The 70,811-nt window shown below is 32.0% G+C and overlaps 4 protein-coding genes across 4 annotated transcripts; 2 read left to right on the top strand and 2 right to left on the bottom strand.

The window, feature by feature from the left end:
• Positions 1 to 596: 596 nt before the first annotated feature.
• LOC123699640 lies at positions 597 to 1,880 on the top strand. The gene is made up of 2 exons (XM_045646638.1): positions 597 to 1,632; positions 1,708 to 1,880. The coding sequence occupies exons 1-2, from the start codon at positions 1,047 to 1,049 to the stop codon at positions 1,812 to 1,814; spliced, it is 693 nt and encodes a 230-aa protein (XP_045502594.1). The 5' UTR covers positions 597 to 1,046; the 3' UTR covers positions 1,815 to 1,880.
• A 36,466-nt stretch (positions 1,881 to 38,346) lies between these two features.
• LOC123699902 lies at positions 38,347 to 40,993 on the bottom strand. The gene is made up of 4 exons (XM_045646952.1): positions 40,945 to 40,993; positions 40,704 to 40,865; positions 39,209 to 39,457; positions 38,347 to 38,573 (listed from the first exon to the last, which is right to left on the bottom strand). The coding sequence occupies exons 1-4, from the start codon at positions 40,991 to 40,993 to the stop codon at positions 38,347 to 38,349; spliced, it is 687 nt and encodes a 228-aa protein (XP_045502908.1).
• Positions 40,994 to 43,194: 2,201 nt separating this feature from the next.
• On the bottom strand, positions 43,195 to 49,984 carry LOC123699630 (odorant receptor 4-like). Its single transcript, XM_045646626.1, has 9 exons — positions 49,904 to 49,984; positions 49,360 to 49,542; positions 49,051 to 49,249; positions 47,549 to 47,646; positions 47,309 to 47,314; positions 47,083 to 47,177; positions 45,811 to 45,899; positions 44,884 to 44,950; positions 43,195 to 43,360 (listed from the first exon to the last, which is right to left on the bottom strand). The coding sequence occupies exons 1-9, from the start codon at positions 49,974 to 49,976 to the stop codon at positions 43,301 to 43,303; spliced, it is 870 nt and encodes a 289-aa protein (XP_045502582.1). The 5' UTR covers positions 49,977 to 49,984; the 3' UTR covers positions 43,195 to 43,300.
• Positions 49,985 to 65,334: 15,350 nt separating this feature from the next.
• On the top strand, positions 65,335 to 69,317 carry LOC123699564 (arginase, hepatic). The gene is made up of 6 exons (XM_045646546.1): positions 65,335 to 65,556; positions 65,953 to 66,141; positions 67,603 to 67,789; positions 68,351 to 68,461; positions 68,548 to 68,675; positions 68,926 to 69,317. The coding sequence occupies exons 1-6, from the start codon at positions 65,382 to 65,384 to the stop codon at positions 69,165 to 69,167; spliced, it is 1,032 nt and encodes a 343-aa protein (XP_045502502.1). The 5' UTR covers positions 65,335 to 65,381; the 3' UTR covers positions 69,168 to 69,317.
• Positions 69,318 to 70,811: the final 1,494 nt, after the last annotated feature.

Raw genomic sequence — 70,811 nt, 5'->3', positions numbered from 1 at the left:
GAAACATGTAATTAAAATTACTTTTTTATCAGTTTATATTACTTTTTTGTTATTATCATAAGTAATTTTTGCATTTATCTCAACAATAATAAGATATAATAGTATTTGAACATTTTTTGAAATCACAATTATTTATAAATAATAAAATTATATTGGGTACGCACTTGGATGTTTAGAAAAAACATTCAAATAAATTGAAAAAAAATAAAATAAAAACTAATTTTATAAATATATATCATGGTGTGTGTATGATTGTATGTTTTTGGCCGTTTACTTTATGCATCAGTAGAAAATAAAATTGATATAGAAAAAGCATTAAGTTATCCTCTAGCTCCTGTTCCTTTTTCACTCTGTCATACTAATGGATCGATATGCAAGACCCCTAAATCTGTGATTATTAAAGAATTACTAGAATATCAAACCGAAATTGAAAATCCTCCAGAAGCAGACATTCACTTAATTGATGGATTTTATTTATTACATACGCTGAAAAACGTTCCAAACAGATATGGTAAAATCTCGAAACATATATTACAAATACTTACATATAATAAAAAAGAAGTACATATTATATTTGACAAGTACAAAAAACCCAGTATCAAAGATTTTGAACATGATCTGAGAGGTGAAGAGGATACACAGTATGACGTCATACGTAGAGACAATAATCGTCCTGCGGATTTCTGCAAATTATTGAGGAGTAGCAACTTTAAAGAAAAATTTGTCGAATTTTTAATTGAAGATTGGACAAGAGATGAATTTTTTACCTTGATTGAAGGGAAGACTGTTAAACTTAATTATGATCAATGTTACACTTATGAGGTGTCTAGTGATAATAAAATAAAAAGAATTATTGATTATAATCTTTCTTGTTATCATGAAGAAGCTGACACCAAAATTGTGTACCATGTTTGTCAATTTAATCGTAACTATCGTGTGCAGATACATTGTACAGATTCTGATATACCAATAATAATGTTGGCTAATTTCAAGTATTTAAAAGATGAAATACAAGTAATAATTAATTTAAGCACAAATAAAAAAAAATGTACCTGAACATAAATGAAATTTATGCCAAGCTTGGAGATCAATTATCGTGTTCATTTGCTATATGCCATATTTTTACAGGAAATGATTACAATCCCGCTTTTTTCCGTAAAGGAAAAAAAAGACCTTTCAGTATTTTTAAGAAAAATAAAAATTTTCAAGAGGCTTTTATTCAACTCCTACGAAGTGATCATACAGTATTAACAACGTCAAATGAAATAGTTCGAATTATTGAAGAGTATGTATGTAGAGTGTACTCATTAAAAACCAAAAATGATATCAACAGAGGACGGTATGAACTATTTGAAAAAGGCTATAGATCAAAAGGTGGAAGTGAAAAAGTATTAAAAAAAAATATTATAGGATATGATCCTTCCAGTTTGCCACCAACAAAACAAGAATTGTTGCAACAAATTAAAAGAACGGTATTCATCAGCAATGTATGGTGTAATGCACACATGCGGTGCCCCACAGATAAAGTACCTGAAAATTATGGATGGACAATAATTGATGGTAAATACGAGTATTATTGGTTTGATGGTCCTCAAAGCCCATCCTTTGAAGAATTATCTTCTCAATTGCAAGGTACCCTATTAATATTATTGAAATTTGGTTTTTAATTTTTCGGCGACATTAATTAATTTTTTCATATTATTACAGATTTAGATACCACGGAAGATCAGAATGAAGAAGATACTGATGAAGATGAGGAGAGTGATGCCAGTAGTGAGGATGAATGTTTTTCTGATGAGTCAGATGAAAATTAATTACTTTTTTATATAAAAATATCTACTTTTTCATGTATGTTACATAATAAAGTTGATTTATTTCAATAAATATATTTTCACTTTACCTCATGTTGCACATAGGAAAAAGGAAAATTACGATTATTGTAGGACTACGGATGCATACCAGTTTTTTTGTAGGACATTGTTTTATTCGGATAAAAAACACACTAATGTATCACGTGATACTTTTGTCCTACAGTTACTAATAAAAAAAATGGTCCTGTGGTATGGACAACTTAGGAGTCTAGGACTAGAAAAACGTTCCACGTAATGTGTAGGACAATGTGGGCGTTAAATTATATAATTATTAACTAACCAACAAAAAAAAAATCAGCTGGTTAGTAATAATTTTTCATGACCTCGTAAATAGTACATGTTGCAAAAATGGGACCTCGTTGATCAAACCTAGCATTTTGTAGGACAAATATTTTTTCGGCTAATTTAGATTATTATTATAAGAATTATAAATAAAAAAACCAGTTAGTAATGAATTTTTGATAACCACTAAATCAACAAATTATGTTCTCATTACCCCTGTTAGCTACCACTTACGAAATTTTTGTACTAGCTAATGTTGGGCGTCTCGTCAAAATGAAGCTACTGACGAAAAATTAGCTTGTTAGTAATCACTTACGAAAAAGGGCGAGGGATCCCGGTCTAATTAGACAATCTTCGTTGATGGATTAATATTTATTCAAAAGTCATATATTTCGTTTGTTTGAATATTTTAAACAAATTTGAAATTACCCATTGAGGCTCTGGACTCTGACTTTTGTAAAGATGTTAATGTACCTAATCACGTATGAATAATATATACCTAATATATTAACTGCTCATATATTTTATGTGAAATACTACCAACTACTTGTAAATCATGAATTTTCCATTTTTAAAGTAACTACAATGGATGTTGAATATGACAATAGATTTTATCGAGTCCAATGAACGAAATATTTTCTTTCGATCAACTATCACAATGGAATGGGATGAACGAGATCGAATGAAAAATGAATATTCTGCTCAAATAAAAAAAAATATTACCATCCTATGATAATAATAAAGGCCAACAAAGCAATAAAACCGAAGATATTACATTCAATTCAAAATAAACACACTGAGGTTTGAATATTTCTAATAAAAGCTTTGTTAGCGGGTAACACTAGCGTTGCTACAATTGCCATCCCCTTTAAAATTTATTATGATTTGCGGAACCGAACTTAGGCCTATAATAGCTTTTTGAATATATAATTTCTTGGCTATCGAGTTGAAATTCATAACCATTTGCGAACTTGAACAAAACCTCAATTATTCAGAATTGGTTCAATTTCAGTATTTGAAAAGGATATTTTTGAGGTTCCGTACAAAGAAAAAACACAAATGTTTCATCTGAACAATATTGTACTGAAACACGTTATGAAGAATTTTATAAGTATTGGAAAGTTGGCAGATGGAGAAATAATTATATTAGGTATCTCAAGAATTACGCACGTGAAGTCAGATCACTTTTTTGAGCCTTTAATCTCTCTGGGCAAATCCCTGTCATTGAAACGATAATAAGTTTTATAAAGCAATTGACCTCTAAATCAACCAAAGTCCTGGCTATTTCGGCACGTCCAACCTCTGAGGATTTCGTGTCGGGCAACATTGACAAGCGACACAAATTACCATGACACACTACGGGTTCCCATGAGACATGAGAAACTTTATAATTATTCAAATTAAGTCCCAGTTAGCAGTCGACGTCACTTATTTAATAATTTGCGTGACCTATTTATTGTACACAAATATAACACCAGGCTTTTCAATATGAAGAGCCATTCAGTAATATAAATAAGAACTAAAAATACACGCTTATATATTTCTTCATTTATACAATATGGCGGATGAATATAATAAATTATATAAATATGTGCAATTAAATGTCGATCCTAAAATTTTAAAACAATATCCGTATAAATGAAGTCCAGTTTAAAAGCAGAAATGTCCTATATGGAAACGTTATTTTAATATAATTCGTAGTTATTTAATATCCTTTCCAGTGTCTCTATTTTTCATATCTTTACTTATTTACTCTTTTAAAAAAAGCTCCCTTCCAAAAAAGTGAAACTTGCTGAGTATACTTAAGTATAAATAATAATATGTTAGACTGCATAGATTAAAGAACCATTTATTAAAAAAAATTGTTTGAGAAAAATTCATTCCATTTTAGAGGTAAGTAGCAATCCACGTTTAATATCTATTTAAAAAACAATAATAAAAAAATGTAAAACTGATTCTTCTAATTATGTAACTGCTGAAAGAATCCGTCGATTCTTCTTATTGCATGCTTACAGAGTAGTTACAGTTGTGGTACAGTCTGTCTGCATGCTGTAGCGACTAGCGGAGAGCCCATATTCGATACTACGAAAAGTAACTACTTAATTATTATAAACAAAGGCTAAAAGTATGATATACAATACCTTGAAACTTAAACTATTGTGCTACACATTAAACCGGGCTATTTCGCACTGACATTGCTTTCAAGTAGGTAAGGCGTGTTGTTTTTACAAGCAAAGTTTCATCAAAAGCTATTAAAACTTTATGAAGTGCAGTAAAGAAGTCAAATTATTTAGTAAACTTTGTCTTTAGTTTAAAACTGAAATACTTAATACCTTTCTTTGTTGCGCATTATTAACGATTACACCCTGTATATACGTATATTGAAACGAAATGAAATCTCTTTATTTATAAAATATGTTTGTAGATAAAAAAACTTCTAGTATGTACATAAAAACAATGCTTTCGCTACGGTCCTACGGAGTTCAAAACTATAAGTAAAACATGTATCTTGGGACCCTGAGTTGGCTTTATACTTTTACTTTTGATTCTGTTATGTAGTCCATATAGACTGGACAATATTTCACCTTAGATTCACAACTCAAGGATATTAATGAAAATAAAACAATAGCAAGATCAAACTGTATTTGCTTTATTTTATTTGCCTTTTAGTGTTTGCCATAATCGCACACTTCGTTTCCAATTGTAAATACATATTAGAAACCTTTTTAGGAACTAGTATCTACATAGCATAAACTAAAATAAGAAGAAGTATATACAATCTGGAAGTATAGTGGGAAATAAAGTGATTAATGAAATTCGTGCAATTTATTATATGACACACATTTAATTGCTTTTATTGTAAGCTTCTCGAGGTCAGTATAAAGCGCGTCACACACGGTGAAGATACTATAATATTTTATGTTAAGATACTCTAATATAAAACGTTATAGATATAGTATCTTAAGGTATCCGGTATCAGCGTTCTGACCATCATTTTTCTTTTTGTCATTGCGTACTAAGACCCCTGTAGAACCGCCATCCTGTTACAAATGACCCACAAAATTTCGGGTAACAAAAGCTTATAAAAACTTATATATTACATTTATGTAGTTTAAAAAATTAAATGCAAAGTACATTATTTTGTAATCATAGATAGATTGGGATTACGAAATACCCACCCACCTGCCTTCATCAAAATAAAACTCTTTTACGAGTTACTTAAGGAAAATGAGATAGCAGCGATCCTCCAAACGAAGCATTCGGAATACATTGAACACGATCTCGTAAATTTTACTTAAAAATACGACCTGATTTGCATTATATATTACGCATGCGAAGGAATATCCTCAGAGATTATTAAATCCCTTTTATTTATGGCGAAACGTCCATTTAAATGGTTTGCACGTTGCTGCAATGGACGATTTGTCTTACACCCACCGGCCACCACTCGCTTCATCTTGTGGTATGTTTTATTATAGCGAGATATTATATAAAATACTATTTCGCAACATTTATATTAAAAATAAAAATGTTTGCAAAATTTTATAAAACTTTCACTTTATACAATTACATTCAAATCGCATAGATGTACTTTCGGGCATAGTACATACAATAATATAATATGTAAGTATATAATATTATTATGCTTATAGTTATTTTACAGAAAATATAATTGAATAGTCACTTTTGTCTCGTCTAGTCTTGTTCATTCCATTAAAAATAACTGAAGCAATTAATCAACTTTAGCTAGCTTACCAAAAGTTTTCACTAATCCTCTGGATGATCCCAATGAAAATTTCATTTATAAACTGTTTATTTCTAGCATGATATAAAGTCCATTTGATTATTTGATATTTAGTTTCTATGTAGTCAATGTCTAATAATAATTTAAAGACTACAACTATTTTCCGTGTTGAATTTTCTGGAATCTAAATGCAAATTATAAGTAGATACATATAAATAAAAATAGAGCTGAAAATATTCCCTGTTGGTAGTTTAAAGTTTATCCAATATTGTAGAAATAGATTATCTACCTGTCTGTAATCACGGCTGTTACTACTAATTTTAATCCTTTTACCTCTACATCTTCGTAGGTAATAATTTCCGGACGTTGTCTCACGAGTTCAAACAAAACCTTGCATTCTTCTCTTTTATACCGAACCTATCCAATTTTCCCTGAACTTTGTTATAAAAGGCTTTTTTAAAACGGCCTCTAATGTCAAAAATGATTATAATATAATAGGTTAAGCACGAACCCCGTTGTAATTACAAGTAAGCCGACCGCGCTGTCGCGAGCACTCATAATAGAATGATAATACTTGGCTGGAGCGTGATCAGGATTTCAACTCCCTTACGTTTACGTGAACATCAGTTTATTCAACTAATTTCACTTGAACCGTTTAATTTCATCGCTGCGCAATCATAAATGAGCCATTTCTAAACCGAGCCCCGTAAGAATAATTGGGTATAATTTTTTAAAAAGGCTATTAAAATGATTTTATAAAATACAGCTACAATATAAGTATTAAGTACCCTAATTCAAAAGTTCTTCTAGTGAATACTGTTTCAGGTTTTGTACTCTTTACCTTAAAAAGAATCAAAGCATTAGTTACCTATAACCACAGGCCACAGCCTATAACTTCACCAGACAACGTATATAGATCTATACTTCTAAGTATAATAATATTATAAAGAGGAAAGGTTTGTAATTAATAATTATGTATGTATATATGTATGGTTTTTAACCGACTTCAAAAAAAAGGAGGAGGTTATCAATTCGGCCGGTATATTTTTTTTTTTTTTATGTATGTACACCGATTACTCCGAGGTTTCTGAACCGATTTACGTGATTCTTTTTTTGTTCGATGCGGGATGGTGTCGAATTGGTCCCATAAAAATTTTATTCGGATAGGCCCAGTAGTTTTTATTTTATGAGCATTTTTGTCTGTAGGTATTTGTAAATTTTGCAAGTGCAAGTTTGAAGTCGGTTGTTTTTAACGCAGTTATCACTTGTCACGCATATACTACTGGGCCGATTTCAAAAATTCTTTCACCAATAGAAAGCTGCATCTCTGAGCAACATAGGCTAGGTTTTATCCCGGAAATCCCACGGGAACGGGAACTATGCGGGTTTTTCTTTTAAAACGCGGGCGAGGCCGCAGGCGGAACGCTAGTACATTTATTAATCTATTGCAATTATGAAACACATCTAATATGTATGGTAATCTTGCTATTTAAAAACATGTAACATATTAAAAATATAAACAAGAATTTTAACGAGGTCTACATTTGAATGTATATTCATATACCACTTAGAAGTAATCGAAATAATCGAACTTTCACGTTGCCAATCCACCGCACCCAAAGAGCATATCATAGCACTCTAAACAGAATCTGCACAAATTACAATAAGTTGTGCGAGATAATTCCAGATCTTGACATTATCGCGAGTAAACCTATTAGATTTCGGAAATGCCTATTTGATAACCTTACTATACTGTCGCAGGTCCTTCAATAGTTTAGAAATTTGTCTCTAGTAGTATTGTACCATTCCCCTTTTTAAATTACCTATTATCTGTTAATTAGTATATTGATTACTCTTTGTTTATGTGTAAGCGATTGTAATTTATAGTCTAGTAGTCAACACATGTTATTGCAATAACAATTAGTCATTAAGGTTTATGAAGTTAAATAAGTATTGTACCTATATTATTGTTATATGTGTTTGTGTTGCAAATAAAATAAAATAAAATAAAATAAATAGCTTCTGACCTTTTACACATTTTATTACTACAGCCGTATGTTATAAAGCTTTGTTTAAATTAACAATGTCGTGTTATTTTATGCACATATGGAATTTATTATAATCATTCCTGAATTAAATGATCGTTATAATTTGGAAATCAGTTGTACAATAGTACATAACCGCGTGATTATTTTAATTAATCCGATCAAGTTCAGTTTATTTTTAAAGGAAATAATGGGACAAAAGGAAATAAATACCTAGCCATTTTTATAATATCAGAATTTTTATTTATTGCATTCATTGAATTATAAATTGTTTATCCATATCTTTATTAATTTTATCAACTACCTACGAGCCAAATCCACAACCTCAGTAGTAATATATGTACTATCCTTATCCAGAAAAGCAAAAGGCCCCTAACGTTGCTTTAATTTATTGTATTCCGGGCAATTATTTCGACTAAAGAGGATTAATGCCACAATAACTAGAACAAAAGTCCGAACCCGCCACATGTGCTTAAAATGAATTACGTAGCAATTTGTGATATATTTTCACTAAAAACGCTTGTACGCTACAGTTAAAGCCCTCTTACTTAGAGAGTGTAAACAATGTATTTAATTTTACTGTTTATTTTTTAATATAGGTAAAATAATAATATTATTTATGCCTTCAATTACCTACTTATACGATAAAAGACTGATAGAGCCTTAACATAACGTGACTTTGGTATGTGAAAAATACTTCTACGACTTTTTTAACTGTTTTGATACAATACTAGAATAATATTAATATATATATAAATATGTAATGAGGAAGAATCTAAAACCTTTTACCCTTTTCTGCTCGTCCATCACAATCGAAAATAACTTTTGCATAGGTTTGACAATCAACTTATTTTATTTTTATTACGAAAAAAGAACGTTAAAATGTAAATAGTAGACCGCAACACGGATTACGAGTAGACGTGCAACCGCAGATTACACATTACACTTTTCGTATTGTACCATTATACACATAACGAAAAAAGTTGCTGTAATTTATCCCGTCCTTCCAAGTTTGACACAATATCATGCTAAAACTCTGAAAAGTTTTTCCGCCTCCGCATGAAGCCATTGTGGAGGGTCATGTAGACTATCATTAATCAGATATCTTCCTGTATTTTTTCTACCGAATGAGGCATTACGCGAACTACAAACCATCCGCAGAGATATCTTGAAAGAAATGTGTCACTTTGACCCGATAGCGAATCTTTCAATTGGACACTGGGGTTGCGTGCACTGAAACGTGAAAATGTTTTTCTGTCTCATAAAAACACCTCCGTCAAGCTTCTAACAAAGTTCCATTTAGATTCTGATTTCACGATGTGATATGTGCGATGATAAGGGTGCTCTACCTCGACTTTAAGGAAAAGGACCTCTTTGAAATTGGTATGCCTACCTGTAACCCAAATAAATCTTTGTCAAACCAGACTTACTTTTAATCACATTTGCATTTTTAAAATTCGACTGTACCATTTAATACCTTTTTTATTTTTGCGCTCACAGTCATAATTCCTACGTAGGTATTATTTCGAAAGGATCGTGACACCATATCATTCAGACACGGATTAAAACGTATAATATTTTCAATCTTATTTTGCTCATACATGCGTACGCTTGAATACTGCATTACAAGGAACAAATTAAATAAATAAGCAGGTTTTGCAGCACCTACTTGTCTAGCACTCTAGTCTTTTCGTTTATTGAAGGATCGAATAGACTTAAAACGCCATTTATCCTACTAATAAAACAAACGTGATAGTTTGTAAAAATAAAAACAATAAATGTAGGTATTGAGGTGATACTTGTGTACTAGAATAACGCACAGAACAGCGCGGCACATCTACTTGCTTATATTATTCGGTTAATCTTACACGAGAATGCAAAAATCAAAGCATAGTGACGCCGGGATATCTATAAAGCTGGTTCAAATTACAGTCGTAATACAAACAGGTACTTCAGTAGTCCTATAAATGGAGAATAAATCATGCTTTCAAAGCCTTCAGTAGTCTTTATCTAAACGTAAGTTTAATCAAACAAGTGTAAATAACTCGTCTTGTTTATTTATTCATCGTTCGTATATTTACGATACGAAGAATAACAATATTTATATTTATACTATAAGTATTTTAAAGAAACTCAAAAAAAAAACATTTTTTTATTAAAAATCTACAATGGCATGAACGTGATTAATACTGTTTGCAGTAACCCTTCAAAAAGCCGCCTATATTTAACCCGTCACAGTACACACTCCTCGTCAATTTGACCAAATCTCACAGTAAGTGAGCGTATGTTACAGCAACGAACGGGATTAGGCTAAGCTCTGCGAACTGTTTCCCGCTCCATGTTTCATTCTAGCTAAGTAAACCAATAAATAAGAAAAATTGAATTGTGGGTTACGAAAAAGGTTTCTCTTACAAAAATATAATTGCCAATTTACTGGGTATGATTATATTACATACGTTAAATGGAGCATATCTCGGATTCTTAGGAGTTATTATAGGAGAAACTTGGACTGTTTATGTTGTTACGTTGTGAAAAATAGAGCACAAGCTATGAACTGAATTTATTTAAACTTATAATGATAAACATTTTTTGTATAAAACAGTACTCTCGAGTATTACCTTCGAAAAGTTAAGGTAACTTTCCACGTCTTCTGTTGTCACGTTGCTCTGAAGTTGCGTTATGTAAGAAAAATGCGTCACTTTTTCTAAATTAGCTTCACCAAAACCCTCGCATTATCCACTAATTTCATTCATATTTTATTTGTATAAATTTGTTTCACTGTGAGAATAATAAATTGGCAGATCACGTAATTCAAAATACATGCCTTTATTCTCAAAACATTAAAGGCGAAAAAAGTCTCTGGAATTTGAGCAAGAAATTACTTTTAAAAAGGGAAAATATATTTTTGTTCTTTCATTCTTTGAGTACTTTCGCTCTTAAATCTAAGATAAGTCATCAAATTATACGGAGGCTATGTTGTTTACAAATTGTTACTGAAACGAGTCACGTTCCCCTCCAAAGGTAGGCGCAAAAATTGAACCAATTTAAATAATGCTTAGTGATTTGTACACTGTCTTGTCGCTTGCTGGTATTGATCTGTTTATAAGACATCGGTGCGAGCCAGACATCACATAAAATATCAGGGGAAACATTATTCGGATTATTTTTTAACTTCTCTATGCATTAATTCAGAGAATACAAAGAATTTCGAACGATGACTTATAATTTAGAATCAATTTTGTATACGTTTAAAAAAAGAATATTTTCGATATTAGATATTACTACGACTAATTATATTATATTAATAAATAACCAATTATAATGCATTATTATTTACAATTAAAGTTATTCTATGCATTTTAATTGCCAGTTTGCTTAGTGGGAAATAAATGGGTTATTTTACCAATAACGCAGCGGTGTATTGCAGGCGGGCAATGCAATTATCTGAAGCCACGTGGATAGGTGGGAAATATCATTGATTAATTGACTTTTACGTATAGAAACTTTGAGTAACTTCCTATTGGGACGAAACTTTATTAAGAATAATAAAGTATGCATATTTAAGTCAGTGTTATTAATTAAAAACCTTCTCTATTTTTGCTGGAAAAAATAGAGGAGGTTTTTAAATGCATTTCCAAAAAATAAGGAAAGTTTAAAAATAATGTTGTTTAGTAAGTCTAATCCTACACTTATGAAAAGTGATACATAATCTATTTATTTCCTCCTTCTAAATGATGTATTTAGAAATATATTATCATAGTATATATATCTCGTTAATTATGTCTGGAATTATTCTGTCTGCCGACACTTCATCAGCACTCAAATTGAATCCGTGTGAAGCAAGTGACGCTCACTCAAACGAACCACGATAATTTCGCGTGAGCGTACTGTACAAAGTACGCTTTAATGTTAATATACTGATTCTCACCTTCTCAAACTATTTATTTTAATAAATGTATAGTCTCTTTTTAATTTATTCTTCCTATAATATAATAAAATTATATAGAAATGATTTAGACTTTTTGCCTCGTATCATGACAGGTATTATAACGAAGTGGTAAAGATTTACGGAGATAGGTACGTCAGTTTGATATTCTAGTTAGTTAGAGAATTTATTATTTATTTATATATGTAAAAATATTTCTGACGGGTCCGAATAGATATTATTTTGGACAAACCATATATTTTATTATTGATGAAAAAATATAATTATGTCTTAAGTTGTTGAATATACATAGCATATCCTGCAATATATATCGGGTATCATTTAAGCTATCACCAATTTAATTAGTTTTGTGTTTCTTAAATAATAGGGTTTGTCCTCAAAATAGTAGATCTGTCACCAAAATGTAGTCACCAAACAATGCAAAATCAGTTCCACAATAAATCACCTAAAATCCTGAGATATAAGGTCTACCATATAAATGTTTTTGTATGTATTATAATAGGTGTGTCCTAATAAGTATTTAAGCAAAATAATTTAAAGAGATCACCAATAAATCATATTATGTTTCTAAAAGTTAAAATAATCAATATTTATTCTTAAAAATAATAACCACTGAATAATCAGCTCTGGTTTAATAGCTGACAAATGGTTAGCATAATTGTATATAAAACACTTAATTAAAGTTAAAATAATCAATATTTATTGTTAAAAAACAATAATCACTGAATAATCAGCGCTGGTTTGGATTTCGAAGGGCGCCCCCTTTTTCTTTTCTGGCCGATAAGCACATTTTTTGCTTCTGGTGGGGGGTTGGCCAGCTTTAAGCGTATGGCTAATCCGTTAATATGTTTGCACATGTCAATTTTTAAAGCGCGCCAATTTGTCTCCGCCTCTTTGATCATTTTTTCATTAAAATTATAAATTGATGTATTAAATTGATAACGAATACTATTAATTTATTATCTGACGTTTCAAAAGTGCTTCTCGAAGAAGTCTAATTGAATAAATAAATGTTTGAGTTTGAGTTTGAGTTTGAACGAAATAAAATGTTACTACTGTATAGGTGACAAAATATCAAATAAAAAGGAATCGCAGTTAGGGATCGATAATCGATTTATTTGGTGACAGATCTACCATTCTGAGCACAGAGCTATTATTTAAGTAACAAAACTGTTATTATAAGAACGAAGTTTATATTCATGTAATGCAATATAATTTTATTGGTTATCGATCTCTTATTTTACACATATATTAACATTTATTTGATAATTCATACCTGGGAACAATTTTTGTTTATCTGAGAACGAAAATATTTCGTGGTGATAGATCTATTTATTAGGTGATACAACTTGATGACAAAAATAAATTTTGGTGATAGAAAATATAGTTCCCATATATATCTATTCAAAAATAATTAATTCAGTAAAAATTACAGTACTACACCCATATGAAAATTGATTTCATAAGCAAATCTCAAGACGAGCATTAGATAGAAAAAATAAACCCACTCCTGAAAGGTGACATTGGCTCCCAAGCTATATTAATTCCTACAAAGAGGCTTACTTTTTTCCAAAGCCGTAATTGAGTTCCATCTACTTTTGATGTCCGAAATAGCGTCACCTTATTTATTGATCTTTAAGGTAAAAGCGTTTGTGCGTAGAAAGCCTGTCGAGATTAATCAATGTACCTACTTACTCGTTAACGTAATTCAGAGTAACACAATTTGATATAACAATATTCACAGGCGTGACTTCACATATTTTTCCATAATATTATTTAGAAGCTAGAGGTTAGAGGTAAGACCCTGTTTAGGTTCTTGTCAAACTTTATTATGCAGAGTACCCCAGTTAGAATTGCTAATAAACTAAAAAAGGTAGCGTCTCAGATTTTCTGATTTAACCACAGAGTTCTGTATTATTTAAAATTGTACAAAAAACGAAAAGCTTAACGTTTTTCTCGTGAAATAGGCCCGAATTCCCAACGGAATTTATTTTTGCATGCAAGATCCCTAAAGGTGCACCCTCGTCGGAATTTTAAGAAACCTCGAAAATATACGCAAATTATCTGCGGATGAAACGCGAGACAACTCCCAGCCCTTTATTACACATTTGGGACTCTCCAAGGGAATTGCTCGAGGGTAGTGTTCCTAATTTTTTCCACGCCTAGGTTGATTTCCCATATGCATTGCTAGATAAGCATCGCATTTATTTAAGAGAGAAAAATAACATACGTCTTGAATATATTTAATAAAATCTAATACATGATCAGTTTCAATCAAAGACCACTGAGAAAAACACATACCTAGAGGTACGAGTATGATATTTGCAGTTTTAAAACGCTCTGGCATATTGACAGAATAGTTATTACGTACTTAAAAAAATAAGTCATGGATACAGTCTGAATTAGTAAGCAAAAACATTTCTTATTTAGCTTTTTAAAACAAGTCATTAAAATCACACCAAACTTATAATAAGTTTGTTAACGAGAAAATTTTAAAGTTGAAAAGAACAGTCCAACCACAGAGACAAGAAAATCACTCAAATATTTTAACTTTGCTGTTTAAACTCGTGCTCACTTCTTTACTCCTTTAAGCAAGAAAATGTTAATTATTTTGTCTCGTCTTTGCTTCAAAATTACTCGCTACGATGTAATTATTTAACTTTGGCATATACGACATTATAACGTACACATCGCGATGGTACATTGTATAATGCATACTTATTACTTGTAGGTATACAAAATGATAACAAATTGATGATACGCACTTAAATGTACGTATTTATTTTATTTATTTATTTTATTATTTATTGCACACAAAAGAAATAGAGACACATAAAGTATAGAAAATAATGTGTACAAACGGTGGCCTTATCGCTAGGTAGCGATCTCTTCCAGGCCACCGTATGTAATATGTAAGGAGAGACGTAAAAGGAGGTGGGTGAGCAAAAATTAAGGCTTACGGCTACGTAGTGATTAATAAGCCACATATGAAAGGTTCTACATTAAATTATAAGCTCGAAGTTATACTGTTTTATTTATAATAATTATGCCATATTCATCCCTGTATTTATACATGACCACTAGCTGACTGGACGGAAATTGTTATTCTGCCCATATAGCCTATTACGTTGGAGGTATTATGTTATACCTGCAGAGGGTAAAAATATTTAACGCCATACGACAATGCGACAACGAAATAAGCATTGTAGATCTCTCTACAAATCTTAAAAAAAAGTGATGGAGCCGTTTTGAAGAATGACCACAAACAACGTAACAGTAAATAAATAAAATAAAATAAAAATATCTTTATTTCACAACCTCAATTACAAAGTATAGAAAAAAACGATGGTCCCGTACTAGACTATAGTCTGTATTACGGGTACCGATGACCTTCCAATGTTATAGTTGAGAAATATGTTGACGTACCTAATTTAAACAGAGATCCAAAAAAATAAAAAATAATATATATATATAATGTAAAAGTTTGTGTCTGTGGGTGTGTTTGTGAGTGTATGAGTGTGTGAGTGTGGGTGTTTGTGTATCATGTTTTTATGTGTGTGCATGATTGGATGAGTGTGGGTTCATGTATTGGTAAAGAGTATGAGCAGAATTAAACTCTCACGTTAACAGCGGGTTCTAGAAATAATTACATTTTCTGTGTTATAGTAATTCTTTGAGAGCAGCCACTTAGTTATAGTTTCTCTACATTTGTATCTAGATAAATTAATTATTCTCAACTCCCTATTTATCACATTATATAAGTGTGGTCCCAGGTATAGAAATTGCCTACGGAAAAAGGTCGTATTGAATGTTTGTTGTTTTATTACATCTCTAGTTGAACGCTGCGTTAAGTTAGAAAATTTTACATTAATGTCTATTTGATTACGGAATTTAAGGACAGTGTCTAGTATATAGAGTTGTCTAACAGACAAGACATTGAATAGGTTATATATATCATTTGTGGGAAAACGAACTGGCTTAAATGCTGACACCTTAAGTATTGACCTCTGGCATCTCTCTAAAGGTAGAAGAACAGTTTTATGAGTACCGCCCCAAGCTACGATACAATACCTAAGTATACTCTGACAGAGAGAAAGATAAACAGTTTTAAGAAGGTTAAGTTCGGCTACCTGACGGAGTTTTTTAAAGGTCCAGATCAGTTTACGAGTACGAGAACACAAGTTATTAATATGCATATGCCACGTCAGACGGGAGTCCAGAATAACCCCTAAGTATTTAATATTGTTAGTATTCTCAATTGTATGACACGAACACAAACTTAGGTTGTTATAATTACAAGTGTGAGCTTTAATTGAGAGGTCCATCGGCAAAACATCATTTTTTAAACTGAAGTTAATACATTTAGTTTTTTTAAGGTTTATTGTGAGCTTATTACAACGAAGCCAGTCCAGTATGATTTGAAAACCACTTTGCGCGTGTTGAAAAACATGCCTCCAACTTGTACCATTAAAAAGCAGGACTGTGTCATCCGCGAATGTAATTATTTTACAATAGTCTAAATTTAAAAGACACAGATCATTGATGTAGGCTAAGAATAGACTAGGTCCGAGTACACTGCCTTGCGGAACGCCATAAAGTACAGGCATGTCGGTACTCACAAGAGCATTTATTTTAATTCTTTGAGTTCTGTCAGTTAAATAATCGGTAAAAAGATTTAGTGCAACCCCGCGTATTCCAAAACTTTCCAATTTAGACAAAAGGATAGGAACAGAAACAGTGTCGAAAGCCTTGGTTAAGTCGAGGAAAATGCCTATACATTTTTCTCTTTTATCTAGCTTATTGGTTATATAATTAGTTAAGTCCAATACTGCTCCCTCTGTAGATTTATCCGCCTGAAAACCAAATTGATTTTGAGCTATAAGCTTGTTAATAGTAAAAAAGTTCATCAATCTCTTATTTATAATTTTCTCAAAAATTTTACTGAAAACTGGTAAAACTGATATAGGTCTATAGTTTTCGACACTGTTCCTGTCACCGCCCTTAAACACCGGGGTTATGAGAGATTTCTTAAAATAGTTAGGGAAGATACCAGTTTCAATGGAAAGGTTGAAAATTTTAGTTAGTGGCTTAGCCAAAATATTTTTGTTCATTTTGATAAAATGGGTAGGTATACCATCCCAGCCAGTAGCAGAATCATTTTTTAAATTGTTTATTATTGATATAATTTCGGTTTCACTAGTGGGGAGCAGTACAAATGAGTTGCAGGGAGGATTTAAATTTGCGTTTTTATGTTGTGACTGGAAACTAGAGCAATCAGTAATTTTTTCAGCTAATTTCCGACCTATATTTGAAAAATACCTATTTATATTATTTAATGTATTTATTGGAGATTCTTTACCGCTTATTAAAGGTGTTGGGGAATTTTTATTAATATTAATTTGAGCAATTTCTTTTAGGGACCGCCACAAATGTTTTGGATTATGAAGGGATGTTTGCAATTTAGACTTCTCATAAGCTTTTTTGACATTTTTCAGTAATTTATTACAAAAAGATCTGTATCTAGTATAAGTTAACTTTAAAATTTCATTGTTAGGCTGTTTTTTAGATTTAATATGCAATTTATCGCGGTTTTTAATACATTTTAGTATACCCGGGGTTATCCAGGGCTTAAGAATTTTTTTGCGTTTAGATCTAACAATTTTTTTGGTGTGACTATGAATCATTTCTTTAATGGTGTCAACTAATATGTTTGCAGCAGTGTTTGCGTTCGTAGCCTGTAAAATAGTAGTATAATCGATTTTATCTAGATCACGAGAAACCTCTTCCCAATCGGTCCTATTTATAGAGTTCTCAGAGATCATAGGTTTGACAGCATGTGCATTGGTGTCCATTGTGAGCACAATCGGTCTATGATCAGTTATGAAAGAATTTATAATAAATACTTGAGCATTACAATGAGAGCCTAAAAGAACATGATCCAAACAATTCAATTCTCTTGTAGGTATGGTATGAGCTGGCAATAAACCTAGCTGAGAGGTTAGAGTTAGATAAGAACCCGAATTTCTGTCTCTAGAATCTGTCTTGATATCTATGTTCATATCACCGATTAAAACTATATTTTTGACATGTTTCACACTATTCACGACAGTTTCCAAGCCGTTTAAAAACTTGTCAGTGGAACGAAAAGATGGAGGCCTGTAGACAGCAATAATGGCGCAGTCATTAACCGTTAGAATTAGACAATTCGCTTCATCAAATTTCGGTTCCCTTACTTGATATTTAAGATCGCTTTTGATATATAAAGTAAGACCGTCATTTTGATTAATATTATGGTTTGAAAAATGATGATTATAGCCTTTAAGATTCGGAGGATCTTTTTCCTCGGACAACCAACATTCCGTCAGAACCAGTACATCTAAATCTAACCCCATACTGTCTAGTAGGAGCTCCAATTGATCCATGTTTTTGTATATACTACGAATATTATGCGTCATTATTTTTAGTTTATCATTTAAACAGTCTATAAAAGTGATACACTGGTCAGGATCGCAAACCCTTGAGTCAGCTATCGCCACCATATCAAGATCTACTTGAATATCATTTAACGATGCCATTTTTAGGTATTATAATATAAAGAACAGTAATAAAGTAACTATTGTAAATAAAGGGTCTGAAAGAGTGGACATTTTTGGTGAAGATTTAACACGTACGCTTTGTAGTTAATAAGAACAACGCTTTGGTAATTATATAAAAAAGCAGCTTTAAAATAATCTATTACAACGTCTTATTTATAGGATGATTTATGATTAATCCTGAAAATATCAAAGGCAAAGAAAAGTATTTACTCACTTTAAAATGTAATTTGGACCTTGTTTAGCGAAGCAACAAAAAACGAAGCTTTATAAATATTATGAGCGAACTGAATTGTAGAATATAAAGGGAAAAAAATATAAAGGTTCACTTTATGTAAATAGAGGCTAAAGAAAACATCGCTAACAATGTACATTGTACCATATAATGAGCGTTGTAGCATCAAAATAAAAACATTGTACCCTAAATTCTGTACTGCCAAGGTACACACAGCTCAGCATATTTTCTTTCCTTAGGACCTGAACGAGGCCCTATTGCCATTTGGTAGGGATAACGGCGGATTTTATGATAGCCTCAAAAGCCGCACGCTATTGTGTGCTTCCGTCACGGAAGACGGTCTTGCCGCCCCTTATAAAAGCCTTTCAACAAACATCCGAGGTGCAATCGAGAGCCCGACTTTGCCAATCATCGAGACCTACTAAGATAAGATTTTATGTAAGACGGTTCTTACCCATTGTTCCCCAGCTAACCAGCTTCTGTTTTCTTTAGAATAAACCCCTCTTACTTTGATAATTTCTTAGTCAGTTTTCCTTAATAGGTATGATTATCGTGTTGCGAATCATATAACAAGCACCTAATACTATTTCGCATTGTGTGTAGATTTCTGTTAGATGAATAAACATTAGAGATGCGCCGAATACCGAATACATATTCAATTAATACATATTCAATTTAATTTTTGACGACGCGGTTGGCGCAGTGGTAAAGTAACTGCCTACTGAGCCGACGGTCCCGGGTTCGATCCCCGGTCAGGGCAAATATTTGTGTGATGAACTCAATTATTTGTTCTTGGGTCTGGGTGTCATTATCTATATATGTATTTATTAAATATTATATTTATCGTCGCCTAGTACCCACAACACAAGCCTTAATTGAGCTTACTGTGGGACTAGGTCGATTTGTGTAATAATGTCCTATAATATTTATTTATTTATTTATTTATTTATTTATATTCGGTATTCGGCATATTCGGCATCTTTTTCACTATTCGTATTCGGCCGAATTATTCGGTTTAGGTGGCGAATATATTCGGTATGAGTATTTCTACTTTCTTGGCTATAGAACTAAATAAATAACTTCATATTATGAATGATTTATGTCATACTATACACAAGTCAAAGAAATCCTATGAAGAATGTTTGAACCTAAGGTATACAGGGTGTAATCGTTAAGTGTGCACAGGCGATTATTCCGTAACTATAACAGATATCAAAAAACCTTAAACTGATATTGAAAGTACTATACCTAATGAGTAAAATGACAATAAAAATTTTTTTTTAATAAAACGAGAAATATCCAAAAATGTTACATGAAACTTTTAACTCATAATTCAATATGAGTTAAAAGTTTTTTGATATCTGTAATAGTTACGGAATAATCGCCTGTGCACACTTAACGATTTCACCCTGTATAAAATAAAACGATCATTACATTTCAAACCAACGTTTATTTTGTAAATTTACATCAACATAATTTAATCATGTTTATTATTAGAACTTAGTCAGTATTTAATATTTATAATACTTTAAATCCTGAAGTCTGAAGACAATGCTTTTAGTCCCAATAGAAAATGACATTACGTCCGCTCATATTGCAAACACTAACTTAAAGTAAAAATATAAAATTTTTAAACAATTTAAAAATTTTAATATTTTGGGCGAAGTTTCAACACAACTGAGACGGCACGGAGTGCGCGGGCGATATACGCGGGTGGCGGGCGGTGAGGTAAGGCTCGCTCCGAGCTCCGCTCCGCTCGCCACCGAGCCGGCAGCTACTTGCGACCCGTTAGGCCCGGTTTACGCATCAAAACACGTCAAAACATTGAACCGAATAATTCGGCCGAATATTCGGTTCGGTAAGGTTCTAACCGAATAGTATTCGGTATTCGGTTATTCGGTGAAACCACTATTCGGCGCATCTCTAATAAACATTATTTTATTCTCATCTACAGTAAATGTTGCGATCATCAAATCTAATGCTTGTCATAGTCAGTAGACGGATAGTGCTTTATGTACAATTCACTTTATCTTCATTATTGCTCACATTGTGGTTTATTTCAGAGCAGTTCTGAGAGGAAATAAGACAATTCTGTGATAGGTCAGCGACGACGTTGTGATGGTGACACTGACAAATTGGTAATGGTGGAATGGTTGGCGACAGGAACTAACGTCGCCCGTATATCAGCCAGAAATGTGTTCATATGAATTTGGTAATTTCGTATGTTGAGCTCTGTATTAATATTTGACCATATTAACTATTCTTAATTTTACCTAATTATAATTATTACCAATGGGAAGGGGTGGCATTCATGACAGCCTGCCTTAAAACTTGCTTTAATTTCCACTATTACTGTAAAAACTTGGAATTCACAAATCACACAGACTCTACCGGCTAAAAAATATAAATCAAATTTGATAAATTAACAATAAAACAATTGAAATTTTGTAGGAAAACAAATAGATACAATTTTCAGCTATATAAACAATTATTATTTGAAGAAACATTTCTCATTATTGAACTTAATAATAGGAAACTTGAGGCCCAATTAATCGTCGTATCAAATGTTTCTTTAAAGTTAGTTTTCATTAGCATCAGCTAAATTGTAGTGTAATTAAAATGATAAAATGAAGTGCTAGTTCATTCGCAGTTAAAATTCACTTTATAACCCGCCAGTTTGAATTTCACTTTTATTTCCCACTAGTAGATTCAGCGTTAAATTTACCGAAGCTCTATGTATTTCGTGGAGACGTAACAACGTTTTATTTTATTGAATATTAATGAGGCCCATTCTAATCAAGTCGGCTATTCACGAATCGTCCTTTGAACGCTGTAAATTACTAACACCTTGTAAAGTTTCCATTTAAATTTGAATGGGAGAAACGTTAGTATATTAGGAATATAAGATCTTAAAATTGTACGGACGATTATTATATTTAGAATTGTTGCTATGTAAAATGTTCATAATCCAAAAAAGTGTCGTTTATAAATCATGTTCGATGCCAGTGTTTAATGACAAGAAATATTTTTGTAAGAGCGATAGGTACAATAAATTTATTCTTAACTAGAAATGTACTTAATTACCCACATGATATATTTAATCAAATAAATTAATACAATTCATAAACTTAAAGCAAAAATAATAATGGTCATCTGTATTATTATCTAATTTAGGTGATATATAACAAAAAGTTTTCTCTAAAAATTCGATCAACAAAGGTTCTATTTACATGTAGACATTATTATTTATTCATATTTTAGAACAACAAACGTATCTAATACACTTTACGAAATTATGCATGAACCTTCATAGTTTTCGGAAAAGGTAAAGTATAGGCATCAATCGCCACTAACTCACGACCTCCAAAGCTAATGTCGAGTCATAAATCAGCTCGTACCGCACCCCTTCACCCCGAATAATATCCACGCCTTCCAAAATAAATACCATCCACTAACGACACCGCAATAATTTCTCAACTTGATACGCACGCGTGAAGTCACCAAAAACCAAATTTCCGCTACCCTTACGTAGGTAAATTTATAATGGCATTAGGGTAAGAATAAGGTATTTTACTCTTTCTCCCGTTCAATACCTGGATGACCTCGTGATAAAGGACTATCCCTTTTTGCGGCTTAAGTTTCGTATGAATAGAATAGATTTTGACAAAATATATTTCGTAAACGGCCTTTGATCCGCTGGTAGAAGTTGAGTAAGATTCATTTATGTATAGTAATTTAATTTACATAATATGGTTTTTATTTTCTTCAATATAACACTGATTTATAGCCCCGTTACGAAGATTTCAGTATGATTTCAATCACCAAATTAGACGACAATACGTTCGCCATAAATTTTCCTAACCGTGTACTAAATTGAGAGTATCTATAAGCCCCGTGACGAATTTATTGGGGGTCCTCTGTAAAGCTTGCCGCTAAATTTATATATACCATAGAGAGCTTCTATTGTTTATTCCGTTCCATGGAAGAATTTAATTTAATTTGAACTTAATTGTTATTTTCCCTAGTACCAAGGAATAGTAACATAAAAATTATATAGGTATCTAATTAAAGATAAGATTTTGTTTTCTATGAATGTTTATGGTATATATTTGACATTACTTTACGGTAAGTATTAATTATGAGGTTGATCACTCATATTTAGATAACCCTATAACTCGATTTGTGAGTACCTTATTACCGAACCAAAGTAGAAATATGTACTTTAAAGTTTAAAATAAGCCTATCATGAACATATCAAGAGGGTATAATTGAAAATCACGACTCAATCAAAGAACTTCAAATAAATTCATGATCGATACTCAAAGGGCGTTAATAAATAAAGCTTCGATTAAAAACAGACCCGGAAAGCAGTGAGCGTAATGATATAAATCCTTTGGCATCAAGTATTTACCAATTAGGAAGGGGAGCAGTAAATTAGCAGTGCAAATGGTGAAGATAAAATGGCCCGCTTGCTTCTGACAGAACCTTCCCTGCCGCCTGCCGCAGGGCAATGGAAGGCGTTATTATGCAATAGATATATTATAATATTCTACTGAGATGTATTTTACAAGAAGTGATTATGTTTTTTGAAAACTATGATCTTTAATTGAAAATATAATATGCAAATGAAAATATTAGAATTTAGAAGTTCGTGAATAATTGTGGTTGATGACAATTAGGTCTTCGTAGTAACTGTAAACTGTATATTTATTCAGTTTTCAGTTTTTTTTATTGTATACATAAGTAAATATAATTTTAATAAAAGTGGTCATTTTGTTGGATTGCAAATAGCAGAGAAAGTGTAAACATTAGAACTTAGTCGTAAATAATTTTGTTATATATATTTACTTAGGACTTCTTAGAAAATATATTTTCAGAATTATTATTGTTCGAGTCGGTCATTTCTTTGAAAAATATAATTTATAATAATTCGTTCGTATTTTCATGAATAAGCATATTTTATTCATAATAATGGTTTCTATTAGATTTTGTGGATCATCTAGTAAATTAAGTGTCACTGAAAAGAAAAATCCATTTGGACATTACGGTACTGTAATGTATTTTTTCACATTTGAAGAAATTTTTAATTTTCATGTACAGTCTTTTACATTTTAACGAAGTTTTCATTTTAATTACAAAAAATTATTCACCATTTCTGTTATTTTTATTATTTTTAAAAGTGCAGCCTCGCATATGAAATAAATCAGAATAAACCCAGCCTACGTTTAGTACGACAAAAATTTTACACGAACAATTTCTGCCTCTTTATTGTAAAAAGCAGAATAAAACTTAAAACGATTTTCCGGAAACTCCTAGTTCAATATATAAAAACGCGAGCTGTTAGCTGTGATAAAAAGCAAAAAAAATCTATGAAACCTTTTCACTGTGCCGAATAAGCAGACGCTTGAACCGAGAGCCTCTTGTGCCAACTTAATATTTAAAAATGTCGTAGTGTTCCAAAGGAAAATGCAAACTCGAAACAATACTGGGAACCGCAGTCCGCAATGTTAGAATTTCTATTCTCCACCCTCCATTTATCCAGATGTATATCTTTAGCAATATTGACATTGAACCTAAGCAAATGATTCGAGAAATTGAAGAAATTCCAAACAAATAGAACAAATTCTTCTCTTTTCCTGAATTTATATTTAATAAGCTCAAATTTAATATAACAATTCAACACCCATACATGATACACCATAATTGATCTATCCACATATTAAACTTTGTAAACATTTAAATGGTCGAGTAACTTAATTATTATTTAAATACATATTTTTCGATTTGCAAATAATATTTCTATCAGTAGATACGTAAATGGGTGAAATTATAGTTCAATCCCACATATCCACATTATTCATGTTACCGCGAAACATAAAATGAATGGTTTACTAAAGGATATAGATATACTGTAAGGGTTGAATATTCTGACCTCCCATTTCCCAGGATCAAAACAGCAAGGGATCAAATCGATCATTTGGAAGATATAGGAACCTTCATTTATTAAAGGTTATCGATATACGCGGCGATAGCAACCAGATATTCTATTAATTATAAAGTATCACACTCATAATAGTTAATCTGACCCTAACCTGAAATATAGCAGTCATTACCTTAATGGCCACTCAGAGTGCTTAATTAAATTCTCCACTTTATATTCGACCATTTCGATTATTCAATTATACATTGAAAGACGAGAGGATTATTAAATTTTCTTACGCCTACGCCGATTTTGAATAACAAAGGGCCGAAACGAAAGAAATTCCATTATTTATTTATTAATTTAAGCATTTAAGTAATTGACATTTCTCGTCATTATAATTACATAACCACTGGTTAATGTTCTGCCACAGTTGACAGATATATACTACGTTCTGCGGTAGGAAAGAAAATAAGTTTATAAATTGATATTTTATTTCAAAAAGTTTCTTAAACCATATATTTTTATACATTATATTCTTATGTATTGTTCCATTATATAAATAAAATACCTACACACATAAACTTATACGTTATTGAGGATAAAAAAATATCTTATTCAGCTCATGTTTCTTCATGTAAGGTGAACACGAATAAAAGGACATAAATAACTGCCATCGGGGGAAAAATATAGGGGAAGGGTTGTTTAAGATGTAAGTTGGGACAAAACTATTTGCGAGTCTGCCGAACTTACTTGTAAACACAAGTTTTATACAAAAGCTTTTTCTAAGACGACCGCAGAAAAATAATTTAATAGGGATTGCCAGGGAACCTTGTATCAATAGCGCCCAGGGTCATAACTACGTATTACGTATTATTATTTTACGTAATATTATATTTATAAATATAGGTAAGTAAATAATTCCTTGTTTTCTTTGAGGTATGTCGTCTAAAAAGCCATTATACTCAGCTCAAGTTCGTATGTGTTTTGATACGATTAACAAGTTTAAAAGCCAATTATAACTTCTCGTTCTTTGTTTTGGGTCATGAATGCGGCTTATAAACTGTCATATAAAGGTTATTATGTCTTTGTTGTCAACGCTTTTTGCTTAAATTATTATTTGAACTTATAATTACTATGAAGATTACAGAATGTTTTTTTAACATAGGTACTTATTTGTTTTTGAAGTGAAATCCTCACTATCTTTCTTCATGTCTGTTTATTTTCATTTTATTATTATGTAATTAAAAAAAATAACCTATTCTAGTAACATGTTGGTACATACATAAACTCTAAAGGATAGTGACGCCTTTAAATAAAAAAGGCTATATTTTTGTACCAGAGTTAACTACCTAATACTAACTAAATGTTTACAATTTTTTATATTTAAATTAAAAAAAATCATACTTAATATACAAACTTATTAAAACTAAAAATAAAAAATAAAGCCACGTATCACTAATTCCTTGTGATGCTGTTATTATTATATTCTATAAAAATTATATCCCCAGCTGCTTTTGAAGAGATTGTGGGATTATGTAGATATATTGCAGTATTCGCGATAGTATTATTAATAAATTTTATTTTATCCTCATTAAGAAAAAAGTAATAATCTCTATAATCTCCATAATCTCTTGTTAATACCTTATCATTACCTTAGCCTTACCGTACGTAAAAAGTAACTATGAATAAAAAAGGTAGATTTCTCGATCACCTCACGAATTCATGATCACCCACAGAAGAAGACCCACACGTGAAATAGGAGCATGTCAATTCTACTGAGTTTCGCATCATGGGCATACCGTTTCACGCTCTCCCTAAACATTTACTTTATCATAATCATATAATCAATACTATTCTTAACCGTTCAGACTGTTATCCTTTAATTAAAAAAGAGCGTGTGTGCCGAACACGTGCTCTTTAAAAGATACCAAAATCGTCGCCATACTCCATGACGTGATGCCTTGAAATTTTACTCTCAACACACCTAAAGAAGTTTCAATTCAAAAAAACATTCTGACGATCCACCAGTTCTGCCCTCCTTTTCATAAATAAATAATAGAACCATAGATTTAAAAAGACAAGCAAATATTGACATTGCAGTATTAAGAAACATAACCAGAGTGATCTTGAAAACGTGGATAGAATCTTCTAGTAGTACTTCACAATAACAATGCTGTATTACAATTCAAAAAGAAACAACTGTATGTGGCTGAGCGAATAATTTGCATAGCTGGCCACTCGAGTGGAGTGCGCGATTCCGATGGTTTTGCTGGACGACTATCGCTAGAGCGTGTCAAGTGGCTTGACGCCCTGGAAAAATACCTCTTCAACGAAAATGGCTCGTTTAATGTTATCGATTTCGGCCTTGGGGTAAGTAACAATCGACGCTCGAAACAATGGTCAGCCTAAAACTCTTGAAAATATCTTCAATATTCCTTCGTAATATAGGATAAAAATATCTTATTTTTAAGTACGTACTAACTTGTGTACTTATTGCCCTTTAAAGGTCAGTGAAAAGAATAATTAAGCCTGTTCTCGGAGCGCTCTCTTATGGTAGATTTTGGGTTTATCAAATTTTCTTTTTAATCACTTCAATGAAATTCCACTAAAACGATTAGGTATACATAAGTAAACTTTTTCACAACTAATTTTGTTTTAATAAAATTATATTTGTCAAACTTATGAACAAAAATGAGCACATTTGAAGCCACAAACGCGCTGTTTGTACTTATTTGGTTAACGTTTGACATATTTACACCGATTAACATTAATTTCATAAGCAGATTGTGTCGCGGTTTTCGATCCAGCAAATATTTTGAGTACGCAGCTGATTGCTAGATAATTACATGTTAAATCCGTTAACGTTGGCATTTTATTAGGATCATGTACAAAACTATTTGACTATACGATATCGACATTCAGGTGAAAAGATAATTAATTTTATTATAGTCATTTTACCAAAAATCGTGGAAAGATATAAGCTTATGGAAAGGAATATAAAAGAAAAGAGAGCAACTCTATGTAGGTCATTTCACTTCATGAACTCGGAGGTTGTGTAACATGTTAATGTTATAAGCCAATGCCATTTATTCTTCCTGCAAAAGAGATAAACAGGAAAAGGTTTAGTGACAAAAAATATAGTACAAATTGCTACGTTCAAGAGTAGTTATTACCCCATTAGAGTGAGTGACTGCGGCGCTCAGGCCAAAGTGGTGGAGATTGAAAATATAAATCTCTAAAATGTATTGAGTTTATAAATGTTCGTAAACGACAACGAGGCTTGTTACGTCATTATAATAGGCTTTATATTCATACTAGAGGTCCGCCCCAGCTTCGCCCGTGGTACATATTTCGCAATAAAAGGTAGCCTATGTCCTTTCTCGGGTATCAAAATATCTCCATACCAATTTTCATGCAAATTGGTTCAGTAGTTTAGGCGTGATTGAGTAACAGACAGACAGACAGAGTTACTTTCGCATTTATAATATTAGTATGGATTCTTTGATTTCAATTGCAAGCATAGGTCCGGTTAAGATTTGCACTAGTTCATTTGGAAAATAAACAAAATAGAACAAGTCTCGAATAATTGTACTTACTATGGATAGAATGCAAACTTTAGATTAATCTTATCACTTGAACACAACAGAAATGAACGGATTCTTTAGATGTACGCAGAGAACTTTAATCCAACTATACAGTCATAAAAAACTTCCTTACACGCAAGAACACGTCATATTAGCCTCTTACGGAAAATCAATTCACATCGTACATGAGCATTTTTCAATGGTCAAATAAGATCGAAGTAAAATAGATTGAAAGAAAATAAATCGATTCACCTCTATAATAAATTATATTGGATATTATGCAATGTGTGGACAAAAATTCATAGATATTATTTTATTAAAATTTTGCTCTATATTCATGTTTGAGTTGAAGTATTTAGACGCGCTACATTCCTTGTAATAAATCAATACAACAAACCAAGTTCATAAAGCACTTAAATTACATTAAAGTTTTTGCAATAACAATAAATATATCCTCCATAGACGATACCTTGGTGAGTCCTGGACAAATGCCAACATCTATTTCTGTAATTCCGACCGCTAAATGTTTGTTTACTTCGTAACTATTATAATTTAACTTTGGTTAGATATGACTTCGTTAAGATTGTACGTTTATTGTATAACGATAAAGCCGTATATACTACCCCGCGGTTTTACCTGGATTGCTCTACTTGATTGTCTTAGCGTGATTATATATTATAGCCTATAGCATTCCTCGATAAATAGACTATCTAGCACTGAAATAATTTTTCAAATTCGATCCGTGGTTCCTGAGATTAGCGCGTTCAATGTTCATGCAAACAAACTCTTCAGCTTTATTATTTTTATATTATTTCTCTTTAGTTTATTTGGTAACGATCAATTATTTTGTCTATTGACATTCTGACAGTGAAAGTGGGATGGTGACAACGGTCCCGAGTAGATAAAGGATTAATAATGAGGACAGAAATGTTCAATGAAATAGTAATGAAAATTATACTTTGTCTTCATGGAATGAAAGATTCAATTTACTTTCAAACATAACGAGATTTTTTAGATCGTATAGTCTAAGTCGTATGTTTAAAACTAGAAAAAACACAACAGCGAAAGACTGACGGACTGCAAATTTGTAATAATAGATTTTTATATATAAAAATGAATCGCAAAATGTGTTGGTAAGCGCATAACTCGAGAACGGCTGAACCGATTTCGATAATTCTTTTTTTATTATATTCCTTGAAGTACGAGGGTGGTTTTTATGTAGAGAAAACGTAAACATGTACAACGGGCGAAGCCGGGGCGGACCGCTAGTTATTAAATAAAACTAAAGAACTCAGCCCTCTCCCTTCTTTATAAATGAAAATTTTCGCATATTGGAGGAAAATAAAAAATAGTTTACCGATGCGAATACAGGAATCCCACGAGGAACTCCGCTAAGTGAAGTAAATATATGGTAAGTAAGGATTTTACTTACTGGCATTTTTACTTTAGCAAAACATATTGAGATACTGAAGGAACTGTTCATTCTCTTATCTCTATATTTAACATTTTTAATCACCTACCTACTACTAGAACCGAATTCATGTCACATTATCTAAAATTTAGGAAGATTTAGTGGCAAAAAATATTTGAAATGAAGCCAAAAAATTAATATAATATGTTTGCATCATAATCGCAAACTTCCAGATGTTAAGGCTTGACAGAAACATAATAAAAAATTTTAACCCAGTTTCTAGTAACCTTTCTACATCCAATCACTATGGGTATACAATAAACGAACAACAAAAGAATATGAAACGCAAGTAATTCCCTAAAGATATTAGGAGTGCTTCCTAAGAGTAATAAATTCCAAGAAACTGGAATGGATCTCACGGAAGGCAAACCGTATTTGTGCATTCATATGCGCACCGTATTTCCATCTTCTACGTTTCAATCTTAGGTTTCAATATTCCTTGTTGATAAATATTGACTATAGATTACTTCCCACAGATAAGAATAAACAAGCCTACATAAAACGAGGTATGAAAATCAATCTACATTTTAAACGTCGGCTCGAATACAATTAACGGCGAAATTATCTTCAGGCAATATTTGAGTAAATATTTTATCTTGAGTCTATTATAGCCTCTTTGAAAGCGATGTAATTAAAACCGTACCCTTCACGTAAACAACGTCGAAACGAAAACATCAAAATAGAATCAATTTCAGCATGTAAATGTCAGACAGAGGCGTAGATTCCGCCGAGTTTTATTGAACCCGCGGAAGAGAAACAAACCAACGGAAAAATATGTAGATATCGAGAATTTCCATTTAACGTTTGCCCGCGAATTCCTATCGTGAGCCTCCCGCGATCCGCCCGAGCATTAACTGGAAAAGGGAATTATTGTTCGCTTCACGTAACCTCTTGACGGAATCTGAGTGCTTGATATTATGATCATCGAATATTGAGCAAGACGTTACTTTTGCATCCGCTCCTGTTCGATAATAATTTTCCAAACGCAATTTTGTTATTTGATTTCTCCAACGGGAGAATATCGCAGGCCTTACGAGTTGTACTTACAATATAAAATAATCTACTGATCGCACCTTACATATTTTGATAGTACTTCATTAATATTCCACTTCATAATTTGATGATTATAAGTATTACTTAGAAAGTAAAAGTAAATTGTATTAAGTCTACTTAAGTATTAATTTTAATCATTCCTAAAATAACTGTATCAATATAACATTTATTAAAATTCTAGCTTATATTCGATTAAAGTTTATTAATATTAGATACTTAATTTGCATGAACGAAGTTTATTGAAGCTGAATTTCTAAGGGTGATTAAAACGAGATGAAACACGATGAAAAACACGATGAAAATTTTGGTCATTTTGGGGGAAAAGCTTTGAAAATGATTTCGTTAAATGAGTTAAACGGCACAGTACATGGACATGAATTAATGTAAACATGATAATTAGCATACCAAATGATAACTGCGCTGCAACATGCATGTATTTATTAATATGCTCCGGTGAATTAATAGGGATTAGGGAAACATTGTTGAACACCGACGACTGACAGTTGCCGGCAACTTTGTTACAAACAACCAGTTATTCCAGTACTTAGTTATGTTATTATGTGATTTTCCTTTTGAACCGTCTGCATTATTGAAAATCTATGCCCTGTTTTATGATTAATTTTTAATATATATTAAGTGCGTTTACGTAGTACAGTTTTCTGAGTCCATCTAAGTACCTTGTAAAAATACGTTGAAATAATGAAAACGTTTGTTTAATTAATACATAAAAAAGTAATATAAAAACGAGCCGATAAATAACTGAATATAACAATACACGCTAAATATAAATATTCTACCCCGCCGATCGCCTCTGGCAACTTATTATTATAGTATGTAGATAGCAATTACTAAGGTATCGAAGGAATAATTCCTGTTAACCGTAATATTCTATTATTATAGAACTCTCACTCACGCAAACTCAAACACAACTATATTCTCTAACTAAAACCTAAACCCATCGCTAATTCCAATGTAAAGATTTATTCACTCTCAAATACATTTTTGAGCACTTTCCATCATCAATTTTGGTTGCTAATAGGTGCTTAATACAGGTATTAAACTTTAACGGCTATGAAAAATAAGTAGACGACAATAAAACTAGATTTATATGCCATATAACACTTTCTAGGTCTCTCGTAAGTCAGCCGTGTGCGCTCAAGCCCAAACTCTTTGCAGACGATTGATCACCTCACCGCTGCTGCTGCTTAACCTAATTACACTACAATGTTTCTTAACGGAGAACAATTGAAATTAACTGCTAAGTGCTCCTTCGTTACGTGGATTTGTTGCATGAAACAGTTCTTATTTAAGAATTTTAATTTTAAAAAGAGCTATTTTAGCGTCATGTGATTTTTTTCGGTATGGTGTATAAGTAGGTAAGTTAGATAATTTTAGAGGGTGGATAATCGATACACTGGGACTGATTTCAAAATATTATGATTTAACTGCACTTTTTCAATAAAACAATAGGCCTTAATTTTAAAACTAACAGTTATCTAATATCGACACATTTTGTAATAAATTATGTTTGGTCCAACTCTAATTTGATTCATTTATATTCATTCATACTCCGTACGTATCTCTATTTCAGGAAAATCTAGGTTTGCAATGGACACTTTTCAGTCTCTCCAGCGAGCTGTAAAAATGCCACCGATAAAGGGTAACCCCGACGCACCCCAGAAATTCAGTCAAGCGCAAATCTAAATCGCACAACATTCATACGTAACCCTTTTATTTACTATTTGAAGTCTTATATGATTTACGTTACTTTAATAATAGAAAACCGTACGACACGCTTGGATTAATAAGACCGTTCGCGTTGTAATATTATCATATTTTATTTTTATTTGGTAGCATTTCTCGTGCGCTTCGCGTTAAGGCTCGTCAGGCGCTTCTCAAACATATTTTCATCATTATTTTACTCCTCTTAAAATTAGACAATGGTTTAAATAGGTCACTCTCCAAACGAACTCAAAATCCCCTCTATTCACCGTCTCTGTTTTGACAAAAACAACAAAAACAGAGTACAATTTTAATATTGGTTTGGTTATTATTATTCGGTATACAATTATATAAGGAACAAGTTGATTATTTGCTTCTAATATAAACTGTGCTTCAAATAAACAATCCCCAATATTGCTTCTATGGGATAACAAATAGATCTTCATGTTTCCGATAGGTGGAAGCCGTTCTCGTATTCGGAATTAGAGAACAGGGGATTTGTGCTGCACCAAATTACTAACGCTGCATAGGCTATGAATTATTGTCCTATGTATCTAGGAATTATTCTTGTATGTGTTAATTATTCTTACATCTATTAATTTATGAACATTACGAACGAAACTATTTCACATTTCGCCATAAATAAACCTGATGACACAATCTTCCATAAATGTTTAAACAAATTGTAAAAGCAAAAGAACACAATAGCAGTACATAGTGAAGGTTTCTTTTACATTCTATAGGTAGTCAAATCCTTACTGAATTTCGGTTAGGACTTTCAATCTCTCAAAGGACACTCGCCAGCACAGGAGATAACGTTATTCGAAAGCTCTTCCACTCATTATTCGTGCACTATCATCTCAATGCCCAAAGGATATTCGAATGCACAGGTTTTGCAAGCGCATCTGGCGGACAATTTACAAATTGGTTATGTGTCAGAAAGCAGTGGCCGTTCTCATAATGAATGGCGAAATTTACAACCCTAAAACAAGAAAATTTTAAGACATGCGCCTAAATCTTGAATCTCAATATTATTATTCTCTTTAACGCTTGTTATTTTTATTGAACTATAAAAATTGCTTAATAACCCAATTTTTCATCTAGATAATATTAAAGGGCTAGTAGATACTAAGCTGTAGATGAAAGGGTCCTAAATGCATAGCATTATCGAAATATAAACATATTAAACACCCGATCGTCGAGTATGTTTACATAGGCAGCACACCACATTTTCACGTCACCACTAGAGGTTCTCTCAGGTAGCAATCTACGTCAAAACCTTTCTCGGCCAAGAGCCCTTACAACCGACAGGTACAAGCATTCTTCAGAAAGTCGACTCATAGGCAATTTTGTTTAAGTATCTACTCGAGAACGACAACATTATAGTAATATCTAATTCAAGGTCAAATCAAGCCATTATTATGTTACACAACATTCGTCATTATGTTACCTAATTGTAGATTAACTATCAATTTAACATTATAAATGACATGTAGACAATTAAAGAAAGTTTCTATTGCAACCTTAATGGCAACGATAAGAAATGAAACTATTGTTCTGCATTATTAGAACCTACTAGGTAAGTACTAATTAGATTTTTAATTTGTTACGTTTATCTGTGAAAATCTGTTTATTTCAATCATTATGAAAACGTAAGGAATCACGCTCAATTTTCTAAATACTCCTGAAGACAAACTTTAGATACATAATAAATAAATACTTAACTCGACCTTCTTAATAAAGATTATGTCAATTGCAATAAAAACGGAAAATTAAACACGTTACATAAAATAAATCACAACAATAACTTTAACTTTATTCACACAGTAATCAGTGTCGAGAGTGCCTCGTATAGCAATATGATGACGTATTAAGATTTGAGCTGTTACTCGTCGGATATTAAATTTTAATATCGCGAGAGCCATGACACTCTTTCACGAGATTCTGAGCGACATAATCACAAATTTTATTTCCGCGATCGTTGGAAAAGGCTGTAATTTTTATGCGCGTATTATCTCTTGAAATTAGGTTTCATTTGGGATGATACCTACATGTAAAATCGTGTATCGGTTTACACAATGTTTTGGTTTAGACGTTATACAACTATATAATATGTATAAACGTAATTTTACAAACTACGTATCTATTTCATTAACTATTCAGTCGAGTCTTCAAAAAGTTCATACTTTTACCGAACATTAATTAAGTTTTTAGTTCATCCATAAATATTGGAAAAGTGATTTTATGATTAGACAGACGAAGTTGTGAGACGTAATAAAGTTGATATTTTATAAAATAATACAGCAGATAGATTTCAGTTTCTGTAACAAATCAAAAAGCATTTAGCCGTTAATGTTTTACGTATATTTTATATATTGCCTTTGTATATTTTAAGTCTTACTTGTGGCTAATTTATTTTTGTTTGAGAATAGTTTGTATTAATTTTGCAACTATTTCAAACTGAAATAAATTAGCGTTTAAAACTAATAGCGGACTTAGTTAAATTACAATTTGGAGCACTAACGAACTGTTAATAGCCGTAGGAGGCAATTTTGCTGCGATGAGACTAAATTAGGTCACCTTACTTAAATGCACTAGCGCCTACACATGTGTTGTATAATTCATATTATATTTAAGCTGAGTAAATTATATGTACAGTAAACAATTTATTGGCTCATATATTTAGTATATCACGTGTGTATTTATTAAAACTTGTGGAATTAATATTATATAAATATATAGGTATCAAACAGAAAATTTAATGAAAGCTTTCAACATTTCACAGTTCGATACTTTATTAAGATTAAAGAGGCTCGTGAATATCCATCACGTCGTACAGATGAAAACAATAATTGGCAGAAGTTGATCCATCATTAATTTGCGAACAACACATCTCTGCCGGCATTAAGCTTTAAATTTAAAAGGATAAACGGACATTGATTCCATTATTTATACGAACAGCAACATCAAGTGCAGTTAACCGGGCGTATTTCAGGGAAAGCGTGGTTTTATCGAAGCGGAAATGTTGTTCAGTCCCGGCGTGCGGTGTCGCGCCTGACCCTCGACGAACGTTTTAATTATCCACTCGAAATTGGCTGCTGTAAATGTCAACGATGAAGGCATAGTTATTAGCTTATCGACTATGAACACCAGACGATATTAAGGGAACTAATGGATTATAGATAAGGTAATAAGATCGGAAGGAGTTGCATACATTAGTTGATTAATTGAATGTTACCTAAAGTGAATGATAAAGTTATATGGAAGTAAACATAATATTATATTTAATTAAGTAAAGGTTAATTTAACGATTTCAGCTTCAAAAATTCTAACAAACAATACTTAAATTGATATTAAATACCTTGATATTAAATGCTAATCAAACTCTAAAGTCAATATCTATATTAATAAAAACAACTCGTATCCGTATACAACTCCAGATAACTGTGAAATGCCCATTCTATACCAACTACGCCAGAGTGATGAGAGTACGTAGAGCGAAGTTTTCCATTAAATTTCAAAGTTGAAAATTCAACAGCGAGCAAATAGACTTTGAAAGATTGAAGTGTCCTCAACTAGCAGAGATCTGTCACAGATTTAAACTCTTTTAAAACAGTTACAGTCTATTACTCTACAGAGATTTAATCGTAAGGGAAATGAGGACACGTCGAGGATGTCATGAAAAGAGATACGAAAGTTGAATCTTTCGCCAGTTCATTTCCGACTCGGAGTCCGTCTACGCCTCGAGGGCAGTAAACTTGTTTGTAGACTAGTTAAATAACTCGGGACCGCTGAATACAAACAAAATTTTTGCAATCACGACCGACACGGATTGTAATATAGAATGGAAAATACCAAAGTTATAACTAACGGACGAAAGCTCCTTGTTAGCTTGTTTTGGAAATATATCAAACATAAATTACGGTACGGTTCAATGTATCATTAACTAAAGTTTACGTGTGAATAACAATATGAATATCATAGTATTATAAGCTTCTTTAGTTAACTTAAATAGTTATCTTAACGGAACAATTCATAAGTTTAAATTATACCATAGGTATTGTTGAACCAATTTTAAACTTTGTCCCCGCTTTAACCGAGATAATAAGTAAAACTTTCCCCACTTATCAAAGCTGTAGCGTTCAATAAACGTAAAATTAGCTTCGCTGAAATTTCCTTTTTAAGGGAATATTATCTTGAAAGTTAATGTAGGTGGTAGGTTTTACGAAAGGTATAGGCAAGTTCGGTTTTTGGTAGAGGCAATAAAAATACTTGGATTAGGATAATCGTATCTACATATACAGCCTCCGCGTGAAGCCGGGTCGAGTTGCAATTCTCTAATAAAAATTAGAATGTCCACACACAAAATTAATTCAAAATTGACTACATACATATTATGAAGGCAAGTTATCTAATTTACGGGTTTCCTCGCTTACATTACTCACGTTATTCATTTCCGTTTTGCACCACGTATTGAGCTGTATAAACTATAAATCACCAGTGATTTACAACTAGCATCGAGTAGGTACCCTTTGTTTTTGCTTATTCTGTTTTTCTTTTTTATTGTTCAATCGAAAAGTACAACATAAATTTTATGTTACGGTTATTACATACTATCTTAGTATATCTTTGATATAAAGAATCTTAAGTTTATATTAGTTTTTGCCGATATTACCTATCTCTTATATGTATAATGTTTTAAGGCTTTAAGTGAATTAAAATTTTAAATATTGATTATTTAATTGATCGTTCTTACTTGGCGAATAAACATAATTGTATAGTAGAATATTTTTATGCGCAATAAATTTTATTTTAAAATTTAGCATTCTTTCAAGAATTCTAACTTTTTGTCAACGTTTTTAGTTTATAGAATATTCAAGTTTCTGTTAGAAGTGCGAACTAAAATAGATTTAAGAAGTGTCGAGTATCTTTTAAGTTTTTACTTGAGTTTCAGCTTTCCTCTCATAATGCGGGCTATCTCTTCAAACTCTACCTCCGGCTAACTTTCTTCAATCTCAAAACACTATTAAATATGCAAAGTTTCATTGCGAATATAATTTAATTACGTATTATTATATTATAATATACGCAAATAAGAATTTTCACTTATTTTATATAGAGGAAATATTTCATTATTTTATGTTAGTAAATTAAAGTTTAAATGTAAATTTTTTTTCCTCATTTTTATTTGCCTTTCTAAATGACACTTTACCTAGATATTAAGTAGTATATGTGCGCTTTATCCTTTTAAATTATTCTAAAAGGAAAAAGGTTGTACGTAGTTAAAATATACGTTATGAAGAATATAATAGTATATTTTAACGTTTAATTAGCTTTATATGAAATCATAAAATAGAAAAAAAACTATAAATTTCACCTCACCAGCAGATTACATTAGGGTTTAATCTTCCCAGAGAGCTTAGCGAGGTTATAAAAAGAACTCATTTTTTATAATATTCTCTAAATGCGGAGGGAAAATTTAATTAAGTCTCCAGATTGCCGATTAAGATTATGAAAGGCACTGGACTGTTATGGCGGTTTCAGAATTCTAGATAGTTCTAATGCTGCAATTTCTCATCAAATTAAAGCGATTCAATTATTTTGATAGATTTCATTTAAAAATCCAGTGATGTCGGCAGTTTATTTGAGATATTTTTAGACGAGAGAGAATTTTTAGAAAGAACAAAATTTAATACCTGTCGTTTTTAATACGACTGACAATGTAAAGTATTTAACGACCTTCTATACGTAATAATATAACAAGTGTATATATAATGATATACCTACTGTAAAAATAAGGTAAAACCCAAGACAAAAAACACAACATTGTACTGAAAGTTAAAATATTTATTTAATTATATATGATGAAAGAAAATTTATTTGCGCTTCGTTACAAGGTTAATGAACTCCCTATACTCGGTTTCTTCTATAATATTGGCTCCTGATCTTCGTTTAGGTGTAGCCGGTGGGGCGAGCTTGTTATGAGCAACTGCGGGCGGCTCATCCAATAACTTCAGGGTTTTCAACGACGCAATGTGGAACATGAACATCAGGGCCGTTGGATTTTTGTAGCATTTGCCAATTAACGGCTGTATTGTTACGTCTGAAATAACAACAAAATTTAGGTACGTATTTCAAACCAGAAAATAGGAACATAACAATCATGTAAATTTCGGGATTTCAATATTTAACAATGCGTTGTAAAAAGATTGTAACAATAAAATAAAAAATACAGTTTACTCTTTGTTCTGCTCTCCTGTTCATTTTCATTCAAATTTTAATATTTATTTTAATAAATTTTAACAACAGACATGCAAAATCATCCATGCAATTATACACGTGAGTAGGTACGTGAGTTCCGCGTTTACAGAAAGAGCACCGATAATTGTTACGTTAAAAATATCTATAAAAACTTTTAACACTGCGCGTTTAGTTTTCATTTTGCAAAATAATTGTGACGTAAAGTAAGGTTCTGAACGTAGTTTTGTGTAAAGGAAATTTTGAAAACAGTTCCTTATTAGGGCACTGCCATTTTCCATATGCTTACAAATATTATAAATACGAAATTGTGTTTGTTTGTTTTTTTTCCTTACACGTCGCAACTGGACTACTGATTAGAAATAGTAATGAGGCTAGATATACGGCTCCTTCACGCAGTGAAACTTTTCATCCCCATGGGAATTTCCTCTGACCACGCGGGCGTAGCGGCTAGTAAATCATAATTTAGTAATTACTCACTAACTCCCACAACACACGAAAACAAATCAATGTGACAATGATTGATCATAGGCCGGTAAGTGTACGTCTGCATGTCGGCTGACCAGATCTGTGCGCAGGCTGGTTCGTACGTGTCCAGGCAGTATGTTGGACATGTGTGGTTGCAGGCTTGATGCGCTCCGACTATGCTGAAGTCGTTGACACGACGATTGATTAGCAAGTCCCGGTCCTCGCGTATGCCACAGAGATAATTGGGAATCTGTTCTACGTCTGAAATTGTAGGTACGTTAAACATGTTACTTTGTTGTATTAATATACTTCATATCTTGATTTTGGGATGAACAATACACGCCTATGATACTTATATTAGAACAAAGGTGCCTTATAATAAAGTTGGAAAAAATAATGTATGATAAAACCGTAACAGCGTGAATTTTTTTAAGCTTCAAATTGTCATTTTCATTGATTACCTTTTAAGCCTCCATTTTGTTTCGTTATCGAAAGGTTTTAAAGATTAATTCATACGAAATTCAATTTTGCACCAAATAATCTCTTCTCATTAAGTATCATTTTTATTTTATTTTAACAAAGGTACCCAATGTGACATTCACGATGTAGACCAATCCCAAGCTTAAATTCATTAAAATGTTTACGATTCATATTGTGTCATAAAAAGTACATACAAACATAGATAAAAAGAGAGCGTAACTGCGTAGCAATATTAAATTATTCGTTTTTTTGCTATGCTCTTGAAATGGGATACAAAGTTATTGATACTTGATGCCATACGACCTATATAAGAGTCTAAGTAGATGTGATAGAAGCTAACCTCAGACGGATCAAAGAAAATGGATATGAAGGAAAAAATTTCGGACACGACTTTGAGAGTCCCCCAATTAACAGACAAAACGAAAATACCATTAATACGGTTTAGCGTTATTCTTCTTAAAAATATTTATGACTTAATAAGATTCGACATCAAACATGCTTATTAAAAATATATTTATATATTGTCGGTTCAATATATTATGCAAACAACACAGCTTTATTCCACAAATACATGCAGAAGAGAGATTGCTTAGTGCCATTAAGAAAGTAAAAAAAGAAAGAAAGAAAGTAATATTAAGCAAAAATGCGATAACCAACGTAGTGTTCAACTGTTCAGTGCAGTTGTAAAAAAGTAAGTTGTGGTACTTTAGATCTGCGTTAATTAGGCCACAACTTTGTAGAGTGTTTTTGTAATAAAAATATCAAGACGGACGCGACAGTAGGTATAAAAAGCTTCAGCAAATGCTTTTATAAAATATAATGCACGTTGCTGGTTTGTTTTTGTATAAGGCAATGCTTTTAAGATTTAGAACATATATTTTTAAATACAAAAATAGAGCAGAAATATCTTGGACAGAAAGAAATAAGTAACAAAATCATACAGAGCATAAAACTAGAGTTTAAGCAAAATGAAGAATGCCTTCAGTTTAAAAATTTTATGAAAATATTTGTTTAAAAAGTAATTTACCTGCATATTTGAATCTACATTTAATTTTGTTCAGGTAGCACACATTATGGAATCTCTTAATTACAACCGCACCATCAAGCGCCACCGCTTCGCCGCATACAGGGTCATACAAATTCGAGCACAATAATTCTTCACAATCCTCTTTAGCTATTGTATAATAAACTAAAACACATTATTATTCATTAATACCATTAATTTACCAGTTAACGCAATACATTAAACGAAAATTGTAAATGCTTACATTTTAAAACAAAAGTGTAAATCGTTGTAATAGAAATATTCCTTTTCATTTCTCGACGTAATTTATTTTTAAAGAATAATGAAACAATTTTTATGAAACCTGTTTCAAGGTACGATACGAAGCCCGAATAACGTTTTAATGTTCGTACTTTATGGTAAAAATTTTAATTAAACTTTGTTCGTTTTTATTTTCGTGTTTTTCTTCCTCTTTAGAAAACGTGTTGTGGTTTGACCCTACCTTGATGCATAAAGCCGTGAGTTTAAGTCTATCTTTTGAAGCTGAAAGCTTTGAAATCGCATAATATTTTTTGAAAATTTACAAAGGTACATAAAGCTGGTGAATTCACTTCATAATCAGCTAAATATTCTTAATTTTACCCTTCAAGATAACTCGAATAAATAATCTCTAACATTTATGTTCTAAATAGACTGAAAACGATTTGTGCACTCAATATTTTTTTCTTATTGCCTAGCAAGCTAATAGAAAACGTTCAAAAGACTTTAAAACCAACTTTATAACAAATCAATGTGAACAATTTTTTACAAGAATTTATTTCACATATTGAATACTACGTTAGCTCAATTAAGGTTAGCTCAGGTGTTAGTTCAGCAAACAGGCTGCGACATTAGTGGCCAGGAAATAGCCTGGCTATATCCCAAAGGCTTGTTTGCTTGCGAGATTGGATGCGTGCGTCCTGTGACAGCCGACAGGTATTACTGAAAACTAATTAATCTAATTTCCCATCTGTGTGTTTGGTTAACCACACTGCAGAATGAGCATCATAGACCGTAATTGTGTTTCATTTCGATGACATTATTGCTGAAGCGTATATTATATTGGTACAAATGTTTGTGGTTAATTTTGAATATTAATCCTGTTTGCCATTTATCAGTTTAAATTGAAAACGATACCTAAAAACAGGAACGGAATGTGTCAACTTATTTAATAGGGGGGGAGGGGGGGGGGGCTATTGATTTGTTCGATCCTGTTATATATTATTACTCCTGGATTTAGTAGTTTAATGGAAATTACTTTTATTTTTAGAATGTTTTGATCATGTTTATTAAACAAACTTTTAATCAGACTGAACATAATACTTCAAATAGGTATATTATCACAACCAAATTTAGTCTCCTCATCCGAAGAAACAAAAATTTAAAAAGCAAAAGCCATTTCTGGTTTGTTATCGCTAGAAATAACAATAATTGCATATTGTTTGCTTATCGCATTTTCCCGCACTTTCCTCTAGAGTCTAGCTGTAGCGAAAATAGCTGGGGTTAAATGTTAATACAATTTACCTGTAGATATTCTACACAAAGCATATTTTTGTGCGAATATATTTATATTAGTAGGGAATTTCGTTAATGTACGAACAAATCATGCTAACAATTATTTTTTTAATGATAAGATTTCACATCATTATTTTCCTTTCTGTTATAATCCAGCCCGTTTCCCGTTACAGTGTGTGAGTAAAGATTTACAGTCAAACTTTAGACAGCATTTAGGACCATAATAAATTACAACATAACACGTCCGCAAATGATATTGTAGATCTTAAGGCGCACATGGCGCAAAACTTGTCTTTGTTAAAACTGACCATTTTTATATAGAAGGAACGATAAATAGCAGAATCAAAAAGCTTCCCATTTTACTAAAAGTATTTATTAAAAATTACGGCAAAATTGCAGGTAATTAAAGCTCGCACTCGGCGCAAAAAATTGCCTTTTACAACACGGGGTTGATTTTTAATATATATCAGAGCTTTGACCCGTGGCTCTACAAATTAGTGAATGAAATTACCCTATAATACGTAAGGTGACAAATTTGTGTTAAATTTCATCTTGATCAGATCAGGCGCTTTGTATAAAAGTAAATTTAACATCCACACTATGCTTTGCGATTATAACAGTAGAAGGATTGTTTTCAACAATTCACAAAACATTTCAATTCCAGTAAATCACTTACCTACAAAAGCTCAAATACATGCGTACTTTACATTAATCACGTTAATTGCCTTATGTAACAAAAACGTGTACCTCTAATGTTTTAGATAGCGCATGGGTCGCGTTCAACGCGTAATATTGTTTAAGCCAACAATGACCTTTTTTGTAGGTACATTGCATACATAATTAAACAATGTACGGCAAATGTTTGCTTGATAAATGTTCCCCTGTTCATTATTCAGGGAAGAGTTCAAAACTAAGCGCAGGTTGGGGTTAAATCAGTTGTGTATGCAATAATACAATTCGCTGCTGGTAAAACGATATAATATGTGACAAAAGTTTCCAATTTTGTGTACAATCATTACTTTTACAATAAAACGGATGTCCAAATAAAAGGACACGCCGTGCACGTTTCAATTACTTCGATAAACAGTGTACAGCAACGCGAAATAAGAATATGAAGTAGTGAGAATCTGCAACAAAATAAATAATATAGTTCTAACAAAACCAGATGGTTTTGATAATCTATATCTATCTATACATATAATAAATCTGTAGAAGGGTCAATTCTGTACATTGAAAATATTGAAAAAATAACTAGCAGGGGGTGTTACTGGATCGATACCAAACCCAAATATGTGATTAAAAAAATTTTTGTCTGTCTGTCTGTCTGTCTGTCTGTCTGTCTGTCTGTCTGTATGTGAAGACATCACGTGAAAACTACCGGTTCGATTTCGATGAAACTTGGTATAATTATACATTATTATCCTGGGCGTAAAATAGAATACTTTTTATCCTGGAAAAATACGTAGAAAAAAAATTAATCTCAATTTTTCAGTTATCCATAGACGTTGTTCTGTAGTAGGTACCGCGAACACACGTTGCGTATTATTATAGACCTAGCCGTATTTGGGTCCAATAGATATTTATAAGATGTCATTGTCCGAGTTACTCAAAATGGAGAAATAAACCATCCACGCAAAGACCGACATTCGCGCGGACGGAGTCGCGGGCGGAAGCTAGTATATAAATAATTGGTCTAAATAATGTTATAAAATATAAACCATTTCATTAATGTCATATTGCGAACTGTGAAGTAATAATAGATTGTATTCAATTTCTAACATCTAATTAGAAAGAAGAAAGAAAGAAAATACGTTTAATCACAAATACTTTTACAAATTTTTGACTTATAACTAAACACTTTACATGGAAAAAAATTAAATCTTAAAATACATTAAATACATTCAAATATCTTAATATCGTATTCGTGATTAGGTGGACTACTCAGCATTTGCCTCTCCGTATTAGAGAAGAGGCGCCGGTTTTCAGTAGTCCCCTCGACTTGCTACGCTTGGAGCACCAGAACGGTCTTCTGGGTGGTTAAATTAGGAGCTAATACATAATTTAAAAAGTAAAAAAAAAAAGAAACAATAGGTGATTAAATGTTATATAGGTAGTTAAAGTTGACAATCCATAATAAGTAGATAATTATAAACTTACTTGTACATACATAATATTTAAATATAAAAGGGTTACTGAGATTAAAATAAATAATAATATATACATATATTATATTGGAAAATGAAAAATATACGTAATAATATAGATATATAATAACATACGTAATAATATAAGGCTATACATTTAGCGCTATTAGGGCTGGTAATTAAGAAAATGTATTGTATTGCAAAGGCATTATATTCGTGGGCGTGCTGCAGCAAATACAACGACAGAAAAGTACGCTGTTTTGTTAACAATTTCGCAATGCACTCCTCCTTGCATTAAAAACTTCATCAAATAGTCTCTCTGCCGTGAGCGGGCACAATACGCTTATTGTTCGTTAGCGCATGTTTACGGACAAAATACTTTAGAAATGGCTATACTAAATGTATACCGCACTATCTGCATTCATTTCTCGGTATTGCGGGTGAAATAGGCCCGCTTAAAGGAAAATGACGCGCTCGTTTTTTTATTAAGATGAAAAGAAACTTACAGAACTGTACGTCTTCATAGTAATCGAACTGAATTTCATTGCGGTGAAATATAACGGCTTTTGAGACCTGTGAAATAAAATTCAATGCATCATTTTAGTCCGCATAATATTATTTATAAAATATTTTACAATAAGGCATTGAAACTGTAAAATTGTTACGTAACTTGGAATTTAATATTATTCATGTTATTAAGTGAGCAAATCACGTTTTAAGGATTACAAGCGCCAATAATAGCTCATTTTAATGAAGAATCTTAACGGATGGTTGTAAGCATACCGCCTTACTTCCTTATTACAACGTTATCTTCCTTACTTATACTGTGCTTATGGCATGTTATTAATTTGTTAAGGTCTCACATAAACTATGTTAATAAATATCTAATGCATGTAGTTATTTTCATGTTCTGTGCGTGAAATATAATTATCTAAAATCTAAGAGCCCACGACGGCCAGACTTTCCTTTCTTTAGGAAAGTTGAAAGTTTCTCTGTATATGTCTCCGATACAGATAAGAACGACTAGCGAAGTAAGAACCATGAAAACTGTCCGGCTCTTTAGGTAATATCTTTTTATACGTCCCAAAGTAACATATATAAAATTTAGCTTTTAAAGTATATTGAAAGTTAGGTACAATTTTATAAACCTTTACTACCTGTTTCCTGCCAAAGTAACCACAACCCAGACTTGATAATCGCTAGTCGTTCTTATCTGTATCGGAGACATATACAGAGAAACTTTCAATTTTCCTAAAGAAAGGAAAGTCTGGCCGTCGTGGGCTCTTGATCTACTAGGTATTTAATTTAATTGAATGTCAATAAACCAGAAGGGATTGCCAAAATGGATGTCAACCCACATCCGCATTCAACTCATACCCTTACCATAATTATTGCTGTTTCCGATTACTACCAACAATACAAAACTTTAATACCTTTGTATTAATATAAGTAAAGCTTGGCGGCACCGAATGTCACTTTTGTACCATTCACTCTCATACACAGCATCGGCTACACCTGCGCTCTGAAAATACAAGAATAAACGGTAACAATAGCGCCAGACCATTTATCTTATGATATATATCTTACACTCTTATTACGCCTCCACCAGCTATATTTAGTAGAATAAATAATTATATAACGTAGGCGTATATTTACGTTGGGACTCTGTAGAATAAACCAATTTATAATTTTAAGTAAACTGCATAATTATTAATTACATTGTGATTACAATTTGAAGAAACTCATAATTACAAAAAAAGTTTTGAGAAATTTGCACGCATAGAACTTTGTTTTTTTAACAATTTTGTAACAAATTAATTAGCTAGAAACTAAAAAAGTTATTATTTTTTGATGACATTGTATGATAATACTTAAATACGAATGAACGGTTGTTAATAAAAGCAAAAAGCTTTATAAAGACCAACTGTAATGTAATAACTAAAAGCAACTTGAATTTACATTAGCATTCATTTACGTCTAGATAATAGTCGTCAAAGTAGCAAAGCTTGATATGACTTGGCATATTTAACTTAAGTTGCCAACTTGTTCAGCTTACATGGTCAGTAGCACTTTGTTAAAGTTTAGGATGTGACAGCTGATGAGACTTAGACTTACAACACACTTACAACAATGACTCGAGTGTATGTAACTTATATACTAACTTACGCTTTGGAAGTGTAATAATAAACTGTTTATTTCGTAAACCCATATCTAATGATGGTTTATAGTATATGCGGTGTACAATAAGTAAAAAGAAAAAATATAATGAGCAACAAATTTTCATTACTCAATATTAACAAACCCTTATTTATAAGTAGTTCAATTTAGAATTTACATGTGTAGGCATCTATTTGCCATTTATTTATTCATTACTCTTAAAGTTGCTCTGTGACACTACGAGACGAACTTGGTGTGTAGGTATTTATTATTTACATTAATTATCTGTAACCTTGCTTGTGGATTTAATTCTCCTGTGCCTGAAAATGCTTTTTCAAATCTATGTTGTGTACTTATCAATGTAAGGTAACCGTTGTTTATTCGATAACTTATTTTTGTAAATTACCTAATGTAAAAAATCCTTATTGGTATAATTAATAGGTACTAGAATAAGTACAAGAATATTAAACAGTATTTTTATTATTATCTAGCTAAGAACTATTAGATACTACATCGAATAGAGTCGGCAGAAAACAATCACGACTTACAGAGGTACAAATATCATCTGCATACAAACAGAGTATACCAACTTGTGTCAGTGCAGCGCCCAAAAAGAACTTGTTACTCATTGCCATCCATGGATCTAGTAACTGCAATATAAAACAACATAAATTAAGCACATACTATGAAATATTTATGTAATTAATATAGATTTAATGAGCACTAGGACACGAGCATTGAGAATATTCCAACATTATGACGTAACGTACTTACCTAGAACTTCTCTATTTGAACTGCTTTTAATAGAGAAAACAAAATTCTTGCCCATTGACAGAAAAACAGCTCGAAATATAATGAGAAAGAAAACAACCACTTAGATCATAAAGCCCATAAAATCATAGCACCCTTATGAAATATAAATATTCTCTGAGCTTCAAAACACTCACACGGAAAAACAGGCAAGGCTCTAATTAAATTATTGAGCAAATGCTTCATGAATAAAAATGTTTGTACGTACGATATTAAAAACAACGCAGCAAATATTGACGGAGCTCAAAAGAACGTTAATTAAATTAACCAACGAGAACGCTTCTTCTAAATCATTTCCGTACCTAAAACAAAATAAGAATACATAGTTTATTTTTGTAAGACGTTCTAAAATTATTAAGAGCATTTTATAACCACTCTCAAGTCTCTGCCAGACCTACTTGCGAAAATATTGCTAAGGTTTATTTGTCTCAATTTCGTGCGTATCAAACAGTATCTGGATACATTTAAAATTCTTAAATATAATATGTCAAGTAGCATATTAATTACCCTTCTGCAATAATTAACAAGTATATTGCCGTTATTAATCTCTTTTTATGTAAGTAAAGAGATTTCAGACCTTAATAAATTAAATATAATTCTATTCGTGAAATGTGATTATAATGCAAAAGGCGCTTTTCAGTGTGAAGCACTCTATTGACTCTGCCGGATTTTTATAAATAAAGGTAAAAATAAACAGTATTGTAATGGAGGCACAAGCTTTCGCTCTGAAATATCATAATATTCCATTCCGATTCTAATCCCCTTAGGATGACACTGGGAAGAAAACTGATTTTCCAAATAAACCCTCACTTACTATTAGTATTGTAGAAGCTCTTGACATTTACAATTAATATTTTTAATAATTGTAGTTATTATAAAAAAAAAATTTGGACTTAAACGCTATTTGATGTTAATTTGTTTTCAAGTTATTTACTTTGGAATCTAATTAAACCCGAATGGATTCATAGAACGATGGAAAATAATTGTCGGAGCATTGAACCGAAAACTAATGTTTACGTATCTAGAACAATGTTGTTGTTAAATGAAATGCCCCTATATTATTAAACTAGCTTCCCCCCGCGACTCCGTCCGCGCGGATGTCGGTCTTCGCGTGGATGGTTTATTTCTCCATTTTGAGTAACTCTGACAATGACATCTTATAAATATCTATTGGACCCAAATACGGCTAGGCCTATAATAATACGCAACGTGTGTTCGCGGTTCTACAGAACAACGTCTATGGATAAAACTGAAAAATTAAGATTAATTTTTTTCTACGTATTTTTCCAGGATAAAAAGTATCCTATTTTACGCCCAGGATAATAAGGTATAATTATACCAAGTTTCATCGAAATCGAACCGTTAGTTTTCACGTGATGCCTTCACATACAGACAGACAGACAAAATTTTTTTAATCACATATTTGGGTTTGGTATCGATCCAGTAACACCCCCTGGTATTTATTTTTTCAATATTTTCAATGTACAGAATTGACCCTTCTACAGATTTATTATATGTATAGATAGATGAATGTAGATAATATAATTATATATTAACAAGGTTATGTAAAATTACTGACAAGAATTGGAATGCTTTTCGCACATATATCAAAAGAAATATTGATTTCTATCATCTTAGTGAGAGGAAAAGATAGTTTAAAGTGCACATTATTATAGTAACATATTTTTACTTAGTTTAATTCCTACTTTATAAGCTTTTGATGTATTTTAACAACAGCAACAATATCTTGGTAATGTTCTGCATTACTCTTCTTCGTCACACTATTGTTCTGGAACGACAACCGACGTATCTTCAATTGTAGTAATTGTAGAAGCATACTAATATGACTGGACATAGTCATAAATAATATATCCGACCCAAGCATTGACCAGACGGAAACAACTCCTGAAATTAAATTACAATTAAACTTGTACCCGCATTTTCCTCTTCCATTTCATAAGATTAATTCATAGATATGAAGATGTATTATAAACTAATTGAACATCACAATTTACCTCCATACAACTCAAAGACAAAGACAATCTCGTGATATACGGGTTTAGTTTTATCAAAGGGATAAGACAAATGCCATATATAATCCAAATAAGCTGGCATTCCTTTAATTTTGCGGTAAAGATAGACAGCAATTGGTGTCAGGTTGTACAGCCATAATCCCAGTATGTTCCAAAAGGCATACACTGCAATACATGATAAATATTAAACTTCACAATAATTATAAGGAAGCTTAAAATTTTTTTTAGACTGTCGATTAAAATTTATTTAGCGCTATCTTCACTACCACCCTTACCCTATGAGTGTTAAATTCCCTGTTTACCGTTTTCTTGTAAATATTGCACCTGCTATCTAAGAGAAACAAAACATTGTTGATTTTTTTCTGCGCTGTCCGATTCGCAAAACATCGAAAACCCAATGGCACTGCGGTACCCACCAAAACGACGCGACGTTGTTTTCCAATACCTTTTTGAATAGCGTTCAGGATTCTGGATCTCACGTTAAAAAAGGGTTGAATTGATATGCAATTTTAAACGTAGAACTTACAAAACTGGCCACTTCGTAGCCGCGAAATTTTTTTACGTTTTATTTCAGTAGCCTCATTATCGAGTGCGGACATCGGCCAGATATCGGCCAGTTCAATCAAAAGGTATTCGAAAGCTTCCTTTTTGTACCACATCGTCAACAATTTGCCAAAACCTGAAAAGCAATAAAATTGCAATTTAAATAAAAGTTGGACGGCAAGCGGCAGTCAGAAAAAGTTTATTTCAAACAAGGGAATCCCTTTTGCAATTTCACTTTAAAAGCGAGGGAATTAAGAATTTATTTCATTCTATATTTTATAAATAACTTTACTTTCACAAAGGTAAAATAAAAACATTGTTTATGATAAATTATTATGGTATTATCTGTAAACATTTAATCAAAACAACGGATAGACTACTTTAAAAAGGGCTTTCACAACCGACGTCATTATGAGCTAATTAATAAGAAGAATAGGATTGTTCGCAAACGTGCCTACCACTACATTCATAAAACGCGAAGGTCCTGGGTGTCGTCTGTTTGATATCAATAACCTATAAGTATATTAATATTTTACTATCTACTAGCTTCCGCCCGCGACTCCGTCCGCGCGGATGTCGGTCTTCGCGTGGATGGTTTATTTCTCCATTTTGAGTAGGTACCTCTGACAATAAAATCTTATAAATATCTATTGGACCCAAATACGGCTAGGCCTATAATAATACGCAACGTGTGTTCGCGGTTCTACAGAACAACGTCTATGGATAAAACTGAAAAATTATGATTAATTTTTTTCTACGTATTTTTCCAGGATAAAAAGTATCCTATTTTACGCCCAGGATAATAAGGTATAATTATACCAAGTTTCATCGAAATCGAACCGTTAGTTTTCACGTGATGCCTGAACATACAGACAGACAGACAGACAGACAAAAATTTATTTAATCACATATTTGGGTTTGGTATTGATCCAGTAACACCTCCTGCTATTTATTTTTTCAATATTTTCAATGTACAGAATTGACCCTTCTACAGATTTATTTATATGTATAGATATAGATATAGATATTTGATATTTCATGGAGATCTAAGTCCATACTTACTCATGGTGTCGTAGCCTGCTATATGTACTCCCGATACGAACTCTACCACAGAAGATGATTTTATCAATTTTTCAAGTACATAATTTATTTCCCCAGCAACCATCAAAAACAAAACCATGGCTGAAAATGAAAACCAAGCGTTCCTCCACACCTTACCAAATAAATTTTTATTAGACCCATTTAAAAAAGATAGGCCAATATTTTTTGTACAGAAATCGCATAACTTCAACGTTTTATTTATTTCACTTATAGCAGTGTTATTATTTAAATGACTTCCAGCCATTATAGAGAAATAGCTTTATCAAATAATGCGATTTGCGCAAGAATCCTCTTTTATAAGAGAATTGGCTATAAATTATTCATCAAGGAACTATAATAAATGTTAAAAGGAATAAGCTGTGTTATCATCGATTGAAACTTTCGGTTATTACAGTGATTTATTTGAAACTAAAAACTTTTATAAGGTTTTGCTAAAGGTTGTTATTACAAAGAGTTTAATGAGAAAACTTATTTTTCTTTCAAACGATTTGTTCATAAAATGATGAGGATTTATATATATTTCTTTTAATCTATGTTATTTTATGAAGAATATTTATCCTTGTGTAGAGCTATTTTGGTCTGGAATGTCTCAAATATAATATGTACATAAACAAAGAGTACCTAAAGAAATCAATACATATGTACCTATTCAATAAATGTAGGTACTTAAAACATTGTAAGTAATTAGAAATTCGAAATTCCTTTGATGTGACTCAATAAACATCAAAAGGTATTGCAACAATGGAATGAGAAATTAATTAATTTTCTGATTTAATTTGTTAGAAATTGAAGGTGACGGAATTGTTTCATATGTCCTTCAACTAAATTATATTAATTATAAATGGGAATACGATATTATAAATCTAATATAATTTAATTAAACTCTACCCTTCTAATTAATATTATATCTATTATTTAATATTTAATTCAATATTTCTATATAATACAGGGAATATCTATAAATTATGTAATGTTTGCTTAAATGTTTGTTTCTAATTTATATGTTTACGTCATCTACAAAGGCGGCGAAAATTTCCATACCTCGCAGATCGTCACCCCATAAAAAGCTCTCGCATAATATTTCATTTTATTTTTTTCACAATCATAATAATAAGGTAACCCCTATAATATTCAGGCTCAACATGTATCTGCGGATAAGTTCGGTAAGTGAGCGCTTATTACACCTGCTTCCTATACCATTAAAATAACTTTATAATCTTCTAAACTTGCTCCGCGAACATTAAACTACATGCACGTATGAAAATTGTGCTCCGGAAAGTTTTTAGCTTACGTAAGGTGTTATTGAAACGAACTTTGAGTAATAGTTTACGTACAACTTTTTACCAAAAAATAAACGTCTTTTTATATCATAATACCTTACAATGTATAACTTTGAAACACGTTTAATTTTAATTAATTACTTATTCATTGATTTGTAAGCCAATTTATTGAAAATGAAAATGTTTCTTTGCAAAACATTTTCATTTTTAATGTATCAGAGTTGAGTTTACCCTCGAATTGAATATGTAAGACCCATGCAATCTAAATTTCATTTTTTCAAATATAAATTTAATAATTCATATTTTTAATTAACTAATATTCAAATCCCTAGAATATATTGCAAAAAACTTAATCTCCATCATAATCAATTTGACACAGCGAACAAACGTAGGTATTTTATTCACTTCCGCGAAATCTTTTTCAAAGAAAGCAATCTTAGTAATGAACCTCATCGGCATATTCAACGAAGTTTCTGGCTTAAATCCTCAAGCCGAAGGCCTCACCTGACTCTCGGATTATTCCGTGCTAGCGTTCAACCAGCTTTGCGGGATTAGGTCACGTCCGTATCTGAAAGTAAGTATCGCTCGTTTATCCCGCCGGATCCCTAGTTTGTTTATGTACTACATTTGGAAAGGAACGCTTATAGGAGGATTAGAGATGATGAGAACCAAATTCGGGTTAGCATGTTAAACCGAATACGAACCTTTGTGTTATTCTGCCTGTGGGTGTGTTGAATATTGATGATGTTAATCATTGAGCGAATGCGAACACGGTGAATGTATAAAGTGGGATAAAACCAGATAAAACTAAATAGTAAGAACTTCTTTATACTTATCAAAATATATCTAAAAAAAAATCATTCTTTCATTTCTTGGCACAAAAATCAGAAACCATAGTTTCAAAACTAGTCCAAACAGCATAGAGCACACATTGTTTCAACTAGTTCGTCTACGCTTTAATTTTTTGTACCTCGAACAGTATGCTCTAATAACCAATTAAAAATGAACCATCAAAGTAAACTTTATGTAGATTTTCATTATTAATATATACATATTATGTAAACGTATGTAAATATTGTAAAGGAATACTAAATAAATAAACCACGTTTCCAGAAACTTTTCTGTATCCCATAATCACGAGATAAAGCTAACTTCCCATGTGGTGTTCCGTAATCCACCAGAAACCACAATTTCCTTTAAAGTCGCTAACACAGTTGTAGATGAGAGTGTAAATATTCTTATGCCGTGAGTGTACTTACTGCTTAGTGTGGGTTTACTGTAACGATATTATTTGATACTCACGTTTGAGAGCGAAAACTATTTGTGCATTGAAGTGGTCCGCTTGGGCATAGATGTAAATGCACCATACAATTTGTTATTTCTTAGCGAATATGGAATGTGGACCCTATAGTCGTAGACACACAAATTGAACTCTGTACAACCACAATTCAGACAATTATTTTTTTTATGTTTTATGTTTAGGTATGTTTGATCTAGTTATTTCATATTCGTTCATTAGCAATGCGTATTAGCCTAATGAACTGGATTGGACTGAAGGAATTTAGATATTTCACTTTTATGAACTTTTTGTTATTTTAAAATTTGAAGAAGAAGTCAGCGTTGAATCTGTAAAATATTCTTTGTAAAAACTGTCCGTGTAATAATTAAAAGTAATTTTCAGGGCTTACTAGAGTCCTCTGGCCGTAGACTTGACATAAGCCGCTAGGAGCGAGGATAAATGTGAAAGCTTTCTGAGCTTATCGTTTCGCGTAAGGAGCTAATACTTTTCGGCGTTTGACAAAACGATTACTGGGAAAGCCTATCTTTTACGTATATGGCTAATAAAATATAATAGGGTAAACGCAGCTATCAACGACCCATCGAAAATCTGAAGGTATTACCGACCTATAAAAGTAATTCGAAATTTAAACGTTTCCAGAACTATTCTAGCTATAGGTAGGCAAAGTTATACACGAATGTATTACTTGAGCATCGTATACTTTAACGTTAGAGTGAGTAACTGAGCAAAAAAGAGTTAAAATGCGTAAGTTGCTGCGGGGTAGCGTGGAAGCAGGACGTGTCGTACTGTTCCGTTGTTCCTTCGGGTAAGTACTGTGAGTATCTTTTTAAGACATTTACAAACAAATGACATCTATACTTTAATTTATATTACTAAATGTCAATGCATTTAAGTGTCAACTTTTCATTTCTTACAACATTTTATTAATAAAAAGTAATTTGAAACGATAAAACTTAAAATTAAAATGGGACGGTGTTAGCTTCACCAGTTTAAGCCGCGGCAGGTATCAACGACCCGTAAGTCGGCAATGGCAGCAACGTAACTTTTTGTTTTATTTTCTTTTATGTTATTATATCACACTAACACAAGTGGTTTTATGGACCAGTTTAAATCTAAGCTATGAGTCTTCATAAAAATCTATTAGCGACTAAACTTTTTTGTCTAGTGTTGTGTCTTTTAGCGTTGTCAATTTATACAAAGTTATGATATTTTCGAGGATCCCTATCGAATAGTTACAGAAGTAAATCGTTGTTTTTTTTTGTTTAAACAATATGCATTTGTTCATATTTTGTATGACATTAATCAATTATAATCTATTTTATAGTCTGATGATCAAATGAATTAAAATAACCATTTTTTTATGGGTCGGTAATACAATTTAGGGTTATACTTACATACTTTAATACCGACCCATGTGGGTCGGCAATAGCAACTATAGGAAGCTATTACCGATCGAATATAGATTGTTTAGTTTCTCATCTACAAATTCAAATTCAAATTGCTTTATTTGCAGAATGTAGAATAAAGATGTTTGTATATACAGATTATATTGATCCTTAAACATTCTGCTCGTAATTGAGCGTGCAAATATATTTTTATTACTTTTATGACATAATAGGTGCCTATTAAAAATTATATTTTTAGGTTAAATTTAAAAAATTTAAAAAAATTATATTTTAGGTTTTTAGGTTAAATTAACATAAAACATATAATTAGGTATATTTTTTCCAGAAATATGGAGCCACGAAAGCGGCGAAAAGTATTCAGTAAAACACAACTCGCCGAAGCAATCAATCTAATAGCATAACGAAATATCCTAGGGTTTGAAATCCTTAATTTAATATATATGTACATATATTAATAGTATTATGTTGATTAATTTAAAAGTTTATAATTATTTAGTTCATTACTAAAAAGTACTCATTTGTTTTATTAAAAATAACTACAATTAAAAAATACGAATATATTTGCATTTTTATTTCATTTTATTAAGATCGGTAATCATCATCATCACTAGCTTCTATACATTCCATTGCTGGAAAAAGGCTTCCTCTCACATACGATCGGGAATAGCTGCATAAAAATCGTTAATAGCTTCACAGCCGTTTTTATGGGTCGGTAATAGCAACAATCGACTAAGTCACATTGTAAATTATTTTTTACAAGATAATCCTTTATTAGAATGTATTTGCTTCAATAAATACATTTTTTATACATAACACTAGCATATAAAATGAAATTATAAATCTTTAGAAGAACCAGTATACTTAAAAAATATGATTGATTTTGAAATTGCCTTAGAGGGGTCGTTAATACCTGCGTTTACCTTACAATATTTGATTTATAATCGTAACTATGGCCGTACGCCTTCATACCCGTTACGCTTTATCTTGTTTTTATCTTTATTGCCTTCATCTTTACTGTGTACCGTAAATGTTGTTTTTATGTCATAAGCATTGAAATCCAATAAGACATTGTAAACAATTTTATTAACTTTGCATTCAAAGCTCTACATTTAATTGAAAACTATGAACAAAGAATAAGGATCATTAAAGAGCAGATCAAATAAAAGGAAACTTTAAATTAAAACAATTTATAAAATTCAGTAAAATTCAATAATTTTCTATTTCACAATCTAGATCGTACAATTCTATTCAAAAAGACAAATAAAACTACTATAATATATTTAATATAACTATTCAAATAATCCGATTCGCAATCTTTTCGAATAAGCCACGAGAGTTTTTGACTTAGCTATCTTGAATTTACATAATTCACGTTCATTCGTTTGCTTCAGAATTTCACTGCTTTTTCTCACCTGCAGCGGAGTCCGTTTCAACGATATCTTTATTACGATGCAGATTCTCTAAGCTGGAGCCATGAGCACCCTTTAATTTGAACGGCGCTGTATTGTTAGCGGAATTCAATTACTGACCGAACCTGAATAACTTTACTCGTATAAAATTTATATAGAGATGTTGAGTGGCAAGCGATGCTCAAATATAAATGTGGAAGATTCACCTGTGTTGTTTATCATGGCGACCTATATCATGTGATTAAAATTTATTTGTAGGTAAACACGTTTAATTATACAGACATTGCATTAAATGGCTAGAATTCTGTAACTTTCAGGCAGGCCTGCCGCTACATAATTCTATCTCTTAATATATAAAAATCTCGTGTCACAATGTTTGTCCTCAATGGACTCCTAAACCACTTAACCGATTATAATAAAATTCGCACACCATGTGCAGTTCGATCCAACTTGAGAGATAGGTTAGTTTAAATCTCAAATCGTTTTAGAGAAAGCGGGCGAAGCCGCGGGCGGTAAGCTAGTATATCTATATATCTATATAGATATAAAATTATTTTAATTAAGTTATGCTATAGAGTATAGGTAATTAATCAGTAAAATATATGATATACATAAGTTCAAAAACCTTGTAAATTTATTTTAACGAATCAATCAATATTCAATAGTAGCAAACACAAAATGGCTATGACACAAAATACATGAACTAAGAATTTCTTTTATGTAGACATTTGTGTCCTAACGATCTTCCGGGGCTTTCAATCACTTTAAGTCAAACATTTACACAATCTTTACAAATTCAACAACTATAAAATGAAATGGCAATAAAAGGAAGACGTGAATGAGGGAATAATCTATAGTTATATTGTAAAGAGGCATTATTACTTGCAATGACAAACGAGATTTAAAGAGATATTTAAAGAGAACTTTAAAAGCTATATTTTATATATCTAATAATAAATGACGCAACGAACCATAATGATGTAGGTAATAACATTTAACAATGAAACAAGGTTTGGAGAGATCAAAAGATTTACTATAAGTTTGTTACGTAATTTTCAATAAAATAAGTTCTAAATTCTGAGATCTTAACTGACCTCACTTAATTTAAATAAGTTTGTTGTTCCAGTAATTAAGCAGCAGAAAACAAGTTATATGTACATAATATACATATTATATATTTATACGAGCAGTGCGATACAATTTTACCCGCTTCCGAAACCACGGCCAAAAACTTATAACCCCTATTTCAACCCTCGGGGGATTGATATTCGTAAAAGAGTATCCTATGCTCGACCATGGGCAAACTGGTTATTTTCATTTCAAATGGTTACAATTTTTCTTTCCATGCAAATTAGTGCTACGCCTTCTGTGCCCTGCCATACCACGAAATATTTTCCAAGCGTAGATTTCAAAAGAATTAAATTTAAAACTAAATTCAAACTGACGTTACTTTGAAGCAGTAAAGCCATAAAATAAATTTCAAATGATGTGCTATAAATCCGCTCTCAACGATAGACATCCTCCGAAGCTATTCAGGCTACACTAAGATTTATAGGAAAATAGGAAACTGCGCGATTTACATAGAAAGTATAAAATGAATTTGTGTACAAAGTATCTTCTGTATAATATCGTGTATAAATATTATTACATTATTAGTTATAATTCTGAAATTGCAAAACGACACAAAATTATTAATGGGATTTTTCTTTTAACGTTAAGCTCAATTTATTCCTAAAATATTTTTTGTCTGTTTTGTTTTCATACGTAAATCGCTAATGGGCTATGAATCTATACATATAATAAATCTGTAGAAGGGTCAATTCTGTACATTGAAAATATTGAAAAAATAAATAGCAGGGGGTGTTACTGGATCGATACCAAACCCAAATATGTGATTAAAAAAATTTGTGTCTGTCTGTCTGTCTGTCTGTCTGTCTGTCTGTCTGTATGTGAAGACATCACGTGAAAACTAACGGTTCGATTTCGATGAAACTTGGTATAATTATACCTTATTATCCTGGGCGTAAAATAGGATACTTTTTATCCTGGAAAAATACGTAGAAAAAAAAATAAACTAAAATTTTCAGTTTTATCCATAGACGTTGTTCTATACCGCAGTGGATTCAGCGCCGTAACATGTAGCTCCGAAAGTCGGATTTGGCTTGAACCGTTTGCGTCACACGAGAGCCGCACGATGCCACGCCTGCCACGACTCCTATATAAGGACTGCGATCCGCGCCGCCGCATAACCCGTCCGATTAGGGCCCTTCTGGCCTCCTCCACTCAAGCGACAGCTCAAGCCGAGGTTCGTGGTCCCCGTCAAGGGGGGACGCCCTTGTGCATGTCGCTACCAGGGTGAACCTTCAGTTCACCCCCGCGTCCGCGTTAAAATGTAGAAGCCCTTCTGGCTAACATTGAGAAACACCACACAAAAAAAAAAAAAAAAAAAAAAGCCGCCGCATAAAATTTATGAATTTTGATGCGAGCGGACGTGTCCAGTGTGGCGAGCGGTCGTTCTTATTGGAATAAAATATATTGTATGCATAATAATAATAATTAACATATTAATATTGTTTTCACCGTAAATTGGTTTATTCATTAAACTCATAATTCTCTCTGTCATCTCATTTCATTGTATTTGTAACTATACATATTATAATAAATCTGTAGAAGGGTCAATTCTGTACATTGAAAATATTGAAAAAATAAATAGCAGGGGGTGTTACTGGATCGATACCAAACCCAAATATGTGTTTAAAAATTTTTTTGTCTGTCTGTCTGTCTGTCTGCATCACGTGAAAACTAACGGTTCGATTTCGATGAAACTTGGTATAATTATACCTTATTATCCTGCGCGTATAATAGGATACTTTTTAAATAAAATACGTAGAAAAAAATTAATCTTTTCAGTTTTATCCATAGACGTTGTTCTGTAGAACCGCGAACACACGTAGCGTATTATTATAGGCCTAGCCGTATTTGGGTCCAATATATATTTATAAGATATCATTGTCAGAGTTACTCAAAATGAAGAAATAAACCATCCACGCGAAGACCGACATCCGCGCGGACGGAGTCGCGGGCGGAAGCTAGTTTTTAATAAAGTCGATGGAACATTGGTGAAGCGTGAAGTTGAAGAAGGTGTTATTTTTCGTCGCACGATACCTACACTAGGCCAAGAACGGAAAGCTAGACTTAAAAGGTAAAGCATTATTATTTCCATTATAAGCACTACGTAAGGTAATAAGTAAAATTCCCTACAAACAATCTTGAAATCAACATTCATATGGCATTTGATATCGCTTAATTACGATGTTAAACAACTGTATAACTTCTTGTAAGTGCGGTGAGAGCCCTCGCCACTCACTCATTGCCTACAGCGTTTGCAGAACCTCAACTGAAAAGCTTCACAACAGCCCTCGTTGAAATATGTCGTATGATTCATTATTAATATTACAACTCCGAGTGACTTTGACAATTTTCACACTCGCGAATACGAATATTAAAATGTGGAATTTAATTTTAATTTCGCAAGACGTAATTAAACTTTTGTGAACAAACAAAAGATTTTCTGAGAAATGGGAAAGGGTGTTTTGTGCTTATTATTAGCTACATGTAATCAAATATGATACCTATACTATGACTAGAACGTAGACTATTTATCTGTGAGATATTTTTTTATAACTTATATAACATTATAATATATAGTAAGGTAGGTGTGTCAATTAACGCCCTCTGTTAAATAACGCCCGAACTTCAAAAAACCCACTTATATTCAATAGACCCGCATCTTACCTCACGCACAAATGAATTGCACCAATAGGAACGCGCCTAGCGCGGTTGCGTAAGTCTGGAGTCGCCATCTTTGCCAGTAGCAGCTTTCGTTTCAAGAGCGTTAGACGTGCACTGGCTGTTATAAAAATTTCTTCTAACGAAACTATAAGTTTTCAGTTGTTTTTGAGTTATTTCTTGGATTATTTTCATACTTTGGCTAACCACACTTCATATTCTGTAAATATTTTCAAAATGATTTACTTAATTACTTCAAAATTTAAAAAAAATGTCAATAACGCCCAGTCGCGTAATAACGCCCAGTAAACGGACCTTGGGGCGTTAAATTAGTTTTTTTTTGTTTAAAGTATGGTAGAAGATTACTAATATTAACGTTGATTAGTTAAACTAAAATAAAAAAGTATAAAATCGTTACAACTTGAAGAAACAAGTCACTTTATGTGAGTTACGAATTTTATAGTTTTAATACTAAATTTTCTTTCGTGAGCTTCTTTTATTTTTAATAAAGAAATTTTATAACGTGCTTTTTATATTTTACTTAGCAGAAATTCTATAAGAACGTATTTTAGGCACACACAATTTTCTTTCATAAACGGGCGCTATTTAACACAGTATTTCTATAAACGCCCAAGAAAAGGTTTTTAAAAAGATGTCTTTATGTCATGAAACATAAATAGTTTCACGTTTTAATTGGTATTTTTCGGTTTAGAAAGAAATATCAAACCTACTCGTCGTCTGTTTATGTGCTTTAAAGTAGTTTTAATAAATAAAAAATTAGATTTTTGTTAGGCGGGCGTTAATTACCTCTTTTACTATAATATATTCAAATTGTACATTTTTCTCTTTCATGCGAAGTTTTCACAACATATTTTAAGTACCAAAAGATACATTAATTTTAATTACAAGAAAACATTAAAGTAGGAGTAAAGTTGTATCTTTAAAACCGCACCGCACTCGAGATAGTCCTTAATATCACTCTAGGGGCTTCTCGTAGTACCTGCGAAGTTTAAGACCACAAAGCGAAAATTAATGACTAGGATTTTACAGTCTTATTGGACGAATTTTTTAAATTACGAAACACACTGACTAGAAACGTTAATATTATAATATTTCCATTCATTCTATGATCATTTTTGCAGTATCAAATTAGTGAGGTTTACTTACTAAAGTATACATTAGGAGTTAAAGAATTAAATTCAAATCCAGCCAAACAAGAAATAATCGAAATATTTTTTACCGTTGGATTCGTACAATCCAAAATTAGGCCCAAATCTCGGCCAGACTATACCACGAAAATGGGTCAAGTAGCGTTAAAGAAAATTCAAATTTCAACCATACAAAACGTACTCTAACAGCTGAACAAAGCACGGCAAGTACACTACAACACAAATTGTGATACAATAAGTGCCCACGGTACAAACTACACTTTTCATTGGTACCACAATTGTTACTAAAAGGAAAGTTACACACAGTCGCTAACTTATCCTCAATGTATACTTGTGTATTCCGCATCGCATATGTGCTCATTTTACTTTTTTCTTTAAACTATAGATTACTTCTTCCAGCTTCCCATACAAATACAGATATTACATGTATGAATATTGTACAATTTAAGTTGCTCTCTTTACAAAATTTCAAGGGATTAAATCGGAGGCCTTTCATTGCAATGCAATGGAATTTCATTACATTATAAAGATTTTCTTATTAGCAAAGGTATATCTACAGACGTCGTTAAAAAATATACACCATACTAGTGACCTAAATCACAACGCAGGTATCTTTTCGAATACCTGTACTATTATATTCCAAAGATTCACGCAAGAGATTAACCAAATAAAAGCACAATAGAAATTATTATTTACGTGACGCACGGAAATATTGGATCATTGTATGAATAGGAGATCAGCGTGGAATCGATAGCGTTAGCCGTGAATAAGGTTGCAATTTTATCATCCGGTTGCCGGCCTACCCTCGTAACTTATTATCTGACGACCCATTCAAATGAAAGCTCTTCGTGACGACCATTTTGTACAACCACAAATCTTTAAACATGTCATATTACACCTATTTGGAGGGATTTAATTTGTTTTAATTAGCTTTTTCATTTATAGAGATGTTGCAGTGTTATTTAAGACTTAATTTGATAAACACTTAATTTTGTTTTCTCACAATACCCACCCTACATTAATACTTTATTTAAAATACATATTATGTATATGTAGAGATCTTGTGTTCAGTGTGTGTTCATTATAATTTATCTTTTCAAACTTATGTAGTACTTGCGGCCATGATTTAAAGAGTTCACTAATGTTATCTAAATGATCATCTAGTCAAACCAATCAAATTTTATGCTAAACTATGAAATTTTACAAGACTTCTTGTGCATTTGAAAAAACTGAAAACCTTTTGATGATAAAATCGCTCTTCCGTTTTAAGGTTAAGAACTCCTTGGTATTATAGCTTTTCATACAAATGTTAAATTACTAACGCTTTTCAGAGCTCTTGTTTGGGTCAACAACAAGGTCTCAAGGCCTGTTGGTCACGATCGGACTGATAGAGCACAGCGCCTTCCACGCGCCTTCATCATACAGCCTTGCAAAGTTGCAACTATCACTTATTTAACAGAAAATATATTTTTTATGTTAATCACATACCTACATTGCTTCAAATATATATGTCGTGGTCATATCGTAGATTTGATCATTTCATGATATGAGTGGCCATTTCACGAAATGGTCGCATATCGTGAAATGGCCAACATAGTTTGATCAGATCGTTAAATCGTCAACGTTTCACGATTTGGTCATCCACATTTGGCCAGATCGTATAAAATATAAAGAGTCCATAAAATATTAAAAAAATTCAGAATAACTATATTCTAAAAACTTGTTTAATGTCATTTAAGTTAGTGCCGCGGCAGCGGCCGGCGAATGCCAGAAGCGAATCGTTTTTGCAATAGAAAACAGTTAGGTTAGGTTAGGTTAGACTTTGATAAACAACGCACGAGCCGAGCGAGCAAAGCGAGCGTGCCGCAGCAGCGGCCGGCAAGTGCCAGAAGCGGATCGCTTTTTAAAAAACAAACAATTATAATAATATAGTAGTAGTTTCTTAAATTATTTTATTTAAGTCGCATTTTTTCTTAAATACATATAAGATATCCACATTTTCCATAGTACTCGTACCTCTTCGTCGTAAATTCTTTGCTATGACTTTCTTCATAATATTGTTATTAAACGAATTATGAAGTTTTTAACTGCGAATAATTTAATTTTCGCCAGCGGCCGCCATCTTATCACATAAACACAGAGCTTGCAGCGCCTCTACCAACGATTAATGTAACTATTTTACGATATGATCAAATAATTTTGGTCATTTCATGAAAAAACCGTGCGTTAATTGGCCATATCGTGAAACGATTTCTTATCATTGATCTGCCCAAACCACATCATGATGTGGCCAAACTAAATTGGCCATTTCACGATATGCGACCATTTCGTGAAATGGCCACTCATATCATGAAATGATCAAATCTACGATATGACCACGACATATACATGTATGTTTAGCTTTTAATTTCGTTAAGTAAAATTGAGTAAAATTAATATTTACAATATTTTTCATTTTATTTAGTCTATATTTAATACATTGAGTGTTATGCGCTGTAAAAGAGATGAGTCAATATTGACATTGATATGATTATTTCAAATCAAATATTGGTAACAAATTTCCAATGTAAGCGCGTTGCTATGAATTTAGTATGTAGTTCTATAACATATATACTATTCCTTATAATATATTTATCCCGTAAATCCATGGGAATGACCTACACAAATTTTAGAGACTGGAGAATAATAGAAATATTAGCTGAAGAACATCCTTACATTGTGGCTTTATTGAGTAATACAAAAAATTACACATGTACAGGAGTAATTATAAGCGAACGTGCAATATTAACATCAGGTCGTTGTGTCTTCCCCGAACCAACGTTTGTCGCAGTTAACAGTGCAGTACTCGGGAAAATGACAAACGGGAATAATATTTTCGAAATTGCATTCACAAGAGCTCACGAAGATTATATGTACGAGGTAAATGAATTAAATCAAAACATTACACGGATGCACAGCAACCTTGCAATTGTATTTACTGTCAGAGCAATACTTTTACAATTCACTGAAAGTGCCATTTTGGGAAACTACTTTGAGTCCGAATTGAAAAATAAGATACTATCAGTAACTGGGTACGGGCAATTGAAAAATTCTGACTTGGCTATCCTGCAAATTCAGGAATATAAGCAAGTAGCTTGTTCGAATCCCAAGTGGTATTACTGCATTTGTGGTACAGAATACTCAAGTGAAATAACATACGAATTGCCATTCGGTGAGGGTGCGCCCATTTTCTATGGACACGAAGTTGTTGGAATTACAGCGTGCCCTGTAGGGTCCCTGAGTTTGAAAGAAGACGTTGATTATAATATATTTACAGTAATAACACCGTATATGACGTGGATAACAAAAACACAATTGGAAATAGGCCAACATCGTGACAAAGTACCTCGTAGTAAAGCGACAAGCATTAACAAACAGTCAATTTATAATTTTGTTTTATTTTGTGTTATTAAATACATCATTTAATATATTTTATTACTTTTTCTTATATGCCATTCTTGTTTGAAGTGTAATATGAAATTAATAACGTAAAAGTTGATTACGGCTACATCAAGCAAGATAAAAAATGTCGTGAAAAACTCATAAAATCAGAAACGTGTTAAATGATACATTTTTCACCAATATACAAATGAAAATGAGCAATGCTTTACGATAATAAATGCGAGTTCTGAAGTGAGTTTAAAAATTATCGGAGTGTGAATTTCAATGGCCATTGAAAAAAAATTAATACCTAGAAGCAAATAACATCATTCACAACAGTTAGTTGATTTTTTGCATTGTTAGGTGAACTGTTCCAATAATAATTTCTAAACAGGGTAAGAAATTATGAATAACTAATTTTTTGTTTTAAAATACACTGGATATTAAACGTAGAACATTCGTCAAGCTTTAATAAAAAATGATCTTTGACATACTCGGAGATAACATGCACAATAACATTTGCTTTTGATAAATTTGTATTTCGCTCTCATTGTATAAGTCTCTTCTAAATATTAAAACTCGTAAATATGAATGTTCTTAAGGATTTCGTGAGAAAAATGTCTCAAGTTAAAAAGTGGGAACCTTTAAAGCAAGTTGGTATAATTGGAGTGCCATTTGAGAAGGGACAGAAAAAGTACGGAGTGAGTGTGGCTCCAGCGGCTGTGCGGTCGTCAGGGTTGATTAGTGAATTAAAAGAAATCGGTAAGGAGAATCACTTAACGATACATTTACATTTAATTGCTACTATTATATATTAAAAAAGATACCTACTCGTATAATAATGATCAATAAATAATATCCTCTTATTTTTTTTTTTAAATCTTTATTAATTTTTGAAGCAGGAATATCATTGTTTACCTTTCATTTCGTATCAAGTAATTTTAACAAACTATCCAATTGCATTGTGCAATTACGTACCTATTAGAAGAACCATAGAACTTGTAATGAACATGTTAACCATAAAATTAAAATCTATATTCCATTCAAAATTCCTATGACAATAACATACTTACATACATAATATTTAAGTATGAATTCTATAATTTTATTGTTGCGTTCGATACCTTATAAATTTTATTTTAAAACCCTTTTCATTAGATGGCCTTAACATCAAAGACTACGGAGACATTGATATACCGGCAAGTCACGAAGATGTGAACGTAGATAACATGGTGTCTCTACCTCTTGTGTCTGCCTGCAATCATAATGTTTCGAAGAAAGTGTCTCAAGTGCTACGGGACGGGAGACTTGCTGTTACTATAGGAGGAGACCATTCCATTGGAGTAGGTAGGGTAAATATTTAAATGAGGGTATATTCGTTGTTCAGACGAACATATCTATATTTGGAAATACTTGAAGCACTACATCATTATCCATAGTACCTATCACGAGTTTAGTAAAAGTTAAAACAATTTAAGCAGAAACATATTATTATGCCTATATGCTACACTTATTATAAAAGTATAGCGATCGTACTTCACAAACACCCGCCTACAAATAAGCAAACAAGTCTCTAGCTCTAGGCGATGTCATTTCAATAGGTACTATTTTCTTATTATATCACAATCTCTCATCAAGCGAAGAATATAATATTAATTCTCATAATAGAGACGTTGTTAATATATTAATTATTTTATAAATATATTATCAATATAAGAAATCTTCAGCTTAGGGCTAAGCTCTATTCTAAGGAGAACCTTTGGTTTCTTTGTACGATTTATTAATTAAGAGAAAAATACTTGGATGATTAATTATTTACTTTTTCAAATACATAATAAGTTTGGAAAACTAATTAAAGCATGTTTTATTTTCATAATGTTGGTAAAGTACTAAAGTAATTTCTTATATTCGTACATTGAAAATTTAAAAATAAAATTCTGAAAAAATTACTTTGTATTTATAAAGAACCTAACTATTATCATTCAATTAATCGCAGCTAAAAGCCTAGCTTCGGCTTTGTCACAGGTCTTTGTTTTATGCCTTTTTCTCATGAGTTGCTCTTTAATTTATACGTATAATTTAAAAGGCATGTGACACATCGATAAGTAAACGATGTAATGACGTAGCCAGCAAGACATGTCAACCTGCTATTCAAGCTGACATTCCATTACCAAAGTACCTAGCTGACTCGCATTTCGTAACAGCTGACTCATCCACATCTTATGAGCCTTTCATATTATAATATTACATCGTTACACTACTGCTATTATAAATCTTACTAGATTATAAAAAAAAAATGTAACATAATTAACTGTATTATAGAATATACCACAAGATATGCAATGCCTAAGTAAGGACTCTTAATTCATAAGTGGAAAAGACCAATTTATTAAATTCTGTCAGATACAGGTCTAGCCAAAAGTCACTCAAATTAATGGAAGCTTTGAACCCCGAACAGGTTACTATTTTTGTACCTATTTGTAACCCTTTGTTGGAGTTATCTGAGTGCTCAATTCATTATGTACTTACTTTAATACCTTTGTAACCTCTTGTAACCCTACTTTGCTGGTGATGTTGAAAATTTATTGAATACCTACCTTGCTAAAAGTAATCAAAATAGAAAACTCAATCATCAATACAAACGAATTAGCTATTTTGGAAGAAACCTTTTACTAGATTTCAATTTGCGCAGTTATTTAGGTACCTATTTTTGTTTTAATTAAAATGTAAAAAACCTTCTAGTTAGATTTATAACCATATTTTTCTCAATTTCAAAACAATTACTAAAAATGATTTCCATTACATCAGGCACAGTAGACGGGCATTACAATGTGAACGAAGACATGATCCTCATCTGGGTGGACGCCCACGCGGACATCAACACAAACAAAACTTCCGAGTCGGGCTCGGTGCACGGGATGCCCGTCGCACTTCTCGTGAAAGAGCTATCGGATTACTGGCCTTATCTCCCTACTATGGACTGGCAAGTTCCCAAGTAATATAAATATTGTCCTTTACACAATGAATTTGGATTTAATGCATATTTTGTTTAAATATATTTCAGACAGCCTGTTGTAACCTAAATACCTATGCCTTATTGCTATTGGTATTTGTTGGTATATTAAGCATGCGTCCACCAGATACTATCTAACTTCAAATTCAAGTGTACGGTTACCTATTCAGTATTCACCTTTCCTAGCAACTTTAAACGCGCGACAATAAAGCGCGTGAAATTTCCTTTTTCATATTCTCATTTTTCTTTTTTCATGAAAATGAAACCTTTCAAAAGTTTTGAGTTTGTTAATCTTATAACTAACTATGTTTATAGTTATGTATCTAAAATTATTTCTGTCTGTCATCAAAATTAATCGAAATCTGTTCAACACTTCAGGCATAGGATAGGACAACGTCGCTTATGAAAAATGAATGAATGAAAGAATGAATGAGAAATTTTGTACTGAGAGAAGGAAATATACCTACTTTACAACCATCTGTTATAGGTAGGTATAGCGAGCAATTTAATAACAATTATTAAAAACAACGATTTATATTCCAGATTTTCCATAAAGAACCTTGGTTATATCGGACTTAGATCTGTAGACCACTATGAAAGGTTGGCTATAGAGAAATACAAAGTGCCTACGTTTGCTATGGAAGATATTGAAGAGTAAGTAATTTACTAGACACACTACTGATTTTACTGTTACAAGTCGGAATAATTTATTAAATAATAATTAATTAAACTATTTGCAGTCATGGTATTGAAACATCGATCAACCATATTTTACACGTTTTGGATCCTGGCAAAGAAAAGCCCATCCACGTAAGCTTCGATATCGATTCCTTGGACGCGCTGGAAGCACCAAGTACTGGAACACCGGGTAATTTTATTTACTTCTTAGATTTTATTAAAAATTAATTCTCTTCCTGCTAAGTCCCATTTCATGAACTCCATGAGAGAACAAATAAAGATTTTATCAAAGGTAAATAAATATCTACTGCACAGTTGAAAGTATGAAATAAATTTACAGGCTTATATTCTCTATTGCGTCACATTTTAAAAATCATGACGCTATAAAGATATTACTTTAGTACCTATCTAAATTCTAAAATACTATCTGTATTTTGCAGTGAGAGGAGGATTAACTCTACGTGAAGGAATAAAACTCATGGAAATTATTCATTCGACGGGCCGTTTGAGAGCACTAGACCTCGTGGAAATAAATCCGGCGATAGGAAATGACTCCGATAGAAAAAGGACAATTGAAGCAGGGCTATGCATTTTAAAGGCGGCGCTCGGATTTTCAAGGCGCGGCACGACCCCGCGAGGCATTTCTGACTTGCCCGTGCAAACGCATCACAATAAGTCTTAATTCATATTCTTATAATTTGTTTCACTAAAAAGGGCTATGATTATATGCTGCACATATTGTTTGTACTTAAATTAGTTTATATTGTTAAGATAACGTGATTGTATCTTTTAAAGAAATATATATTATCTAACTACTCCACTTATTAATTAATTGATGCATTTCAATATATTCCATGGGCGGTTACTCTGTCTATAAGATGAACTGGCTATAATTATTATTCTTTCAAAACAATGACATGATATCCATACACGCAACAATCATTATTTATAAGCTATAATCTAATATATAAAATTCTCGTATCACAGTTTTCGTTGCCATACTCCTCCGAAACGGCTGGACCGATTCTCATGAAATTTTCTGTGCATATCGGGTACCTAAGTATGAGAATCGGCCAACATCTATTTCTCTTATGTAGGTAGTAGGTACCACGGGCGAAGCCGGGGCGGACCGCTAGTAATATAAAAAATCTTCACTTTAATTAATTTTATTAACTTTTCAAGCTTGCCGTGTTTCGCAATCTATCACATGGTGGTAAATGGAAGAAATAAATAAAATTTGAACAAATACTTACATATTTAAATTGAACATGATTCTTCGTTAACTCTGTGCACGAGGCAGAAAGCCAATTGGCGGAAAATATTGCATTTAGGATTGAGATAAGCAAAAATCTTAAGAGCAAAAATATCTTATGATAAAGATTGATACATAGCACTATTGAAGAAATGGATAGTTTTTCCTTAAATAAATATTTAATTTTATTTGTAAGTATTGAGGAGGTAACATCTACTTACATGTTTTCCTTCTGGTTAAAATATGTCTTAAAATATTTAGCTCTCTTTTGACTTCATTTTCGAGTCTATACCTACCTACTAGTTACTACATACTAATTATTTAAATTAAACTAAGCAATTCAAATAATAAAACATAAGTTGCTTAGAAAATCAAAAGTATCAACGACCTAAATTTTGGCTTTACCTCTATAATCAAGCCGCTCTTTTGGTGTGAGTTGACCCTGGAAGAAATAATTCCTTACTCGATTAATAAACAACTGAATAAATATGTAATCCTTACCAAAAGAGAAATGGATGTTCAAGTAAAATCAACCTTATTTACATTTAATTAAGGTGTATTCACAATTCCCACGGGTTAAAAACTTTAAGTTCTTTTTTTGTCCCTGGTCTTGTTGTTATCTTGATGTTATTAAGGCTTTTCATAATATAATATCTTTTTGTTAGTATCAAGTTACCATCACTACCGACAGAAAGGTGAAGGCCAAAAAAATGTGTGCGTGTACTAGTGTACACAAGTAAGAAGTGAAACTTCTTTATGATCTTATTTTTCAAAAAATAATTTACTTCATTTATTATAAATATGCAACTTTACAGAAATACGTCGAATCACGCGTGGTAGGGATAATAAAAAGATGGCCCGTAACGAAAAAATGTTACACTAATTTTTTTTCCACCCCCCCATAAAGAAGTTTACCTACTACTACTTCCTATGAATACTGTCTATGTTCATTGTTCCTAAAAGAAAATAAACATAATCACCATAATATAAGTACTTAATGATTACAGATATTTTGTTCCCTGTTCAACACCAGTCACTCGCTCCAACCTATCAGCGAAAATGGAGAAGACGAAA

This window comes from Colias croceus, chromosome 2 (genome assembly GCF_905220415.1).
Source record: "Colias croceus chromosome 2, ilColCroc2.1".
NCBI lineage: Eukaryota > Metazoa > Arthropoda > Insecta > Lepidoptera > Pieridae > Colias > Colias croceus.
The sequence above is the reverse complement of the archived record's forward strand: the minus strand, read 5'-3'. Positions and strand labels throughout refer to the sequence as shown.

Excerpts from the sequence above, each read along its gene's own strand:
- LOC123699902 (XM_045646952.1), bottom strand. The coding sequence starts at position 40,993 with ATGAAAAGGAATATTTCTATTACAACGATTTACACTTTTGTTTTAAAA. Across the intron at positions 39,458-40,703 it reads ATGTAGATTCAAATATGCAG|ACGTAGAACAGATTCCCAAT; the intron begins GTAAATTACTTT and ends CTACAATTTCAG. Across the intron at positions 38,574-39,208 it reads TTCGTGTGTTGTGGGAGTTA|ACGTAACAATACAGCCGTTA; the intron begins GTGAGTAATTAC and ends TTGTTATTTCAG.
- LOC123699564 (XM_045646546.1), top strand. The coding sequence starts at position 65,382 with ATGAATGTTCTTAAGGATTTCGTGAGAAAAATGTCTCAAGTTAAAAAG. Across the intron at positions 67,790-68,350 it reads ATGGACTGGCAAGTTCCCAA|ATTTTCCATAAAGAACCTTG; the intron begins GTAATATAAATA and ends TTTATATTCCAG. Across the intron at positions 68,676-68,925 it reads ACCAAGTACTGGAACACCGG|TGAGAGGAGGATTAACTCTA; the intron begins GTAATTTTATTT and ends TGTATTTTGCAG.
- LOC123699640 (XM_045646638.1), top strand. The coding sequence starts at position 1,047 with ATGTACCTGAACATAAATGAAATTTATGCCAAGCTTGGAGATCAATTA. Across the intron at positions 1,633-1,707 it reads ATTATCTTCTCAATTGCAAG|ATTTAGATACCACGGAAGAT; the intron begins GTACCCTATTAA and ends ATATTATTACAG.
- LOC123699630 (XM_045646626.1), bottom strand. The coding sequence starts at position 49,976 with ATGTCCGCACTCGATAATGAGGCTACTGAAATAAAACGTAAAAAAATT. Across the intron at positions 49,543-49,903 it reads GCTACGAAGTGGCCAGTTTT|TGTATGCCTTTTGGAACATA; the intron begins GTAAGTTCTACG and ends CATGTATTGCAG. Across the intron at positions 45,900-47,082 it reads CAGATGATATTTGTACCTCT|AGCGCAGGTGTAGCCGATGC; the intron begins GTAAGTCGTGAT and ends TTGTATTTTCAG.